Source organism: Thermobia domestica, chromosome 1 (assembly GCF_964235325.1).
Source record: "Thermobia domestica chromosome 1, izTheDome1.hap1.1, whole genome shotgun sequence".
Classification (NCBI taxonomy): Eukaryota; Metazoa; Arthropoda; class Insecta; order Zygentoma; family Lepismatidae; genus Thermobia; species Thermobia domestica.
This window is the reverse complement of record NC_137454.1, coordinates 68,742,177-68,813,311: the sequence shown is the minus strand read 5'-3', so window position 1 is coordinate 68,813,311 and position 71,135 is coordinate 68,742,177. Positions and strand designations below refer to the sequence as shown.

Below are 71,135 nucleotides of genomic sequence, written 5' to 3'. Positions count from 1 at the left end.
ATAAATTGAACATTTCAGGGTAGGAACATTCGAAACAAAAGGTATAAAATTTCTAACATTGCGATGTGGAATTCTTATGGACCATAGACCATCAATAGAAAAGACACCTTGAAGAATATTATGAAAGAAACTCAAATCAAAAATACACCGCCTATCAGTTAGAGGTAACAAATAAAGCTCTTTAGATATGCAAGACAAACTCAGATCTTTGAAATTTTTAAACTTCCATCGTAACCAAACCAAAAAATTGTTTTGAACAGATTCCATAGCATTTACAAAATACTTAGTTTCACTATTCCAAATAACAGTGCAGTACTCCAAATGGGATCGCACGTTGCAAATGTACAGTCTTACAGGTGTTGACATTCGAAAAATTACGGCATAGACATTTTAACATAGCTAAGTTCTTCCTAGCCTTAGAAGTTATTACCTGTAAATGCTTATTGAATAACTTGTTATCCAAAATTATTCCTAAATCCTTGGCATAGGCTCCAAAATCGATTCTCTGTTTACCGACTGTGTAATTATACAAAAGATCAGTTTTCCTTGAGAAAGTTATACCTTTAGTTTTGGTAATATTCAAAGGCAAAAAATTGTTTTCAGACCACTTGACCACTAATTCAATATTATCTTGTAAGGTTACTTGATCTTGAAAGGTTTTAATTTCTTTAAAAATTTTTATGTCATCGGCATGCATCAAATATCTACAATTTAACTTCTCAGGTAGATCATTTACATACAACAAAAACAACAACGGACCAAGATTAGAGCCTTGAGGCACACCAGATGTTATATTATGAATAGAAGACATATAGCCGTTATACCTTACTTTGAATTTCCTATTATTTAAGTACGAATCTAGCCACTTTATTATTTGATTCGATAATTTGTACTTATACAACTTTCTTATTAATAAGTGATGAGGTAATTTGTCATAAGCTTTGGCAAAATCAAAGTAAATAACATCTGTCTGACCACCCGATCGAATAACAGAAAACAAACTATGAACAAAACATGCCAAATTTGTAATAACTGATTTACCATTTATAAACCCACGTTGATTTATGTCCAACTGATCACGTACAGTGTTATACAAGGAGTTGTACATTATTTTTTCAAAAATTTTAGAAATAACATTCATTATAGAATTTATAGAAATTGGTCTATAATCATTAATTCTGTCACTTTTAGTCTTAGGTATTGGTATTACTGCTACAATTTTCCAGGCTTCAGGATAAATATTTTCATTTAAACTCCAATTAAACAAAGATGCCAACACTGGTGAAATTACCTCAGCTACACCTTTTATAATAAAAACAGGTATTCCATCTATACCTGACGCAGATTTAGTCTTTAAGGATTTAATAGCATCTCTTACATTTCTAGTTGTAATAGAATGTATTTTCGTTTCACAGAAAGTTTCTGATGATGTTGAATAATTATTTGTATTGCTAATATTTGAAAAGGTCTGCAAATAAATTTGCCAACGACTCGCAGTCGGCAACCAAAGAATCATTTACTACAATTCCAGTTGCAGTCTTGTTTTTACCCTTAGATACATATCTCCAAAATTTCTCAGGATTACTTTTTAATTGATTTTCCATTTTAATATAGTGAATACGTTTGTCATCTTTTAACTAAGTCTTAAAAGCCTTGCGGTAATTGACAAAGAATAAATAGTCTTCATTTTTAGTGTAGTTTTATACTTTTTGTGTGCTAAATTCTTTGCTTTTAATAAAGAAACAGATTTTTTGGAGTACCAACACGGATATTTAGATATTCTTGGTCTAGATTTCGGAATATTTGTTTCCATAGCTAATACAATTGCTTTTTCAAAATCGACAACAGCTTCATTTATATCTGGTTTTAACAAGATATTATACCAATCTATATTAGCCAGTTGTTGATATAATGCATAATAATCACCTTTAACAAATTGAAAACGTTCAGAAAACTTATTTATTTTACAACCTTTAGGTAAAAACACAATGATTTCAATCGGATAATGAAAAGTATCAGGATAGACCATGCACTGATTAGTTTTTCTTGATACAGAAGTAGCGTTTGTGATAACAAGATCAAGAGCAGAAACTGAAGGTTCAACACACAGGTTAGTATTTTCCAAAAAAACAGACAATTGCTGAAACTTCAATTTGGAGTAATAATGTATTCCTGGAAGCTGTTCATTATTTAGCCAATCAACTTTGGGTATATTGAAATCTCCAAGAATCAGTACATCATTTTCCAAAGGATTCAACCTACTAGAAATATGGTTCAAATAATTTTCAAATTCACAGGGGAAAAAGTTGGTTGAAAATAAACACACGATATTAAGAGATTCTTTCCAGTATTACATTTTAGTTCAATCCACACACATTCACTTATAAGTTCAAGATCAGGCCTGCGGTTCACCATGAAGTTTTTCCTTATTGCTATCAAAGATCCACCACCTCTTTGACATGACTCTTCACTATATAATCTGTCGGCTCTAAAACATGTATAGGTATCTGGGAAATAATCGTAGTCTCTATGAATATCGGATAACCATGTTTCAGTTACTGCAATTATATCATATTCAGAGTCAGAAATTGAAGAGAAAAAAATCACTACTTTTAGTTCTAAGTCCACGAACATTTTGATACCAAATTTTAAGGTTTAGGTTCATCATGCTTAGTAGGAGAATTATGATAAATAACTTCGCCGTAACTTCGCAATCTACCATAGAAAGGACCTATGAGAATACCTGTAGGCCACACTTTAGGATCGTTAATTCGGAAAAAAACTGATTCATTCACCTCTATATGAAAGGAAGAGTAAGAAATGTTTAGTCTTCAATCTGGTACAAACCACTTCTTTCACATTGAGTTCCTTAACAATTCCTTCAACTTCTTCACTAGGAACTAACGGGTTAAGTCTTGTTACAAACAGTGCTTTTCTTCTTGATTTGGATATCAGGTTTGAATTACCTGAGCCACAGCTAACGGTGAGTTTCCTTGATTCTCTCCGAAAATCTGAAATCGGCAAATTGTTAGCTCTCAGAGCTTGGAATGTTTTATTTTATTTTTGGATATTATTTGAGACCAGAGTGAAGGTGTTGATTTAGAAGGTATTTGCTCATCTTTTCCAGTTTCACTATTATCCGTTAAATGTGGGAAATGATTTTGATCATTGATGTTAAGAGTCGGTGTAAATTCTTGTTCAAAGTCCTGGTTAGAAGTTGAGATCTTACGGGTGTACACTTGTTCTCCAATTAACAAACCTCTCAACAAAGAGTTTTCTTTCCTCAAACTTACAATTTCATATTTAAGTTCAAAAAGTTCACGTAAATGCTCACTCTTGATCTTGTTTACACTAAATTCAAGTAATTTTGATATCATTTCAATGTCCATAGAAGAACCCTTACAACAAGATAGCTGGTCATCTTGTCTCTTTTCATTTTCAGAGATACGTAGTTGCCTACCACTAGTTGAACTACCACCACCAAAAAAAAAAAAAAAAAAAAAAAAATCTTTTTGAGCACAAACACTACATTTAAATTCACTTAATTGGATATGTTCCTTTTTACTAATTTGTTCAAAACAAGCTGAGTGACATCTTCTCTGACAAGTATTACATTTAACAGTCTTCTGCTTTCCATATATACATTGATTACATTGTGGACAATCATCTGCTAGAGGTGCCATTTAATATAAACATACCACTAAAAAAAAGGAAAAGAGAAAAAATAAAAACAATGAACGCGCACACAGACGTACAAAAAACTCCAAACGGCCAAAAAGGAATCTGTTCACAATTAAAAAAAAAAAGAAGAAGAAATCGGCTTCTTGACCTGCCAGAGGATCTAAAATCACTAAAGACCTCACGACCCAACCTGTTATTGTGAAGCTTAGGAACAGAGAAGATGGAAAGGTCCCTGCTTAGCCACCATAGAGCCCTGCTTCGAGATACTAATGCACCTCGACTTACTGCTCACGGTGTTTCCAGCCCCCCTCGTGGAGGAAGGGACAGTTGCTCATTGATGATAATTGGCCAGAAAAAAGGAAAAGACCTTAAAAGAAATGAGCAACCATGGGGCAAAGGCCGATAATAATAATAATAATAATAATAATAATAATAATAATAATAATAATAATAATAATAATAATAATAATAATAATAATAATAATAATAATACATAGTATCCTAGATCTCGTTTAACAAAATTCGTAGCAATCATGCCTTTCGTATGCCCCTAAGTTTGATTCTTGCTGAAGGTATAGAGTTTTCGAACTTTCTATAGCACTGTGAAGCAACAGGAGAACTTTGCTTTATTTTTATTTATTTATTTATTTATTTATTGTATATACATATTTCTGGACATTACTTGCATCTATGGCCTAAGCCTGTGACGTATGAGGGATGACGTCTCTTTGTAGCCACACTGTCTGACTCTCTAGTAGACTCCTTAGAAAATTCTTTTCAACTAAATTTAGATCCATCAGAGAGAGAAAGAGAGAGAGATCACATGACAAGATAGTTAGGAAAACTGTAAACGATTTCCTAACAAAAAAATACTTCAGACAAACTTATAAAAGTATCTCAGAAGGTATCCAAGAGTTAGCACTTTGGAATATGCTATTGGTGAATATCATTCTGGTGTGTGAGACCAAGGTTGCACGGCATAAGAAATTATATATCTGCAGAGGAGCACTGGAGAGCAAAGGGCTTAGAATTAGTAAAATTAAGACACAATATTTACATTGTCCTTTCAGGAAAAATGTAATCGACAATAGAAGAATATAACTTGAAGAAAAAGTGGTAATAACGAGGACATGCAAGTACGTGGGATCGATACTGTAGGTAATCGCAGTGTAAACAGCAGAATTAGAAGCGATTAGACAAACTATAAAGAAGCAGCAGGAGTTTTGTATGACCGTAGAGTAGCAATATGCCTTAAGTTTACAAAATGTTATACGGAGCGGAATGTTGGATGATGATGAAGAGAGAGAAACGGAACTGAATGTTACGGAGATGAAGATGTTGCAGTGGATGTGTGGAGTGACGTGGACTACTAGTAAATTAACTGCAAGAAAATAGACAGATAGTTTGGATTGGACATGAAGAAGAAGACTTTCAGAATACATAGCTCACCGCCTGGATGCCATAGAACTAAATGGGAAAAGAGCGTGAAGCCGGCCAAAGAGGTGGGGAGATTATGTGAAGAAAGATATTTGCAGTCAGTGTTTCTTCCAGACCTGCTTTTTGGGGGGCACTGCCGTACCTCTGAGAGTGTCCCCCGGATGAGACCAAAATAATACGTCTACACGTCTACAATATAATAATAAATAGAATAGTACAAGCAGTGCTTCCCCCGGAACACTAAGTGTGCCTCCCCGGAACATTTTTTTTTCTGAAAGAACGACTGTTTGCAGTGTGGTGTTACAGTCGATATGACACAAGATTGAAACAGGTAGAGGACAGTGATCCCAAAAGCTGATTCCAGCTAACTGGGAAAAATGCTTAGAAGGAGAAAAACACGATATAATTATTTCATTTTAATTTCTTAAACTATTGTATCTAGGTTTGGAAAACTACTATTTTCCTGCTTATTTCCTTCTCTGTGCACACCACGACACCACAGGATTTAGGGGGAGCCCGATACAACCATCTTATAGTTCGTCATCGTATTATAGTTCATTTGCAAGCCTACAATGAAAATTTAGGGGGAGGCAGTAAAAATTTAGGGGGACCCGGCTCCCCTAGATCCCCCCTGGATACGGTCCTGACCACATGTCAGTCAACGGTTAGATATAAGTTTTCCATACAGCTGACTTCGAAAGTTAGTTCCTTCTTTGTAATTAAGGTCCTGCTGTGTACCGGTCACGTGTGATTCCAAGATTTTTTTGTTGAGTTTACTGTCTCTGTGTGTGTGTGTGTGTGTGTGTGTATTTGTGTATGTTTGTGTGTGCTTTATGAGCGCATGAGATCAAACCGTTCAGATGTAGTGTTTAATTTCTGATGCACCTACCGAGGCATTCGTAATTACAAAGATGTGTTTCGACTACATCCCTCTTTCCATATGCCACCGACCTAAGAAAACAAACTCGATCTAATTGCTCATGTAGTCATCGACAAAAGTAAATATATGTATTCATATACAATATGCTATATATTATTTTGTCGACGGGTGTACAACCTTCCGAGAAAGTCAATTAACGAAATTTTGCAATTAAAAATTATACAAGTAGTAAATAGTAGCATTTGATGAGATTGAAATTGATATGAGTGGGCCTATCAACATTAGCTGATAATTTGTAGAAATCCAATAACGGTGGGTTGGCAATATCAAGGATGCAGGGGTGGATCCAGGGGGGCGATCGCCCACCAGAAGAGGAAACTTTCTTATTTTATATATATAAATAAAATCCATCCCAAAGTTTAGAGCCCTTAAAAGTAGCAGTATGACAACCCACCGTCCCCCAAGAAGTCGGTCCTTGATCCGCCCCTGCAAGGGTGTTATAAAATAGAGAATCTACCCATACGTATAAACTCAATGAATCCAAAAAAAAAAAAAAAAAAAAACCGAGCATCATCTGAGCCGGCACATGTGATTAACTACTCTCGTTTCCGCCATGATTGCTGGCTCGTAACATTGCGATCTTAGTGGCTCGGCGTGGGCAGAGTAGGTGTGGTGAAGCTGAGACGTATGGCTTCACGATTTTGTTGTAGGGCAGATCCTTGGGTAATATCATCTACTCCTTTAAGGCGGACTTTTCATATTTCTTCAAGGTCACTCTAAAATGTATTTTCACAAAATTAAGGCCTAACTAAATTATATTATCGCAGGATTGCCAGATCTATGGGCACCGTCTGGAATGCCCAGGTTTGAAATACATCCTATGGATTCAAGAACCAACGAATTAAATTACGGGCTTAAACAAGTGCGTATACAGAGTATGAAGCTTCTATTCACCTCATATTTTTATATAGTCTATATTCATCTTAAATTTACGGAAGAAAAAGCGTATAGGGAGCTACATTTTTGTAAACGATCAAGCGTATACCTACTAAAACTTCTAGCTTTACATCACTGGTTAAATATTAAATTACCTATAATTAATTATCTATACCATACTTTATTATACATACTAGCTGAACCTGCGCTCTCTACACGGCGCATCATTCACATATGTGCATGAATCTCCTTGCCATTCCTCACAATATTTGTACATGTTCCATTACAGACACAAGTGAAAGACGTCTTGATAAAAATCAGCAGGGGGTATCATGAAGGGGAGATTTCTTCCATTATTTTCAATATTTCGCACCGTTTGCAAGATTTGAGCTTACTACCGGTTGGAGTTTCTAATTCATGTATGATCAGTGTTTTCTTTCTCCTTGCATGCAGTATGTAATAAGCAAATACATTACACACACTATTAATTATAATGTCAGTGATATATGGTGTTCATTGGGCAAAACACTCCAAACAATAAAGATTCATCTCAGACTGGAGAAATGATTATCCTTTGTTTTTCATTATCATTTAAGCATGAAACAAACGCCTGAGAGGTATACTACTCCCGTATACAATTATGTGGTGAGAGATATACTACTCCCGTATACAATTATGTGGTTTTGGAATGCATAATTCGTTGAATATGATTCTTTATTTTTTAATGGCAATATTTCCAGTGTACCTCTAAAAATGTTATAAAGAAATAACGACCATTTTTTTTAAATATTCAATTAGAACTGAACAATCTACACAAAATTTGGAATCGACCGGTGAAGACAGCACGTTTCTAGCACTTGTGGTTTGCTAGATCTCATTATCGAAACAATTGGAGACAAACATATAAACCTAGCATTTTAATATATAGACTAGCACTTGTGGTTTACGAGATCTCATTGTCAAAAGGATTGGAGACAAACGTATAAACCTAACATTTTAATAAATAGATTGTACTTCATTGTTCTTCACAAGAATTATAGTAATTACTGTATATCAAAAGGTTTGGTTTAAATTCATTTCATTGTTGCATTATAGTGTGGCAACAACATTATTTTCATTCAATGTTTTTCCCTGAGGTAGGGGTGCCTCAGGGGAGTGTACTTGGGCCTCTACTGTTTGTCCTGTATATGGACGATCTCTACACGCACTTATCAGCTCAACCTAGTGGCCTTCTGCTTTTTGCTGACGATTGTAAGTTATACAGAGAAATATCGTGTCTCCATGACACAATTGCTCTACAGGATGACATAAATTACCTTACAGGCTGGTGTGAAATGTGGCACTTGAAACTCAACAGTAAGAAATGTGACAGTATTACTTTTACTTTGAAAAAGTCTCCTGTTCCCTCCACATACCATATCAACGATTCCCCTATCACACATTCTGCTAGTCATAACGATCTTGGTGTCATCTTTGATTCAAAACTCACCTTCTCTGACCACATCTCCTCAATACTAAAGAATTCAATGCGCATGTTGGGACTTCTTTATCGATTCACCGAACTACGCACTGTTTCTTCATTAGCAACTTTTTATAAGACTTTAATAGCGCCCAAGATCGAATACTGCTCTCCCATATGGGCCATGGCAGCACCTACACATCTCTCTAGACTTGATTCTGTTCTCAATTTCTTCATTGCTATAGTCCGATTTCGTGTTCCTGCACTTCGAATATTATCTAAGAAGGAGCTCTTGCGACATCTTAATATTCAGACTCCTGAAGTACGCAGAATTATCTCTGACCTGAAATATCTACATAAAATAGTCAATGGAACCTTAAGATCGGAAATATTACTTCAGGAACTATCCTTACGTGTCCCTTCCCGCATCACTCGGAATACCCACCTATTCCATCTTGCCCGTCCTAGGTTGGCTGTTATACAGAGGTCTCTTTTTTATAGAATACCAAACAGTTATAATCAAGTAACAACTGATGTGGACATTTTTTCGAGCTACCCAGTGTTTGAAAGAGCAATTAAAGGAGCTTTGACGGAATAGTTTTACTTTTACACTCTTTTTTTTTTTCTATGTTGTTGTTATTGTTGTCTTGTTTTTTTTTCTTTCTTTTGTTAGCATGTCCCTGTGTAAAATGGCAAAGTTATGCTGTATCTGGGAAATTGTTCAATAAATATAAATTGTGAAGTGCGTTTTCCGAGAAAGCAGATGCACCAGATATGTTGAAAATAATTGAGTATATTTTCGCTATACCTCTCAGTAATGCACATGTCGAAATACTGTTTAGTTTAATGAATGCTTTGTGATCAGATGATACAAACAAAATTTTAACACAACTTGTTATGACCGAAATTTGTATTCAAATGGACTTGGAAATGACTTGTGAAAGTTTGTACAAAGCGGTTGTGGAAAATAGAGTCTTCTTCAGCAACGAGATGATCCAATAAAAATATGAATACTAAGAAAGGTGTATATAATTACTAGGTATATTTTTGATTAGTAGTAATAATAGTGGTACTAATTAAGTGTTAAAATATCTGCCTGTTGGTAGTAACGGTGGTAAAAACATGAAACGAAAAATCTTCAGGCTTCAAATTGATATCCCTGGATACAATTGAGACCTCATTCCCTAGCAGTTTACGTCCACACCTGCATTTTAGTTTGCGACAATCGGCATACTATAAAAGTTATACCTTATTGTATTTTTTGTGTTGCGTTGTGATTCTCAGATTTTGGGAAGACTGATGTAGAACGAAGTTCAATGTAGCAACCCCACTTGGATCCAAAAAAATCGGAAGATGTAACCTGAAAAAATATCATCAGAATAAAAGCAAAGCTTGCACATCTGTGTATACGTACATATACATTAATCTAATGGTGCTTGTCCACGAACTCTTCGTAAACTGCTGCATCGGTTTTAATGATTTTTTTGTATTTACATGAGTGAACAAAGGTCTAACTAGATTTTTATCTTGTTCTTTTGATATAATGTGCGTGTCCTAAAGGGGGAGGAAAGAGGGTTCAGGTACTTTCTACCTATTCTTCCAGTGCGAATAATGAGCATTCAGTTGCTTTTATAAGAAAAGTGTATTAATTTAGGGGAAAAAATGTGTAAATGTTCATTTATTTTGGCTGATTCTAAAAATTCAGCAAGTTGTTAAATGATAAAATAAGCTGAGATATGAAACACATTTTATAAATACTTGCTTTTCGCTGTTATTCAACCCATCAGCGTATTCATATGAGTATTGCCTATAAACTAAAATACACATGGTAATGGAAAGTTCAATATTAAGCAATTTAAGAAATTTTGGACCAGTACAGGAGCGCAGAGATTTTTGTTGTGAGGGGTCCAATATTACAGGATTTTTCCAGAAAAAAAAAATGTTCGGGGAGGGAATGTGAAGAGCTGTACTGGGACGCTATTTTGGTATATTGTCAACAGTAATTTAATTTTTCTTAGCCCTGGGGGGATTGAGTAAGTCCAGGTCTGCAAAGTCCATCCGAAAGTATACCTGCCCAGACAACACGTACGTGTACTACATATGTGCACTATCCATGCATGTGCCGTACATGTGCATGTCCATTTGTGTGGATGATGAACACATACATAACCCGTGCATAAGCCGTACACGTGAATTTGCGTGGATGAAGCACACATACACAACCCGTGTATGTGCACATGTGCATTTGTGTGGGTTATGCACACGTACATAACCAGTGACTAAGTCGTGCATGTGCACATGTGCATTTGCATGGATAAAGCACACATTTATATAACCCGTGATTAAGCCGTTATATACACATGTGCATTTGCATGGATGCAGTGCATGTACGAAACCCGCGCTTAAGCCGTTATGTGCACATGTGTATTTGCATGGATGAAGCACACATTTATATAACCCGTGCTTAAACCGTTATATAAACATGTGCATTTGCTTGGATGCAGCGCATGTACGACAGGCGGCACTCTCATTCGCTTCGATGTTGAAAATCATACTAAAATAAGAGATGCTTACAAATAACATGCATTGCAGTAAAATATTACACTTGGTCGCGGCAGTAATGTTATTTTGTGTAAAAGTGGTAGTTACTCCCGTGACTATAGCGCGGCTCACTCTCAGATTGCAGTACAGAGTAAATGGAGCGCGCTGTAGCCACATTTCTTCCGCCGTATGTTTTCTTCTGAAGAAAGAACGAGAAAGACTGAAAGAGTTCCTGACTCTATAGATAAATCCTTTCTCAAATTCATATATTTTCATCGCTTTTGCCTTGCCATTTGCGCAAATTCGTTTGAAACGTCGAATTGGAGGGTACGAAACAACAGTCTAATAATTGTGTGTTAGGTAGGGGGTTTCCTTTTATGATGGTTTATAAATTGTTGCAATAAAAGTTTAATGGGAGCAATACGAAATCGAGAGAATATATGAAACGAATAGAAAACATATGATAGAATTAAATGGCAGGCTAAACTGTTTCACATAGAAATTTCCCGTACCGATTGTGCGGCAAGCTAAGAAATAGCAATGGGTAAGATACTGCTACTGAACCTAGATAAGAGTGTTGGAGTAGGGGTAATCGTAATATGTGACGAGAAAATATGACGTACGAAAATGCTCATTTGTCTGTGTACGCAAAATATCCGCAAAACTAATTTTGTTTGTCAAACAAAAGTTACATTTTAAAGTATATTGTGAAGACAGCTGCTCCTCACTTCCGATCGTTTAGATCTGATTGTCCCCGCGGAACAACAGTATGATATTTAACAAATACCAGGAGGTCTAAATGGAACATCGCACTATAATAGAAATTATAAATGCATTTGTGAATATTAACGAAAGATTTGTAAATTTAAAATTAAAAAAGAAGAAAAGAACGCATGCTAAATACTATTTAATCACTTTTGCTGCTTCCACTTAAAGGTGAAATCCCTTCTATGTATTCAGTCTGTAGTTGAAAACCCGAAGAATACCCGCATGTGTGGAATAAACCCGAAATGTAAACATGAAATAAAAGCAAGGATTGGAATAGCGAAAGAAGCTTTAAGGAGGAAAGAAAGTCTGTTTTGTGCAACCTTGAATAAAGAGTTGAGAAAAAGACTCATAAAATGTTTCGTATGCGGTATTGTATTGTAAGGGTCAGAAACATGGTCATTATTCAAAAAATGATTAAGACGACTGGAAGCTTTCGCAATGTGAGTGTGGAGAAGAATGGAGAGAATTAGCTGGGTCGAACGAAAAACGAATAAGAGAATATTAGAAATGGTGGGGGTCTAAAGAACAATTTTAGATATAATTAAGAAAAGGAAGAGAAACTGATTGGGACATTGGCTAAGAAGGAACTGGATCATGAGGATCTGGTGACAGGTAAAAGAGGGAGGGGACAAGGGAAACTACAATTACTGGACGATATCAAAATAGAAAAATCACACGTGAAAACGAAGAGGTTAACGTAAGACCGTGGATCATGGATACTTCTCATGGCAGCAAGTCACCTGCCAAAAATGGCAGAACACCTATGATGATGATGATGATGATGATAAAATGTAATAGTGAATAGACACTGAACCTCCCTGGTTTCTATACTCACTTCTGACACCTCAGATACACAATGTCAGTCTGGAAACAGAAGAAGAATGAAAAGAAACCCTGTTATATCTGTTCTTAACAAACGCACAAGTTGTAACTTTAAATCACGTATAGTGACAGCCAACAAGGTGCAGATCGTTGGACGAGGAAACAAAACCAAACAGAATTATCAAACCCTCCGAAAATTCATTTTGTTTCTTTCATACTTTCTAAAGAAACATCGGAGAAAAGAACAAAGAGCCTTTTCATTCTGCTTTGTGAGCTCATGAAGTTATTTGTTGCTAATGTTTTTCTCATCTTCATCTGCGTATTCAAAGTAAATAAAGAAGTGGAATTACAAACGAAGCCAACTTTTATTGTCAAAATTGTCAGCATTCCAAACAACATTAGGGACCACGTGCGAACTGTAAATGGATCAATTACAAAAACAAATAACTTTTTATCACCAGGAGTCAGGACTTTTATTATTAACAGATATTTCTATTGGTCTACTTTTTCCCCTTCCATAGATAGTGATCTGAAGAAACAGTTTGTTTTGAGTGCCAAGTGCATTTTTTTAATTAATGTTATTGCTAACTGAATTACTATACTGATTCAAATGTTTATTGTATTTACTATTCATCCGCGGTTGAAATTTGTCTTTCTTGGAAGAGAGAGAGAAATACATGTTATATATATATATATATATATATATATATATATATATATATATATATATATATATATATATATATATACAGATGGTGATCAGAAAAATGGAAAACCCTGTAGTTGGCAACACGCCAGATGTATGGGTTGGCAGCGGTGTCGTGGTGCCCGCACCGCCGGACCGCTGATGGTGGTGTGTTAGGTCGGTCTCCATACTACGTCAGGTGCAGTGGAACAGCAGTGTCCAGTGGCTGCAGCAGACGGAGGTAGTGTAAAATGTTGGTGCGCGGTTATGTGGAGTGAGTGTGACGGCAGTGGCTACTGTGTTAGGTGTGTCGCGTGGGACAGTGTCGAAGGTGATGACGGCCTACACAACACACGGGAAAACCACATCGGGGAAGAGGAACAGTGGGCGGAAGAAAATCATGAGTGACAGGTCACGCCGGGTATTAAAGCGCATTGTCACCCAGAACCGTCGTGCCACTGCGGAGCAAGTGACGGAGAAACTCAATCAGCACCTCCCCCACCCTGTTTCGACAATCACAGTCCGCCGCGAATTACATGACATGAACTTACGGGGTCGTGTTGCACGGCCCAAACCGCTCATCAGGGACCATAACGCTTTCGCACGCCGCAAATGGTGCCGCGACCATGCAAATTGGACAGTTGAGGAGTGGAAACCTGTGATATGGTCGAATGAGTCATCCTTCACCCTATTCCCAACCACGGGCCGTGTTTATGTGTGGAGAACGCCCAAAGAAGCTTATGATCTGCAGTGTCTCTGCCCAACTGTGAAACATTGCGGCGGCTGGGTGATGCTGTGGGCCGCCATATCATGGTTTTCATTGGGTCATGTGGTCACACTTAGCGGACGAATCACTGCCAACGATTATGTCGCAATTTTAGGAGACCACTTGCATCCTATGGTCCGGATGTTGTTCCCGGACAATGACGCCATCTTCCAGGATCTTCTTTTTTTTTTTTTTTGGCTCAGGCCCGTCTTTCAGATCCGGTATCTGAAAAATTAAACCGGAACGGGTTATCACCATTGCCATTTTTTTCTTTTCTTTATTCATTATCCATTATATTTCAGGAAAAGGGAAAAGGAAAAAGGAAAACAACCACAGCACACAACACACACACACACACACACACACACAAAAAGAAAACAACAAACAAAAAGCAATAATTTCCCTAAGTGCTATATTCATTTGCATGTCTCTTAACTGCCTACCTTAGTTCCTAATTGTTTCTTATTCCTATCTTAATAGTTTATCAAAATTTATTAATGTTTATTATTTACTAAACTATCTTACCTAATTAAGCCTAGCCTAACATGACTGTTATTTTTGCTAGTGTTTAAATATTCTATGGTTTTATTTATTAATATTTTTTTAAATTTTTTAAAGATAGTTTATGCATATTTAGTTTTTTTCTTTATTTATTTGTTGTTTCGCATTTATTTATTTATTTATTTATTTACAATATCAGTTATTTTTTTAGTTTCCATTTCATTCCCTTCTTTTGTGTACTAGTTCTCCATATTTATACTTCTTCCATTAATTATGTTATTATATATTATTTATTTATTTTGTTATTTATTTATTTATTTTGGTCTCCTCTTCTTTCTTCGGTTTCTCCCTGTATGATTTATGGTTAATCCCCGTATGGTTTTGGGCTTCTCTTCTGTGTTTCACTAGAAAATGCACTAATTTACCAATCGATTTTCACTTGGTTTTTCCCTGTATGTCTTTTCTAGTTTCACCGTAAACACTGGTTAACACTAGAATAACAACACTAAGCACTACCACTGGCTACAATCACATACATTTTTGCACATATTCACTCTTGTCACTATTTCAACACATTCCAATATAGTTATAATCATAGACGATTTCCCTATGGCTACATTAGTTTTAGCTTATCCTAGTGGTTTATGCTTGTCCAATGGAGGAGTGTTCTCAGTCCAGTATCCTTGTCGAGTAATCTCAGTGATACAGGTTTGAGGTCCAGGGCCTACTCAGAGCACTTAGTGTAGGCCCTGGTCCGTTGTGTCCTACCACCTATATCCGAACTGAGATCCGCACACCGGCTAACCTTTCTAGTCTGAGATACTCCTGCCATCCAGTCCCTAGCGGGGTAACAGTTCCTGTAGCACACACGCACATACACAAGAAATACCTAGTATGAACACAAACACTCACACACACGCATCCAGCGCATTCGGAGTTCCGATCCAGGTTTAGCCCGGGAATGCACTGGCTCATCCACTCTTCCCCGGGGAGCACGGAATTCCGGTGCCTTCCAGAAGGTGCCTTCGGTCCTTGGGAGGGGTCCACTTTCTCCAACACGCATCCATCTCACTTTATCCATATTTGATTCCTACTTGTTTCCATTGTAATAATTTTTTCTCCTCATTTCTGAGTATGCTTGTGTGATTTTGCTTAATATTTTGCAATCCCTTTCGCTGCTCATTATCTGTTCCAGCGTTTTTGTTCTTATACTATCTCTTTCTGGTAACTCATCTTCCAACACTGGGCACCAAAGAACATGATGTTCAGGTGATCCTAGTTCTCCGCATTCACAGAATGGGTTGTCTTTTACTGCGATCTTATGTAGGTAAGTTTCGTAGGGTCCGTGTCCACTGAGGAAGTGTATCAATCCTGATGCTGGGTCAAGGTATTTTAATTCTCTTCTCGTCTCCACTGTTGGTATTATATTGAATAACCTCCTAGATTTAGTCGAGGTCCTCCATTCTTGATCCCATATGTTTTCAATGGCTACCTCGATGTCATTCTTGGTTGTGGCCTCCTTGCCAATTAACTCTTTTATTTTTTCTTGATTATTTTTCTTTAGCCAATAATTGCAGGCTCTTTGTACGACTATGAGATTCAAAGGTTTAACCTCTACGGTCCCCTAGTGCTCATTTGAGTACATTCATTTTAATACTACGTAAATATGTGTTGTTTCATTTCAATCTCATCCATACACGTTTTGCTACTCAAGTACTTATTCGAGGACATATTTAGTGCACTATGGGTCTATTGGATGGCAGCATTGAGCACACAGTGTGAGATTCAGAAGAATGGCTGTAGCAGGAGAGGAAAGGATTGAAGGTCCTGCCAAATAAACGTGAGTATATTCGTTTATTTACCTTCGGCTTTTAAAAATAACTTCAATCCTTTCTCAATATTTTTCTCACTTTGCACCCCCATCCAAGCTGAAAAATAAAAAGTTTCTCACTAGCAAACTTTTTAGATATTGCATTGCAATAGTATATGCACTTTCTCTTACATTTTATTTTTTATTTTAAAATTCAAGAAGATTTTTTGAATGCCAAATTTTTCAACATTGGCACCAAATATGGTGTTAATAGCTGTAAAAGTTTCAACGTTGTATCTCTTATAGTTCCAAACTTATGACGTGATATGTTTAACGCGACGTTAGAATTTGCCATTAGCAAGATTACACTATTTCAAATTATTTCATTACTTGAAAATTCTTCTCGATATGAGAAAAACACATTATTTGATAGAGAATACAATATTCTACAAAAATCTATCCATGTCTATAGATATGCTACATTGACTTGATCCCTAGTCTTCCGTTGCAAGCGCTGCTATCGGCTGAAGGAATTCCACTCGCTTTCTCTCACTTAGCAAGAGCTGAACCCTTATTGGCTCAACGCGTGGGTGTGTGAGGGTGTGAGCGTTAGTTCGCATTTTTGCCACGGCTCAAGACATTTTGGCAGCACAATAGTAAATAAAACTATTTCTAAAATTCAGGCTAAGTTTGGCAACAATGGGCATAAGGAAAAGCGTTGCTATTTACTCCTGTACTGCAATTTAAGAATGTGACGCTCTATAGGTTGTATCATCACGTTATCTGATGTTTAGTAATCAGAGAGAAATCAGGAGTTCGTGAGACTGGTCCACAGATATTCCGTTCAGTCAATGGATACCCACTTTTATCACAGATTTATATTTGTTCTTCGTCAAAATGTGCATTTCTGAGAAAATTAAGCATTAAACATTTCTGAGAAGGTTATGTTATGGGAATTCTGCAGGAATTCTGCACTGCCCTCCTTCAAATATAATCTCAAAACTAACAATATTAATTTAGCATCGACTACAGAATAGGACAGTTAAGTTACTTCAACTACATTTGAATTTATTTTAATACTTTGAAATATCCGAGGCTCAGGGGATAAAAATGAGGGAAGTGAGTCAATAGGACCATAAAAATTTCCCTAGTGACACCGAGGAAGAAAGAATCTTGGTAAACTCTATCGAAATATTTGCCCACGAGGTATCGATCACACGATCTTCCGAATCTTAAGCTGATGTTCTACCGCTGAGCTTTGGCCTTCGGTGTGGATATGAAGTGTTTGTGTATTTGAATTCACGTCAAATTCTGAAAGAAAGAAAGAATATATATATATATATATATATATATATATATATATATATATATATATATATATATATATATATAATGGGGGCGTGTAAAAATTTTTCATTCATTGGAGATGGCCCCCTCAAAATTTTCTTGGGCCCCTTCATTGGCTCCTCCTGAAAAAATTCTAGCTACGCTATTGGACGATATGTAATTTGTAAGTATAGTAGCCTCAGTCTAAAGACAGCCACTTGCTCACAAAGGGATGCCGCCCCCCGTGTGAGGTTTCTTTACATACTGTCTTGTTTGTTTTCTCTCCCTTGAAAATTAACTGACAAGCAATAAACTGAACCCAAACTTTTGCCAAATCTTTGTCAATGATTTTTCTTTGACACAACCCCCCACCCCAACGCACACAAACACTGTTAGACACATGGATGAAAGAGAAATAGGAGAGAGGAAAGGGGACGAGGGAAATGAAGGCACGATGTATGGCAATGTTTAGTTTTTCTTCTTCCGAAGAAATCTTAAACTTTATGATGGCTTCTTCGTGCTAAATTTAAAGTCCCCCGACAGGCTATCTTCTGAGCGCGCCTTCTATACTACCACCTATATTCTCAGAAAAAAAAAAATAGAACCAAACTATTTATAAGAAAAGGAACCGTAAAGATAAATTGTAAGAGTAAATATTTGTGCCATATCAAGCAAGTCTTTCCTTAACAAAAAATTTTATTAAGGAAGCGTAGAAATAGATGTTAAGTTATTTAGTTTTTTGGGGAGAGTCTCAGTACCTGCTGGAGCCCCCTCAAGTGTGCGCTCCTGGACCAGTAGTACGCAATGAAATTATTTATCTCACAAGTCAGACCTAAATTCATGAACTGGTCATCAATGTGCAAAATTCTGATTTCATGTTTTTCTGTCTTCAAGAAAAGTGAACGAATAAAATTAATTTGCTTCGTTGCGTTATCATTACAAATGCGTCTCATTTCGCGAATCTTTCACACTGTACTCGCTGATATGAACAATAATGCAACAGCGCATTCTGCGGCAGAATTGATGTCTACTCGCGCATGCGTAGATAATGTTTTGGTCTTACGACGACAGAAGTGGTGTTTATGGTTCTGGAAGATTGACGTAAAAAAGTTCTTTTGGACTTGCTTCACAAATTCTGTGTTAATCGAGTATGTGTTTAGGACAGTTACATTTAACATTGTATATTATCCTTATATTGAGCACGAAATTTATATATCTGAGTGCTTCAGGGAAGAAAATTGCTTCACCTGTTGTATTTAGTAAGTAATCCTTGAAGTGTTTTTGTTTATTGTTAGAACATGTGATTTCGAAGGTTGTCAGTGTAACATTTTTAATTACTTTTTTACAATAGCAAATTACACCGTACATGCGATATAAATAAGTTTGGTAGTTTTTGTTATTCTGAGTATGCAAGTTGTGTCATAAGATACTGAGTCATACCAAAATAACAAAGTACCGGAAGCGTCATTGTTTCGCAAAATGTTGCATATGCAATTCATTGTCTTCAGAGATTTTCTTAGATTTTCTTTTGCTTGTAGTGGACATAAATTATCTGCAATTATGGCCCTTTCTTGCTGAACACTGAAAGTGTGTTTGTTAGGTGTAACTATATTTTTAAAGTAGTATGATGTGAAACATGTGCATGACCAGGGCCGTATTTATGCATGGGCCGGGGTGGCATTGTTCAGAGCACAATAATTTTTTGGACATTTTTTTTTTTTTATCCAACTCTTGAAGCAACAGGAATTTGGCAACAAACATTGATACTGGGCGGGCAAAACGATAAATACGGCCCTATTCAGAGCTTTATAAATATGCCTGTTTATTTTACTATATTTTGTTTAGGCCTGTTTCTTTCGTTTTTATTCTTAATGAAACCAAAGAAATCACAGATGCTTATCTCCTTTGTCCACAATGCTGGTTGCAGTTGAATCTAAGGATTCATATATTGCTAAAAATAAATACAGATCTTCACAAATTACTTCAATATCCAAATCAAAGATAATTGTTTAGTAGTGGGGGGCCAACACTAACGAAGACAGAAAACAACGTACCCTGTGGGGCTCTAACACGCCTTCACTCGCTAACGCTCGTTCGGCAATGCTGTCTGAATTAAATGCTATTAACCTAACATAACCGAATGTGAATAGAATATCGCAAAAAAGTCGGTTAAAAATCTCCCCCCCCCAAAGCTAAACAGCCGAATAGCACGAATCCCCCATTAAAAAATAAGAACCTAACATTTCCTTAGATACTGAAAACAAAAGGATAATACCAAACTTTTATGACTTAAGCTTCAATTTCAGGATAAAGGTGATCCAGATCAAAGGCCTCTTAAAAAGGAACCGTGCTAATGAATAATGAACGTTGGCGGGTTACAGGGGCTTAATGAAAGAATATTTATCTTTGGTGTAAGGGGTCACTAGTTCGATTTTAGACCAACTGAGTTTATGGATTTTTCAGAGTTCTTTCGTTTCTTCCCACATTCTCATTCCAACTGTTCATAATCAGTAACTTTAATTTAGCATCCCACTCCTTTAAGCTATAGGCCTATGCGTGGCTATTAAATTATAAAATAGGAAGAAAAATATAAAAATTACTTAAGCAGAGTGCCTTACATTGGGAAACATTGTATCTGCAGTTCTTGCTTTCAGTGTGTCCGTCAACTTGTGTTGCTAAATTTTGTGTTTTCCATAATATTCCAGACCACGGGTAAAGATTGTATTTATATTCTTACACTCAACATAGTATACTATTACTCTAATATTCATTCCTTTTGTTCCTGCCTTCGACAGAACACTCAGATAAAACCTTGAAGTAAACATATTCCAAAATTTACCCACCAATAACACTGTCTCTTGTGTTACTATAATTCGTATCCTATACTCTGCACACTGCAACTTTTTTTTCTTGCGGTCTCCAGGATTTCTTATGCTAGTTGTAGCCAATGAACTTAAATCATGTGCTCACTTGGGATCTATTTCAAGCTGAGATTAGTGCAAAGGTTTTGTTTTAGTCTCGAGTGCGTTTGGTACGTGCAGTAATAGACAGTTTGCTTCTTTTTAGAAATTCCTTTTTTTTAAAATATGAAGATATGAACACTGCAGTCATGGGCACCCACAGAGGGGGGGCAATTGCCCCTCCCTGGATTTTCGAAAAGTTTGACATTTATAGGCTATTCTGTTGACGAAAGTTTGAGTTTAATTCCTTTCGGGAGTCAATTACTTTTTTTTTTTTTTTTTTTAATCTCTCTTAATGGTGTAGTGTTCGGGATGGATATAAGACTTTTTTGTAAGAGGCAAAGGGTATAAGACTTTTTTAAAAGAGGAAATTCTCGTCCTTTTTACCTATCAATGGGTAAAGGATTATGGGTTCTAGTTATCATACTACTCCGTTCTTAAGGGACATGTGTGTCACATGTGTGCTTTACTTAAACCCAATGTTCACCATGGTGTTCAGGATAATTTTATTATTAGGCCTTTTACTAAGTATAAAAAGTTTCTCGAAGCAGCAGAATATCACATGAAATCTGAACGACATAAAGAGTCAGCTGAAAAAGCCAAATGCTTTTTAAGTACGATGGACAATAAAGCAATGAACGTGGTAGAACAAATGGATTCCGGACTCAGAAAGCAAATTAAAAGTAACAGAAAAATGTTAGTTCCTATATTATCGTCCGTCTTTTCTGCACAACACATGATTTACCTCTTCGAGGTGGTAAATCAGACTCGGTCGTGTTCCATAACTGCCGTGTCGTGACAAAACGCTGTAACTTTGGCGGAGAAGTTTTGCGAAAATGAGCCGTAAAGTTTTCATTCGAAAATGTGATCTGTATCATGTAGAACCAGTGTAACTAGGCAATAATGGTCAACCAATCAATTTTCACCAAATTTAATCACACAACATGCATTTACGTAACATTACATGTAACCACGTGTTTTCAAAGTCAAGATACACTGGTTCTACACGATACAGATCACATTTTCGGATGAAAACTTTAAGGCTCTTTTTCGCAAAACTTCTCCGCCAAAGTTACAGCGTTTTGTCACGACACGGCAGATAATCTGTTAGACTTTCGTGTCGAGGCTAGAGACAGTGTTCAAAGAACATATTGAAGGATGATCGGGCAATGTGAAATATACTTCACATTGAATTCAAAATGAATTGATTTTGGTTTGTGAAAAGGAATTAAATACTATTTTAGTTAATGAAGCAAATAAAGAAAATCATTCTCAGTAATTGCTGATGAAAGTGTGGCATTCCTGGCGTAGAGCAGTTGTTAGTAGGTATTTGATAATTAGACTCAACTGTAAATCAACTCAAAATAGAAGAATTCCCTGGTTTTGTGGCTCTATAGGAACTTAATGCAAAGGCAATTGCAACTGAAGTTTTATCCTTTCTGTCAAAATGTGACCTTCATATTTCAAAATTATGTGGACAGGGTTGTGACGGGTGCCCCATAATAGCAGGAGCGGAAGGTGATGTGAATAAAATAATAGAAGAGCAATATCTTAAGGGATTATTTCTTCACTGTGCTAGCCATAAATTAAATTTGGCTATTAATGACACTAATGAAGTTAAGCACATTCGAAATTGAGTTTCAACTGTGCAAGATATAAACTTTTTTTAATTATATCTTGCGTCCTCTGGTAGAAACAGAAGCGCGCGACAACGTGCTCATTATTTAATTCTTCAGCGTCATCTGGTACATTTATAATATCAAAGCACACCATGACCAAACACAGTGCTATTTTAGAGTCAATTAAAAATGCTCTACAGGGAGAGACAATAGATGTTTCCAAGGTACAAGAACACACTGAAGTTATTTTGGACAAGGAACCGTAGTGGCTCAGTGGTAAAGCTTTCACCTCTGGTGATGGGGTCCTTGGTGTGATCCCAGCTTCCGCCAGGTGAGCTTTGAGGTGGACAAACACCGTGTGCGTGGATTTCTCGGGGTTCTCCCGTTTCCTCTCACTTTATTCATTTCAGCTTAATTTCTCATCATCACCATCTCCTTTGGCCTAGCTGGCATAACCGTGGGAGGTAAAACTCAGAAATTTCATTTTATTTCATTATTTTGAACATGTTTGGAAATCATCACTGAGATGCCACCAACTGCTTTCACCAACTATACACAGTTGCCGAAGCCTCGGCTGTCACTGTTGGTAGTGTAACAGAAATATATCTTCCAGCTACTACTTGCACAGTAGACCGTTTATTTAGTATTTTAATGAGAGTTAAAACTTGGTTACGCTCAAGAGTGGAGGAGGAAAGACTCAGTGGACTATGCACATTAAGTGTCCATCGAAAACGTGAGCTTGAAATCAAGGATGTATTAATAGAGCAAACAATTACATGATTTGCTAAGGAGGATCCTCGTTGGCTGTAATTTCTGATTGACGAACACCAATGAATGAAATGCAGGCTAGGTAGATTATTTGTACTGTCTTTTTTCCTGTCAATGCTATCCTTATATCTAATCAATTGATTGTTTTTTTTTTTTTTTTATGTTTACTATGTGATAAAATAATTGATCAGTTTGACAAAGGATTATGTGCACACGTCTCTTAAGGTGATTGTGAGAGAGAGTAGTATATATATATATATATATATATATACGAGGTTTGGAGCAAAAGTCATGGCAACTTTTTTTTTTTCTTGAAGATACCAGTCCGGTTGGAAAATGTGACATATACAGACGAAAGGACAAGGTGTTTACTACATATGTGGACAATGAAGAGCACTGAAATACCGTAACACACTAATTTATTACGGTAGTATACAGGGCAATATAGCCTTCATGGTGCAAAAGAATGACAACATAGTACGCATACAGTTGACACGACAAACCTGGCCTAAAGACCCTCAAAGTAGTCCCCTGCTACTTGCTCCACACGCTGCCAACGATGTGGGAGACGCTGAATACCATCCGCCTCAGCATGTGCCGCACCATGTGTGAATCGGGTCACCTGTTCTCCCACAGCATTAGCAATGTCCTTGCGTGTTGCAAACCGCCTACCACGTCGTGGTTCCTTAATCTTTCGAATGAAATCAAAGTCACACGGCGAAATGTCAGGAGAGTACGGTGGGTGCTCCTATTCTTCCCATCCCCAACGTCGCAGTAGCTGCCCTACACACTCTGCTTTATGTGGTTTTGCATTGTCGTGCAGGCTTATTACACTGTCCACAATATCCGGACGTTTCTCCCGAACGCCACGTCGTATCTGTCGCACCAAGAAGTCCCTGTAGTAGTGTGTGGTCACTGTTCTGCCATGTGGAACAAAGTGGCAAACAATGATACCCCTGACGTCATACGCGACGATCACCATCAATTTGACTGGGGAATGATTCTGACGAAACTTCTGCCTCCTCTGTTGATCCAGCATGTCGCCACTCCGCTGACTGACGTTTCAGTTCTGGTTCGTATGCCTGGCCCAAAATTCAACGATGGCGATTATTCGTGCCAAGAATTGATCGCCGTTCTGTTCCCAGCGTGCAAGGTGGTCGGAGCATATTGCATTGCACATCCACCTTTGAACTTCCGTCAGTGCATGAGGTACCCACCGCGATGCGATTTTGAGTAGTTGCAGCTCATTACGCAATATCTTGTGAACGGTGCATTTCTCGATGACGGCATGTGCCACGTCGGTCCGCACACTGACAGGTCGTCCCGAACGTTCTTCATCACTGGTTGACACACGTCCTTGCTGAAACTTTCCTATCCACCGTGCTACTGTCCGGTATGGTAAGGCATTATTCCCAAGGGCTTCCACTAATTCACTGTGACATTCCAACGCATTTCTCCCTCGGAGAACGGCTATTTTGATGTAAGCGCGCTCCTCGACACAGGTTACTTCCATCTCGCACGACAATCACCAACTGACTGATTTCACAGCCCTCGCTATTACAGCTATTACAGAGCCATTTGTTACACACTATGCCTGCAGACCTTCCACACGACACATAGCAGTTTGTGATCTGCTTACATATCTGCAAGAAAAAATTAGTTGCCATGACTTTTGCCCCAATCCTCGTATATATATATATATATATATATATATATATATATATATATATATATACAGAGAGAGAGAGAGAGAGAGAGAGACTGTGTGTGTGTCTTCCCCCCCCTTGGAAAAAATCCTTCGTGCGCCCATGACAGCAGTGTTCATTTACTAATTTTTTAAGCGCCTCTATAACATGACAGCAATGAAAATCATTTGCTATACTTGATTAGCAAGAAAGAAGGAAAGAGTTCCAGCGAATTAGTAGCTCAATTGTAAAACAACTTGATAAAATTATTCAAGGGTCTGCTGTTAAAGAGTAGCCTTGGGCAGTGGGAACCTCTAGGCAGCTACGATGAAATTGGACGTTTTTTTTTCTTTATTTTGATGCCCGTGGCAACCTGTCAATACATCTATTTCATCCGAGTCGATAAGTTCCCTCTTCCCAAAATTCCTGAATTTTTTTTTTTTTTTTTCACTCAAATAGCCGTGGTGCTAAGGAAAGGCATTAAACTCCAGTTCTCTTAATTTTCTTGATTGAAGTTATTTTGTCTGGAAATGTAATTATTAATGTACATGTTTTTTTTTGGTCAAACAATAAGCATTTCATTGGAGTCGACAAGAGGATGTATTCACCAAATTCCAGAGTTGTTATTTTTTCTAGTTTAAATTATTATTATTATTATTATTATTATTATTATTATTATTATTATTATTATTATTATTATTATTATTATTGCCCGGAACGTACATATTACCACCCAACTACATCCTAACTGGGTTACTAATTGTGAGATTCTACTTTTTGTCAGCTGAAATGCGGTTATAAACATCTTGACAACGAACTATATTACTGTCATATAGTAAAAATTAGAACATGATAGGCCTAATAGGTATTCCAAATAATCTCTTTTCTCTCATATAGTTTGCTGGGTAGAGAGCACCACCATTAGTGGATGTAATCCGATTCATATTTGCGATGGAATTACAAAACTTTTGGTATCGGCCCACTATAATGAGGCAATCGGGGAGCTACTTGAATTAAGATGTAGCGTACTCTGAATCCATAATGGCAATAGGAGGAGCGATGATAAATGAAGTGAAATCGTTAATTTAACTTTAGATGATTATGCCCCGAAGGCTAAAGCAGCGATTCCCAATCGGTGTGTCGCGCAGTTCCATGGAATATATTGCGCAACATTGTAAGATTTAAAAATATATTTTATGCCGTACAGGAGGCCTGTACGTTTAGACTGTGAATGATATATTTTGTTAGGATCCGCTAGTAGGCCTTATAACATTGTGATGTTAGTAGATCCTCCGACCGTTCGTTACTCCGCACGATAACTTTTGAATTCTGTTTTTTTGTAGTACATAGCTACAACGATTGTCGCAGCCGAATTCGTTAATGGAGTCACTCCGTTAATATTTTAACGAGTAACGATGACTTTAACGTCTGTATGTTCCTCCGCGCAATAACTCTAGAATGAAAGCAAATATTTGAATTTTGTTTTTAAGTCGATATCTTCAGCGATTATCTGTGCAGAGTTTGTTAATGGAGTCAACTCGCTAACTTCTTAACGGGTAACAGTGACTTTGACACTGGTTGTGTCCTATACGCGTGATCCTCTGTACTGTCGTTAACAGAGTTTATTTTTACCATGGAGCCTTTAATAATAAATAAAAAAATAATTATGAGGCCCATATACGTTTTTATACTATAATATATGGGCCACGGCACCTCAGTGATAGTGTTTATCTTTTGTGCGTAGGGTCTTTGGTTCAATTCCTTCTCCCAGTTTCTTCTTCATTCCACCATTATCATCCATCTCCCTTAGTTCGGTGCATAAAAATTGGACATTAAACTTTTTTAACCCTCCGTCACACTCCGCGGATAAAGAAATTTTAGTTTTTTTTTTTTTAATTTGATAGGCCACCGTCAGGTATAACCTGCCATGTAGCTTCCCTCTTTGCAATCACGCGTACACTGGCTACACTGAACTTCTTTGCAATCACGCGTACACTGGCTACACTGAACTTGATCAGCAGTTTGCTTGTAGATTGCTCTGACAAGTAAACCTTACGTTTGGGTGAATCGAGTTGCTGACTGAGACACGCATGAGAAAGTAGTACTAAATGTGGTCAGTATTTCAGTGAAGTTGTAGGTGCGAAGCTCCAGGGGTTTAGGAGATACAGCTACCAGAACATCACATGGAAGTACAGAATAGTCTTCATACAGTTGGAGGTAAAAGCTCTGTAAGACCTCTTGTAACGACAAAAGCTGAATAACAAATATATGGGTATATATTAGGACTAGGGGAAGTCATATAGTAAGGGTATACCTGACGGCGGCCATCTTGAAATCCGCCATTTTGAATTAAGGTTAAGTTTTTAAAATAGGAATAGGGTCGTGTGATACATGATTTAAGTCGGAAATTTAATCAGAAGAACAATGGTGACGTTAATTTTGATTTACGCGCAATTGGTAAAAAGTTGCAGGGAAATTAAATATTGTTGCAGCATATGTATTAGTCCTTTACCCCACCTTGTAAATTTTGTGTTAATGATAATAATTAAATAAAAAGCAGGTGGTTAAATATTAGGTCTATGGTAAGAGTTGCCTTGATGGCGGCCATGTTTAAATCCGCCATTTTGAATCAGACGAAAGTTTTAAACAAAACGCATAACATTGACACCTTATTAATAGCAAATTTTACCATAAATCCAACGGTATAACCATTTTTGCTTTATCATTAACCAGCACAAAATTAAATGGGAATAGAGTAATGCAATAGATGACTTCGGGCTAGAAGTTAATCAGAAATACAATGGTGCTGTTACAATGTTAGTTGTTTGATGCTGTACTTGCACGCCATTTCGTTGTTTTTCTCGCTGCAACAATATTTAATTTCCCCGTAACTTTTTACCAATTCCGCGTAAATCAAAATTAACGTCACCATTGTTCTTCTGATTAAATTTCCGACTTAAATCAAGTATCACATGACCCTATTTCTATTTTAAAAACTCAACCTTAATTCAAAATGGCGGACTTCAAGATGGCCGTCGTCAGGTATACCCTTACTATATAACTTCCCCCTAGTCCTAATATGTACACATATATTTGTTATTCACCTTTTGTCGTTACAAGAGGTCTTACAGAGCTTTTACCTCCAACTGTATGAAGACTATTCTGTACTTCCATGTGATGTTCTGGTAGCTATATCTCCTAAACCCCTGGAGCTTCGCACCTACAACTTCACTGAAATACTGACCACATTTAGTACTACTTTCTCATGTGTGTCTCAGTCAGCAACTCGATTCACCCAAACGTAAGGTTTACTTGTGAGTAAACAGTTTCGAGTGCGGTGTACACAAATATGGACGAAAAAGAACAAGAACGAATACTGCGTATACTAGAAGATGAAATAGGAGCTTCAGATGATAGTGATGTAGACGTAGTCGAAGAAGCGATCACAATTCTGAAAGTGAGCAATCGGATGATGAAAATGACGCACGCGTGCTTAATTGTAACATTAAGCCACGCCCGCGGAGTCTCACTTCGCAATATGTATTTATCTTCTCTTCTTTTTAATGTGTATTTTGTTTGGAAGAGATTTTAAATTGTTGAATATTTTCTTTTAAATTTCTTGACAATTGCCAACGTATATTTTACAGTATAAACTCTTTGAACAGTTTTAATATTTTATTACTCTACCTGACTAAGCCAAATCTAAGTTTAAAATCGCTTCAAACAAAATACACATTAAAAAGAAGATAAATACATATGGCGGAGTGAGACTCCGCGGGCGTGGCTTGATGTTACAATTAAGCACGCGTGCGATGAAAGGTTAAGTACTGTACCTGACCTTAGTGTAATTGCGATGTCTTTTTGTCGGTGTGTCACCAGTCAAAAGACGTTGGGAATCGCTAGGCTAAATGAGACGGATGATTATGAAGTAATGGAGGAAACTCATGGACATGATACTCTACGTGAATTATCACTAACTTACTTGGTGTGGTGTAGAACAGAGAATTCAAGCATCAGAGGAAGATCGCTACCAGTGAGCACCATACATTCTGACCTTGTACTGACTATATATTACTACAACTCATTTTCCGGTAACAACCATATGATCCGCCAAACCATTGTTTTTTGGTTGCAAAATTAGGTTTAGTGCTATAGATTTTTTCAAATGCTATATTCTGCAACTGTTTCTCAGCTTAATGAAAATAATACGCAAGGAAATTTCTAAATTACAAACGAATTATTAGTCAGTATGAATTAGGAAGACTTGTAAAATATGGGGAATTTGAAAGCAGAATTATCTAATTTTGTGGAATTCAAATAGATAATTAATATAAATATTAATAGTACCTACGTAGCATTTTTATTAGAAAATTACAAGTTTGTGAATGTACATTCTTTTTTCTTATCACATCAAGAAAGCCGATCGGATTAAGTGTCTTAGTTTCAACAGTTTCTGTAAAATTTGCATTAAGTTTAGGGAGGTTCACTGTTGTGTACTAGAATTTCAAATAGTATATTTTTCAGCGTTGCGTTATGTAATTAGAGGTTACTTGGATTCTGTTATGTCTAACTTTTCATTATAGAAACAATATATTGATTTAAAATGTATGATTATAATGGAATAATCATAGTACTTAGGTTAAATATTGTGATTCAAGCTACGATTCCACTTATTCAAAAATCTTGGAAATATATTTTTTTTTTCCACATCTTACTGTAGCTAACTTCAAGGCATAATGAGCATGATAGAGCGCTCACCTCTGGTGCGTGGGGTCCGTGGTTCAATCCCCGGCCAAGTAAGTGTGGTGGACAGCATCGTGCTCGTGGGTTTTCTCGAGGTAGTGCCGTTTCCTCTCACTTTCTCATTCCATCAATTCTTCCATCATCATTCACTTGCTTTAATCATTGTCTCCCTTACCCTAACAGGCATAATTGCGGGACGTTAGATTTCCAAGGCATATTGAGAAATTAGGATAATCTTTTGTGTCTTTAGGTATAGGAGAATTAAAGTCTATTTGTTACAACTTGTCCTTTCTGACAGTTGCTTCCCTCTGTATTTTCCTTTCTGCACGTGGTCATAACAATCAGGCAAGAAGAACTATTTCTATGGTAACAGTACGTTCAGCCAATTATACTAGGGTCACTACGAAAGCTTTGAGATGTGAAATAACTTACATACTTAAAATCAATTTAACACTTACATTTTCTCAACGTATTCACCATTACACTGTCCACACTTTTGTATACTCGAAAACCACTTTTGGATGCGGTGTTGCCAGTCTTTCTTCAAGTGTTGAAAGTTCATTCTCGTAAGCCGCTACAGCTTCTTCAGGGCTGCAAAATCTCTTCTCACGCATGCGATCTTTGATCTTGGGGAACAGGAAAAAAAAAAAAAAAAAAAACACGGAGCCAAGTCAGGGCTATATGGCGTGAGTCATAAGTTTGACCTCCGTACATTCTAAAAACTGAATTGTGATGTTGGCCCTGTGTGCGGACGCGTTGTCATGATGAAGCAGGATCCCACGCAATCCAGTACTTGGACGCCGTTCCCGAAGCTTCTGGAACACTTTTGTTAGGCAAACAGTGGTGTACCACTGAGCAGTAACAATCCTTTGTTCTTCAAGTGGAACAGTTGCAACATGGCCAGATTTGGAGAAGAAACTTGCGACCATCTTCTTCCCCACACTTCGCGGTCGCTTCACTTTCGTGGGTGGATTTTCGTCTGGAAAGATCCAAACTGTAGACTGGCGTTTATTTTTAGGGTCAAATTGATAGATCCAAGTCTCATCACCAGTAAGAATGTCAGAGACGCGTCGAGAATTGCCTTCATCAAATCTTGCAAGGATTTCTTCACACCATTCCACACGCATGCGCTTCTGCTGTTCAGTGAAAGTGTGAGACACCCAACGAGATGAAATCTTCCTGAGCCGAAGATGATCATGAAGAATTTTTGTTACTGCTGGCGATCCAATGTTCACTGTAGATTCAATGTCCTTGAAAGTTGTTCGAGGATTTTCTCGAATCATTTGTTCCACAGCGGCAATGTTTTCATTTGACACAGCTGTTCCGGACGTCCAGCCCCTCTTCATCTTTAAGCGATGTCCGGCCTCTTCTGAATTCACCAAACCATCGAAAAATTGTAGCACGGGAAGGAGCAAGGTCCCCAAATGCCCTCTGCAAACGGTCAGTCTTTGTGTCTCGTTAACTAGCACGCTAGAAACGCTTTTCATTATAGAGGACATGTGTTTCTTTTTAAGCACTTAAAATATGAAATTTTAAAGAAAGTATCGTAGACGTAATACAAAGAAGACCAAAATCCTTCACTGGTGATCTTGACTCCGAATTTTTAGTTGTTTCATTTAAACTCAAATCGTTCTGCGAATTTAAGCGTTCTGTGTGATATCGTAGCCGGTTGATTAATGTACATGAGTTCTGTGCGCGTGGTCCCGGATTTGATTTTTTGTGTGTGGGAGGGGCGTTTACTTTGGATACAAACCCGGGTAGTCGTTCGGATCCTACTTGAAAGTCTCATGTAGACTCGGGGCTAAAAAGAATCGCTGAACTCCATTTTTTAATTTTTTTAAAATTCATTTATTTATTTTTACGAAAACTGAAATTGGAATACAACATTGTCCAGTTCATATATTTATTAATGTATCTTTCCGTGCTGTAATTTATTTCAGTTGCTTTCTTGAACCATCGATCAGATGTTTTCAGAAAACTGCGTATTTGGTAAGAAGTAAAGGGGACTAAAATTAATAATTGAAATAAAATGAAATCTTTTGAGCTTAACGTCCCACGGTTATGCCAGTTAGGCTAAGGGAGACGATGATTAAAACAAGTGAATGATGATGGAAGAATTTATAGAACGAGAAGGTGGGAGGAAACGGGAGAACCTCGAGAAAGCCCACAGATACGATGTTATCCACCGCAAACTTACTTGTCCGGGGATTGAATCAGGGACCCCACGCATAAGAGGTAAGCGCTCTACCACTGAGTCACCGTGCCCCCTGAGACTAAAATAACCATGTTTCCCCCTAGAAAAAGTTGTGTTAATTAAATTGTTTCAACCTCTTTTTGGGGATTCATCAGTAACTCCTCTCTAACTGCTCTACTTATTGTTAATTGTAAATCCACGTGGAGGACATTCTTGATCCACCAAATTAAAGAATATAAAGAAAGAAAAAAATGTGTGGTCTGTAGAACTTCGCACACCTTCACTTTAGGACTTCTATTGTTGAAAAGAAAGAATTATACATATTTAAATTGTAACTATTATGTACTAGGCATGCCCATAGAGGGTTGAAATGATTTAATGTAACGCTACTTTTTTGGAAGGTACAAGGTTAGTACTTAATTTTAATTTAGAGTATGCATCCTATAGCATACATTGGCAAATAAAGGCGACTTTTCCGTTTAATAAGTACAAACTTTAAACCCACAAACTAACGAAAAATACTCTGTCATTTCTCTTGCATTTTAATTGTATCGTACGTCTAGTTAGCATGTACAAGTTTTATAATATATTTTCAAAAGATAATGAAAAGGGGTGTTTATGTATAGCAAATAATCTTCAAATTTTGATTAAATGACTTAAATTTTCAGGATTGTATAAGTGTCCGATTAAAGATTTTTCGTAACTGCATTTTAAAATTTGCAATCAAATTTAGGATTTGAAAAAAAAAATGATTTGTATATTATATGGAAGCTCATTAAAAAATAAAGGTTTAAAACGAGATTTAAAAAGAGAAAAGTAGTATTCACTCCTTTAAAATTGTATTTATTACTATTTATTGAAATTAAAGAAGCAATCTGGTGTTCTGTTTCGATTCTAAAGGATGCAAATTCATGTACTCACGTCTGATGTGTACTCTCAGCTATTTATGATTTTGGTGGTGTAATCAGTAACTTCGCAACTGTTGTCTCAGGAATTGGACTAATTGACGTTACTTTTAGTTCCAGGAGACGGAGGTAGCCAGGTTGAAGCTAGATTAAACAAAACCACTGTCGTTCATTATCTGTGCGAAAAGAAAACAGATGATTTCTTCGACCTATGGTTAAATATTGAACTCCTTGTGCCAGTGATAATTGACTGTTGGGTAAGTCATGCTGTTATTTTTTTGATTGATTTTTGCTATGCGTCCTTGTGCAACATTGGGGTTATAAAAGACTGGGGCTGCTATTTACGCGGGCTCCAATTAGGGATGGACCTGAATCCGGTGCAGTTGACAAGTGCATAGACCTTCATGCAAGATAGTCTCGCACAAAGCACGTCCTTCCTACCACACTCTCTCTCCAAGAAGTTGGATTACAGTACCATGCCTTGAATAACTGCAAGTTGTGTATTTATTTCTGAGTTTTAAGGAGCAATCATTTCATCTCGTACATCAGTGAAGACACAGTTGCACAGAAGTTAGTAGTTTAGGTTCACGAAACCTATACAAACAATTAAGATTGAAATTGGTCCCAATCTATGAATCGAATGCAATGCTCTTTGCAAGTAGATAACTGTTGGAAACGCCAACCTTCGTCGTAAAATAATAATAATAATAATATCGCTGGAGCACATCAGTTGTAGACCTTTATCATTAATGACATTTCTTGTAATATTCAGCTTAAGTTCTTGGGAAGTGCGTAGTTTTTTTTTTTTTTTTTTTTTTTTTACATGGTATCCTTTAGATACTCCTGTAAATAGAAATTGACTAGGGATGGGCAAAACCGGTTTTTATAAAAACCGAAAACCGGTTTTTATAAAAACCGAAACCCGAAAAACCGACATTTCGGTTTTCTCCAAAACCGGTTCGGTTTTCTCCAAAACCGGTTCGGTTTTTCACCGAAACCGGTTTCGGTTTTCTCCAAAACCGGTTCGGTTTTCTCCAAAACCGGTTCGGTTTTCACCGAAACTGGTTTCGGTGAAAACCTTTCGAAAACACACAAAACTATTTCTGTGGAATTGGATTCGGTTTCCGGAGAACAACGAAACACCATTCTGGTCAGAAATAGAACAAATTTTGAAAAAAAAACCGGAATCGGTTTTGAAGAAAACCGAAACCGGACCAGGTAAAAAACGGAACCGGTTTTGGAGAAAACCGATAACCGGTTTCGGTGAAAAACCGAACCGGTTTTGGAGAAAACCGAAACCGGTTTCGGTGAAAAAACCGAAACCGGTTTTTTGAAAATCTTCAAAAACCGGTTTCGGTTTTTCTAAAAACCGAAAACCGAAAAACCGGTTTTTGTGCCCACCACTAAAATTGACAGGCAGTAAGGAACCATAAACTTTGATAAATCAGGCGGTCGCCAAGAAAACTGAGAAGCATGTCATGAAATGTGGCTTTGTGGCTCTGGTTGTTGTAAGATACACTTTTGTTCATCAACTTCGAATAGAGAAAAAAAATGACATATATTGTGATAAGAACTCACTGTTCTGTGCCTTTTAATAAACTATAACCCCACTATTTGTCATATGCTACCAGATGTGCCGTTAATGATCACCCGTTGTCTAGCATTACTTAAGAGAATGTGTAGTAATAGCTTATTTGATAGTTCAGTTTATTTAATACACTTCATTATAAAGAAACCTAGATTGTGGATAATATTTAAAATGTGGAGTGAGATATCAAAAGATCCACATGAAGGTTAGTTATCTATATCAAAACTTATCTATAGTGTATAGATTATTTCTTCAATAGATGTGCAGTTTGTGTATAAAGGATGCCGCCTTGTACGTGTGATGACCGTGGAAAACACCCCCGATAACTAAATGGCCAACCAGAACCCTCATTTCTAATATTTAACAACCGCTCGTCAAGTCCGCGTTGACTCTTAGTTGCCGCAGTTCCAAACGCTGTACTTTCAGTCAGTGATTAGAAGACTGCTGTTCAACATACAGTTTTCTTATATACTGTTCACATCTGTTTCACATTAGCAATAGTATTCGGAGAGAGAGTGTGAGACAGAGACATAGTGGATGTTGGAACATTGCAATCTCGCAAATGCGGTCAAATGAGGGATGAAGGAAAGGGATACTGTTGTAAAGTCCAGCAGGGAAAGTTCAAAGAATTTGCCGAACTGCTCATCTATTGAAGATATACTTGCCCCTATTCAGGGATCTCGGATTAAATGACTTCGTTAATTATATATGTAAATAAAAGACAAGATTTATTTCTAGATAATAATTTATTTGTAAAGAGGTGTAAAAAGTTGAGTACACATACAAAAAATATTCTCAATTATCCCCCAGTTTATTTTCATTCATTTATAACTCTCTCAGACAAAGACAAATGAAATAATTTTATTTTTTATTTTTAAAGAGAGTCATTCAGAGCCTATTTATGGAAGGTACTGTACAATCATTTTCGGTAAGACTTGAAAAATCTTTATTTTAAGGGGACAGGATGTACGATTACTGCTTTTGAACCTGAAACCTGATGTGGTTGTTAATCTTCACCTTGAATTGAACAATCAAATGAAGATATTATTGATTAATTTAAATGATGACTGATCGTTGCGTAATTCTTCAGTTTTTTAGAAATGTTTATAGAGTACCTTCCACAATTAATTATGCCAAGTGCTTTAAATAAATTAATTTTAAGGTTTACTTACTACATAATGTCGTTCTTTCAGGTTGATAATATGCGATTAGTGTATGACAATAAAACAAGGACCACGAAGAATTCTCCAGGAGTAGAAATACGAATTCCAGGCTTCGGGAACACGAGTACAGTGGAATGGTTAGATCCAAGCCAGTCTTCACTTGGAGCATATTTTAAGGATATTGGCAATGTACTTGAGGCAATAGGATTTGAACGAGGTGTTTCTATACGCGGAGCTCCTTACGACTTCCGGAAAGCACCAAGTACGTGATATAGACCTGATTCCATTAGCAAGTCGTATTAGCAGAAATTACTTTAAATTCAGTTTAGATTATTTACATTTATATTAAGCCTATTAAACATGACATACAGTGACAGTATTACATCGCGTGCGGTAATTTAAATGGTTCTTTAGTTCGCAAATTTAAAACTGAACGTGTTAGTCAGTCCAGACTCTCACTTTCTCGAATTCTATCGAAAAACTTGAAGTTTGAAATATATAAACGATAATTATGCTTACTTTGAGGAAATAATGCAGATTGAAAGTATTGGAAAATATAATACTGAGACGAATATTCGGATCTAAGAGAGACAGGAATGGGGAATGGCGGAAACTTCATAACGAGGAATCGCATAATTTATACCGTATACCTAACATTGTTGGGCCATTAAATCTGGGATGCTTAGGTGGGAATGTCATGTAGTCAGAGTGAAAGTAAATAGGAACGCTTTCAAAACGTTAATTGGAAGCTCAAACAGTAAAAGATTATTAGGAAAATCGAGGCGCAGATGGGAAGACAATATTAAGATGGATTTCGGAAAATTAGGAATGCAAAATAGAAACTGAATTCAGTTGATTATGGACAAAATTCAATGGAGAGCTTTTGTGAATTGAGCCTTCGGTTTTCGTAAACCATAGAGTTAGTTTAATTTAAAATAGTAAAAAATGGGAAGTGAAAGTTAATAGACATAACTTAGATTCTGCTACAATCCCCATAAGTTTGTTGTCTACTTGAAAAGTGGACTTGACAACGTAATGGTTAGTGCATTGAAATGGTAAACCTGGGTTCTGTTCTCGGTCCTGCCTTTATTTTTTTCATTATTTGAATTTCGTTGAATTTACGTCTTCAGAGCATATGATGTAAGAAAGAATGGGTTGTTTCCTTTGTTTTGTCATACAATGTTCTCTGTTTACCCAGGGCTGAAAACTAGTCAGTAATATGTCAGTATTTCAGGCTCTTTGGAAAAGTTAAGCGAAAAATTTTCAATTATTAATCAACAGTTTAAATGTTTCGCGTGGTCTAAGCCCAATAATAAACATAACAACAACCGAGAGCTTGTTTAGAGACTCGATATGTTGTTGATTTACAACTATTTATCAGCACCCCATGAACAATAGAGTACACCATAGACTGCATCCGTGAACATGTATAAATTGTTAGTATGATTCTAATGGCAGTGGGTAAAAATAATTTGTAATAATCAAATCATTCATAAAATGGCAGTCATGTTTTCAATAGCTGCAAATAATATCTTAAAATATTACACAAATACCACTTTTGTCACAGAAGCTTAGTTTTATTTGGCTTAGATTTCACTTGCAGGTACATGTCATTTTTTTTACTCACATTTCGTAATACATGCCATAATAATGTATGTGGATTGTACAAAAAAAAAAAAAAAAAAGTTGTATGAATACGTATGAATAGTTGCTAAGTATGAATACATATGAATACGTGTGAGTATCTTTGTATAGTTACACGGCACTACTAAATCGCACGCACTAAATAAACATGAAATGTACAAAATAATGGTAATAAAATAAATATAAGTAAGTTAAAAAATAAACGAAATACTGTTTTCACTATTTTGCTCCATTCCTTCCTACTTTATCGTGTCCAAGTCACATTTTTGTTTGCATGCATCATAACTTCAAATACCACGCACACAACAGAACAGTTAGTTACCTATTATAAATAGACTACTGTAATGTAACTTTCAACTGCATAAAGCATCATGAATGCCATTAATTGTACTGAAAGCTTATATTACGCATTAGACATAAGAATTGCCTGGAGTAGCTTAAAATGTATTTCTTATCTCACAAACTGCTGTGTGTTAGCAAGTAAGTAGCCATTTTAGTAGCAGGTTCGAGTGTTACTAACTCAACTTGAGTTTACCAGATAGACGACACTAGGAAAATTCTCAGTCCCATTCTTTCCGCTTCTCCCCTAAACATAATAGACACTAATTGATACTTCCCTCTTCGCTGTCCCCGCTTCCCTTCTGTACTACACAAAGAGAAGCCCGTTACGCTCGCAGTCCTGTTGTGAACGTGGTTTGATGATGGAATGCATATACGCAAATGGGGAAAGCAAGCGGAGAGTTTTTAAATTTTAAGACACTTTCTGGTAACTGTAATATTACAGGAAGGAAATTAAAAGAAAGAAAAGACACGATAATGTATTATTAAGTATCTTAAGGAACAATAGACTTACGCACAATATGTGATGGTTCACATACTCTTGTGAACTGCAAAAAGCGACGATATTAGCCTATATACATATTTGTAACTAATGTACTTGCTGTGTGTTGCATACAGTTTCCGCATGAATTATGAGTAATCTAAATTTGTGTAACTTCTGTAATGGGTACCTCTCATTTACGGACAAAAAATCATGATTCATTTATGTCCGCTATTCAGAAGTTCCACTCTATATTTAGCAGATGATATGTCCACTAAAAGTTAGGTACCTATTAGTGAATTGTATGGAAATCTTAGTGTCACTTCATGGAATGCGAAATTTATTTATTTATTTTTAAAGTACTTGCATGTGTACTTTTTAATTTTATTTATTTGTTTCTTTATTATAGATGAAAATCAAAAGTACTTCCAGAAACTAAAAGACCTGATTGAAAATACTTACTACCAGAATGGAAACAAACGTGTAACGTTAATTGCGCACAGTATGGGAGGACCTATGAGCCTTTATTTTCTAAACAAACAGTCTCAGATGTGGAAGGACAAATTTATTCGTTCACTTGTAACATTGTCTGGAGTTTGGGGAGGATCGGTCAAGGCTTTAAAAGTTTATGTTGTAGGTAAGTTTGCTATTTTTGTTATTTTGTACATTTAGAACTATCTACAAAATATTAATTGAATTGAGGATTAGAGAAAAATGGACAAATTTTAAGAGCCTATAGTTTTTTAAAACAAATGAAACAGGTTTAAGTGCTGATATATCATACACCACGAAAAGTGATATAAAACCAGCGGCGCAAATCTACTACCCTTGCCACCAGAAGCAGAATACTCACTTGCTTTCAGTGGAACAGTGACAAGTGCCACGCTCTAGTGGAAAAAAGGACAATATCCAGAAAAAAATATTTTTCTTTTATTCAAAAAAAAAAAAACTTTCAAAGGAGAGGCATCAAAACATTAGTGAAAAACGAAAAGCATAATTGCATCTGAAGCATAAAAATGGCTGCCTTTAACACGGAAGAGAAGCTTCACGAAACTATTAACAACCACTGTACGGATATCTAACAGTCTTTGAGTGGCATCTCAGTTGAAAAAGACGGAAGAAATAATGTAACGAATATTGAAACCACCATTTAAAATGTAATGATTAATTTATATTATACATATATTTTACATTACATTCCAGCCCACAGTCCGTGTAATTCTTAAAATATATAAAAACGATCAAATCACAATCAATCAGGCACGACAAATTATGTCACTATTACCTTTATTCTCCAAAACTCTATAATTATACTTTTCTTTTTCGGTTGTAATAGCAACGTTTTTAAGCAGCTCTCTGCTGTTAAGGTAACTAAATGTAACGATTATACACATAAAATCAACATATATCTTCAGCTGCTAAGATTAAATCTTATTTCTTTCTATTTAGAATCAATAACATATATATTCTTTTCTTCTTCTTCTTCTACACGACAGATTGTATACTTTTATGCACCGTTGCCCAAAACCAAGATATAAAAATAGAAGAAATTACAAAATAGATATACAATATTGTTGTATATATGGCTCCTGACGAGGACTTCTTGAATTGGTGACAATTTAAGAAAGAATCCTGGACCGTTACCTATCTTTACATATAAGGTTACATTACTTTCCGAATAGCCCTCGTCATTTTATCTCATTCTTATATTCATTTAACATTTAATTCCATTCTAATTGTATAAAATTATCGACGAAGAGGACTAATTCAAAAAAGAATATGATCAATTTATTAATTATTTAGGTCTTAAAATAGATTCTTCAAATTAATATTATGGGAGCATTGACGAATTAACTCAGTATATGCTGACATATTATATAACTTATTTCTTTCATTTGGGCATAATAACATAGCTTTGATAAACAATATTTGTATCGATGCATAGATGTAAATACCATAGAATTCAGAAGTACGAATTACAAAGAAATTATAACAATATTCAAAGTGAAAGAAAACAAAAACTTGATCAATATCATTATCAGGAACAATACAAATAAATAAATTATTATATTAAGAACCAGTAAAGTTTATGTGGGTTAGAATGCCGTATAACATGTTTTATTTATTCAAGCATATCTATCATAACTTTTAGTAAACGATATTCGTATTCATATCACAACCTGCTGAAATCTAGTATCCATCATTTTTATTATTTGTATAGAATTCAAACAAAGTACGAATGACAAATGAAATTATAATTGTGTTCAAAGTGAAATAAAAACAGAAATCAATTGAATATGTTTTGTCGGACGCCACAACATTAGCTTAAGTCACATTGCCAAAGAATTCGGTTAGGATGTATTGAATTACACAATCATGAATACAGTACGGCGTGTCCTTTACTTCAATAGTACTTTGGTTTTTATTTCGAGAATTCCTGCCATCTAGGTAACTATTACGAAATCTAATTCGATGGAAATTAGATCTATTGTTTGACTGATTCCTAAATGTTGTACGATTACTATTTCTGTTGCTTCTGAAATTAGCTTTGGCTCTATTACCGGTAAAATTGGATTAAGTTCTATTACCGTTAAAATGGGATCTAATATTACTTCTCGCATTAAGATCACTTTCTTCCCTGACACTGATATTGCGAACAGGTACATAACTAGTTTGATTACGATTAGTATTAGCTTGATTCCGATTATTATTATTAGCCTTAACATACATTGACTTTCAAAATTTTGCACTATCATAATCAGGTGAATGAAATTATCGCATTGTGCAGAAATCTACATTTGTTGCAACTTAAATGGTAACAAGATTCGGATTGATGCTATTATTCTTGATTCCTGTTGGTATGGATTAATTAACTTCAATTCATTATATAGGGATATCACAAAATCAGTTAGATTCTTATCAATTTTGGGATCAAACCGTCTATTTCGAACCAGGGCGTCTCGATTTGCCAACATAAAATCGTTCTCAAAATTAGAAAGTAAAGCATTTTTAAAATCTAGATAATTACGTAAATTGCTTCGGATTGTTTTGAACCATTCGAAACACGGTGGTAATGAAATATGAGGCAGAATTTTCAACAATTTAGATCTGTCTGTTTCCATTAAATCACACTCTTCCTCGAATTTTTCTAGGAAAGTACTGGCCGGGATGTCATCTGAACTTCCACTAAATTTTGTTACGGATCTGATTTCACTAAATCGAAAATTATTATTTTTACTAATGTGCTTCAAATGTCTGAAATTTATGTGAACGTTTATCATGCGGCGAGATAAATGATTTCTTCTCTCATCTCCTTCAATGCTACCTTCACTATTGTCCTTTTCTGAAGATCCTTTGGATGAATCACTATCATCCACTGCTACTCTGGGTTCATGTGGTGCAAGACCAACGTTGTGAGCCGGAACTCGATCATCATTTGCCGTACTAAATTTCTCCTTGATTGCATTTACTTCTTTCTGCAATTCCGTGATCTGACTAGTATGCTCATTCAACTCTGTTTCAACCACATCTACTGCACTTTGTACAATTGTAAATTTGGTGTTGATTTGCTCTGTTATCTGATCTAATTTATTATCAATTTGCTGAAATTTTTGTTTAGATTTGGTGTCCAGTTGATGTGTTATGGATTGAGTTATTTGATGGGGTATTTGCTCTAGCTGAGCATCCATTCTTCGCTGTTGCTGCGTTATTTGCTGGAACATTTGCTCTAGCTGAGTATTCATTCTTTGCTGTTGCTGCGATATTTGCTGATCAAGCTGTCTTATAAGATCAGCCACGTTCGTTGATGAATTCGTACCTGGTAGCTCTACGTCACCACCTTCTTCATGCATATTTTCATTTCCAAAAACATTCATTTTTATGTTTCTATAAATCATTTTCTCATTTCTGAGTAAAGTATACTCAGTGTTGATCACTATGCTGAAACTGCTTTACTATACTTCAAACTAATCTCAAGGTCCTGGTCGGTAAACCACCATCTATAAATATGTAACGTCCTGGGCGAGATAACACCATCTAAAATGAAACGTATATTGGAACCACCATTTAAAATGTAATGATTAATTTATATTATACATATACGAGGGCTATCCAGAAAGTAGATTACGTTTTCGTCTGTGTCCGCTAGGGGCGGGGCTAGCGCGGCCATCTTGGGGTCAGAGCGTTGCGCAGCTCAGTCGGCATCTAGCCGTGCTAGTGAGAGGTTCGTGCTGTGCTCCGTTAAGATACTGTGACGGTTTGAAATGTCTGCGTTAATTGAAAATCCCGCGAGCTGCGAGGTGCGTGCAGTAATAAGGTTTCTGACAGCAAAAAACTGTAAACCGATAGAAATCTATCGGCAGCTGTGTGAAGTGTATGGGGACAACATTATCACTGAAGGTGGAGTGCGACAGTGGGTCATAAGATTTAAAAATGGCCGAACCAATGTTCACGACGAAGATCGAAGTGGGAGACCCAGCAAAGTGACTGCCGAACTTGTCGAAAAAGTCGATGTTAAAGTCCGTGAAAATCGAAAGTTCACAATAACGGAACTTTCTTTGAGTTTTCCACAAATTTCGCGAAGTTTGTTGCACGAAATCATCAGCGAAAAGCTTGGTTACCACAAGTTTTGTGCAAGAAGAGGTAACGAAGTGGTTGAAGTCGCAGGCGGCCGAATTTTTCGACGAAGGAATTTCCAAGCTCGTACATCGCTACGATAAATGCCTTAATTTGAATGGTGACTATGTCGAAAAGTAGTATTTGTGTGTGGCTTTCATCTGTATATAATAAAATTTGTTTCCTATACTTTGTTGATTTTTTATTCCAAAACGTAATCTACTTTCTGGATAGCCCTCGTATTTTACGTTACCTTCCAGCCCACAGTCTGTGTAATTCTTAAAATATATAAAAACGATCAAATCACGTTAAATCAGGCACGACAAATTATACCACTATTACCTTTATTCTCCAAAACTCCATTAATTATACTTTTCTTTTTCGGTTGTCATAGCAACTATCTGCTGTTAAGGTAACTAAATGTTACGATTATACACATAAAATCAATATATATATTCTTTTCTTCTTCTTCTACACGACAGATTGTATACTTTTATGCACCGTTGCCCAAAACCAAGATAGAAGAAATTACAAAATAATATACATACAATATCGTAATAGGACCTCTTCGATGGAAACAAACCTAAGCGTCCTCATTTAAAAGACGAAAGGAAAGCAATGACTAACTGTAAAAATATCAAAAATAATATTTTGGCCAAAGTAGAAAAAGATATAGGGCTATGACTTAGTTGGGTCAAAGTTACGGTTTGTGATGTGGAAGAGAATTGAGATGGCATTTAACGACTTGACTCAATCGAGTTGGCTATCAATATGATTCAGTCCTAGGCGTGTGCTGGATCTCATCTCGGTACAGTCTTTCGTGGTTCATAACCCGCGAAAGCCCATCCGTTGCCTATAGAGCAGTAACTTATAGCTCCGAATAATTGTTTGTTTAGCTGTATTAAACTTACGACCAAAGTGTGCTTGTGCCTAACCCACTTTGAGTATACGCGTCTTTTACTCGTCGTTATAGTTCGATTAGAGTTTAGGATGGTTGTACTTACGTAAGTATTATAAGTCTAATATTATCAGTGTGCACGATTGATTAATCAAAATGACTCGAGAAAGAGTTAACTAGGTCTAATTATGACGTTGGCCTAGTGTATTCTAGAGTAGATTGGAAGCTTAATATTGCATTCTTTCCTAATCGTCTTTATGGCGAATGACTCTTTGAATTAACTATTAATTGCTGTATGCGATATTGTAACTCATGCTAATGCTGTCAATTAAGGGTAGAATGTTTCATGTTTTGGACGGCACGATCCTCGAACTCAGGATTTTGGTACTGTATGCTACCGTTGTATCAGCCTTTTGTAATTAACCCGAAGAATACTAAGATAACAACTACAATAAATAGGCATTAGAAATTTGAATTGATTTGCTTTTATTTAAATTACTGAAAGGTAATAATGAATACCTGTAGTATCATCTATTTCTAGGTATGTGTTAAGAAAATCATGACAAATTCAATGAATCATTTATATAAATTATTTATATTTTAAGAGTAGGTAAGTAATACTTTCTTATAAAACAAGATAAAAACCTAGGGTGAAAATCTTGTTTTTTAACGTGAACGTATATGATGTATGCAGCGCTCAGAATGTTAGTGAAGATCAAATATTATGACCAAGAATTAGTGCATGGATATTTGTAGGTGATTTCCAAAAGCAGTTTTTCAACGTTTTCATTTTAAATGCTGCGATATGGGAGTTTTATGTGTATCAACATTCAGGGAAAATTTAAGTACAAAGGGAGTCTATTAATTAAAAAAAAAGTTCAAAAATTTAGCCAATAGTCAGTCTATTTGTTTAATTTATTTTTCATTTTTGCGAACGATATTTCTAAACAAAATATTTGTCGATATATTCCTGTTTACGATAAATGATCAACCCCAAAATAATCTTTATTTTATTTTATTTTATTTATTTATTTATTTACTTTTTTATTTATTTATTTATTTTTTGGTACACTGTATATTGGTGTTCCTCTTAAGGCTGTCCTATAACTCATATGAGAAGTTAGAACGACAACCTTTGCGGTCTTACAGTAAGTTTAAATTTTCGTACTTACAGGCTTCATTAGATTTTCTTCAAGATCAAATGAATATTTATTGTTTCCAAGTGTAATGTTCTGATAGTAATAACATTTTGTGCTTTCATGCTTAACATTTTTCTCTTTGTTTCCTAAGTTCAATTATCATTTTTAGTACTGATCACCGTAACATGTTTCAAATTTTGCATCTTTGCAGGTGATAATCTTGGAGTGTTTGCCTTAAGTGAGAGTGTATTACGAGAAGAACAACGCACATCTCCCAGCTTAGCATGGCTAATGCCGTCTGATTTATTTTGGAGTGAAACAGAAGCTCTGATTTCTACAGATAAAAGAAATTACACTGTTAACGACTTCGAAGCGTTCTTCCAGTAAGTTAACTTAAATATTGCTTTTCATATATGAGGTTAAAGTTCCCCTTCAAATGACATTAAGATGATTATTGTTTATATTTGTGAAGTAAAATGGTACATTCACTAACGAACACAATAATGAAACCCCTCGATAACTTCAGAATTAATGGACCAATTTTCTGTGAGACGTAGGCGTTGGTGACTGATAGCTATTTTCATTCACACCAAGATTAAAGAAGAAGAATTTGCGAAGAATCGCTCGTAATTCGATTCCACCAAAATTAACTGCATTACAAGTACTTTGGTGGTATGTTTTTAAACATTTTTAAGTACCATGAAAATTGGACCTGCGTTAACATGGACCCAGACAACATATACTCCCACTCTGAATTGACCCGGCTGTGCCGCACGCTGGAGGGAACTTTATCCATGAAGGAGCATTACAAATAAAGAATATGAGAAGAAATTATGCTACCCATTTTAAACATGAGTGTAGTTCAGAAAGTTCGAGAAAATATTTTTTTAATGTAGAAGTTCCGTGCATTTTATGTAATTTTGTATATTAACTTATAAAATGTTAATAGATGCATTAAGAACTAGTTCCGATAACTTTTGTCACAAATATATTTTTTGAATCCCCCGAATTCTATAGTCATGCTCAAGTGCGAGAGTATTTAAATTTGAACGCATTCGGTGGTTCGAGCTCCTTCGTGTGTAAGCGGTTAGCATACGCGCCTTTGGCATGGGAGATTCGGATTCGATTCCCGGCGGGAGCTCATGTGGTTCGAGTTCCACGTTAATCGGTAGGTCCCTTCTCATATAGGCTTGCTGCTAAAAGGGACATTAAGCTCAAAATCAACTCAACTCAGCATTCGGTGGTTCGAATTCCACCTTACAAATACGGGTCCATGTCTCATCAAGAGAGTCAACAGACGAGTTTTAGGATGCAGGTTGCACTCACGAAAATATTTGGGCGGGTATAATTTGTCATTGAAAATGGTGCAATCAAATTGAAGAATTGCAAATTTGGAGGAAAGAATGGTAATTTGGATAGCAGAATGATAATTTTAGGGGAGAATAGTAAATTTGGAGGGTAGAATGGTAATTTTGGGAGAGAACTTCAAATTTGGAGGAAAGAATGGTAATTTTGGGGGAGAATAGTAAATTTGTAGGAAAGAAAGGTAATTTTTGGGAATAGTAAATTTAGAGGAAACAATAGTAATTGTGGGGGAGAAAGTAAATTTGGAGGAAAGAGTGGTAAGTTTGTTGGAGAATAGTAAATTTGGAGGAAAGTGGTAATTTTTGGACAGTATAGTAAATTTGGAGGGAAGAATGGTAATTTTGGGGTTTGCGCCCAACCTTTTGGGAGAAGGTGGGGGGTACTTTTGCATATCATGCAGTTTTGGTGCTGAAAAAGGACGCTCAACTTCAACAAATAAACAAACATCTGTTCATGCTCAATGTGATTTTGAGATTTTGTGTTTTTCGTTGTTATACAACGCCGAGATTATGAAGGACGGAACTTATTACTAATGTGGAATCCGATCCATGACCGGGCCTTGAGTCCAGTCCATTTGCTTGTTGCACAGACCATCACGCAAGATGAACTGTTACAGTATAGGCCGTTCCCTACCATATTATCACCTCTTCGAGAGATGAAGTACAGAACCACGCCACTGCCCGTGGCATGCTTTATATGTTTCCACTTATACTTCAATAATTGATTAACATGTTTTTCCACAATGGATAACATCTCGAAAATAAACCTTTAGATAATAGTTATTTAGAAATTACTGAGAAAAGAAGAGCTGTAATTAAATTGTTAAAGTATCTTTTATTTTATGTATTTATTTTCCGTGATTTAATTGCAGAAATGACGGAGAAATATGAATGTCCTTAAGAACATATTCTTTCGTTATAGAAGAAATGTGATAATTTAAAATTGATTATGTACTATAACATGATAACCTTCGAAATAACAATCCATTTGATACAACTTATGCTTTCTGACAGTTGCTTTCCTCTGTTTTTTTTTTTTTTTTTTCCTTTCCTTCTTGCACGTGGTCATAACAATCAGGCAAAAAGAACTGTTTCTATGGCAACAGCACGTTCAGCCAATTATAGTGGCTCATTCCTCTCGCTCTGTAATAGTGAACATTCCACCCTTTCCGCACGTTGCCAATCTGAATATAAACAAATGCACATTGTTTTAGTCGAATGTCAACTTGAGTAGTGGACCTGCTGGTTATTGAGAGCTTTCTTTTTAGTTCTCTATTGTGTCATTCAGTTTTATAAAACAGATTTACTTGCAATGAATAATTTCGTGTTTCAATACCCGACGCAAAAGTTGGCAACACAGCATTGAGCACACTTGCGCGCTGCGAGCTGTCAGAAAGGACAAGTAGTATCAACTGTAGTTTAGACAAGATTTCCCTTTCCAAAACGTATATTTATGAAATATTACTATGGTATCTCCTTCAGTAGCTTTGTTGTTAAAAATTACATTATTTTGTTAATATTATTAATAATTAAATAATAATAATTAATATATTTTTTTTAATTTTATGGCTTTTGATAACGTTTAGCTAACTGGTTGTAAGTGACCAATTAATTTCGTGCTTTGTAATCAAGACGTCTTAATTTCGCCTTCGACCACCATGAGGCGAATACCAGATAAAACCTGTAGATATTTAGGTTGTGATCGACTTTTTTCTTTCCTTTTCATTCATATTTCTAACGTGAAACAGTCTTATATTTCTAGTTAGTAAATGCATTATGGTGATAGCAGTATCTGGGAACATATACGGAGGCGTTGAGCTGAATAAAAATGTTCTCTTTTTCTCATTTAGTGACATTGGGTATCCAGTTGGTTGGGAAATGAGAAAAGATACTCAGAAAGTAGCGTTACGAAATCGACCTCCAGGAGTAGAAGTGCACTGTCTCCATGGATTCAATGTCAATACAATTGAAAGGTAAGAGAATTTTCTTTTTCACTGTGTAGAAGAAGCAAAAGTAGAAAATTGAAGTAAGAAAAATAAAATTACCTTTATGTTTTTATCCAAATGCTAAACACATGTTTTGTGCATGTCTTTTTCCTTTCTTTTTACTAATTAATTACTAGTTGAAATGCTCGTTCTTCGCACGAGGAGAATAAGATTACGAAAAATATTTGAATCCTCCTTCCTCATAGGCATCGGGGCAAATCTGTCTTGAACATTGGGAGGCGGACAGATTTTAGGCTTATTCTAGAAGGAGGGGAGAGGGGAATAAGACTGATGTTACAGTGGATGAATCTGATTTCTGAGATGAACCTGCTTTATATTATACAGCAAGGAACATCAATTTCATCTCATTTTCCTTTGTGGCAATTGGACACACAAATAATCACATTCCCCCCCCCCCAAAAAAAAAACAAATCGGATTATTCGGAGGGACTGTTCCTTCCAGTTCCAAGATTGGGGTGACATGTCCCCCTCATCCCCATCGGGATTTGCGCCAGTGCTCATAGGATACACGTTTCAATGAAAATACTCTACTTTTAACATAAAATTTGAAACATTGTACCCCTCCCCCAGAAAAACCTTTGAATCAAAGTGACATGACACATCTCAGCAAGAGATGGGTAATATGTTCCGAAAATCATTTCAGCCGGTTAGCCGTGTTCCCAACACTAGAAACTATAGAATGACTAATCTCAGTCATGTTGGTCATTTAACCCCCTTCTCAACTTCCATACCGATACGAGCTGGACTTGGACTTTACCCGCATCAGGAGTATCATTATTCATCTCAACATCTCCGAAAACTATGGACTTGATACTAATGTCCGTCGTTTACGATTACCTGTATATGTCACTCCCTTCCCACTCCCTAGGGGTGCTTTACCCCATTGGTGACTGAACTTGGAATTAAACGGCATCCGAAGTGTCACCATTAATTTCAGCGACCCCAAAAACTATTGGTTCGACACTAATGTCGATCATTTTCGATAAATTTTACATATTACCCCATCCATCTCCATCGTTAGAGGATATGAATTTCATACTAAGCTAGGTCCTTTGATCATTTTATTTTTTACCCCTTCTATACCTATGCCGGTGGGGGCTGAACTATGGCTTAAACGCCAAGTAGAGTGTCACTATTCGTTTCAGAAGAGCCCGAAAATTATGAATTCGACACTAATATCGGTCGTTTTCAGGTATTTTTATGCGCCTCCCAACTCCCTAGGGGTGATAGGAATCTTATCCTCCTAATACAACATCGGGAATGTCAATATTCATGTCAGTAACTCCGAAAACTAAGGATTCGACACTAATATCGGTCTTTTTTGACTATTTTTGTTCACTCCTTTCCAGCCCTAGTGGTGTTAGAAGTGTCCTACCCTCCACTACGGCATTGGGAGGGTTACTATTCATCTCAGCGACCCCGAAAACACTTTTTGTGTGCTATTTTTCGGTTCTGTGTTCCTTCACTACGAAATTAAGTAGAAACCAAATCTTAGCAACTTTTTAGATTAAACATCTATTCTGTTGTTGCCTGCAAGGCATCGAATATCTGCGGATAAAAAGTAAACGTTCACTTCAGATGTAGTGATATCCTTTTCGATCACATAGTATGTATAATCATCAAGAAAAGAATGTAGTTTTTTTTTTTTAATTTATTTACATATTACGTATAAAATATGCTATTTATTTTCATACAAAACATACTGTATAAAAGAAAGTATCTATTAGAAGATACCAGTCTTTAATGAAGGCCTGTAATCTTTGTGTACGATGTTACACATATTTCAGCTTAAAGCTTGTCACACGTATTAAATACTTTTCGTTTTGTCTTCGTTCCCGTGATAAGATCTCCTTGTATAGTTGTAGTATAAGGAAATATTTGGCTTTCATCCAAGTCATTTTTAACCAACTTCTCAGTGGAATGTTTCAAAACTTTTTACATCGCAATGCTCACTCTTCACTGTAATTGTCAGTACCATTTATCGTTTTTTGTCAAGCAGCGGGGACCACTTTATTTAACATTGGAACCAGTTGAGAGAACTTTATTCAGAATTGTTAAAATCGGCCATTCTGCATTTTCCTAGTCTTCAAAGCTGACACGTTGTATAAAAATTTATGGTAACTTCTTTTGAACCTTTCTGTTGGAAATAATAGCAATTGAGAAACTCTATTTTTAGGGAGAGCAGAGATTGAAGCTTCGAAACCAATTGCTACTGTTTTCGTACATATCCTACCAAGATTCGCGTACAAGAGGTAGCGACGAATTCATTTTTATGATAAATTCTTCCACACTTCTTTTGTGATAAATTTGTAACTTAACTTAACTAGTTGTCATTGAATTAATTCTTGAAGCTGATTAATGTGAATAAAATTAGAAAAATAATATCTAATTCAGATCAGCTAAACACCTGCTCTGTAGTAATGGCTACTCTTGATTGATGTTACTCTTCTCATGTGTTTCTCTAGGTTATTAGCATCATCCAAAATGTTTCTATTTAATAATATAAAGGAAAAGATGACTGAAGACAAATGTTTTGGAAGAAATCAGACAGATAATCATTTATCTAGAAACAGTATAAATTATATTTACTGTTTTTTTTTTTTTTTTTCTCTTACACAGTCACACCATGCAAGTACTGTATTAATTACGAAGCATTTTCTTTGCAATATTTTGTCCTATAAACAAGATGTTAAAACATGAGACTAGCTTAACACTTTCAAGAGTGAAATAAAATATTCTCTGAATATTAGAACGAGTAACCCCACTTCGATGAGTGAAAAGTGTAGATCTTCATAATCGATTTTTTAGAGTGGAAAGACTGTGGGATGAGCTGAGAAACGAATCCGAGCTGGGGGGGCGGAGTGGTTATCGCATCGGTGCAATGATTACAGACTTAGATTACAGTCTTAGCTCAGTTTCACTTTTTTCACTGGGGGGCGCGGTGGCTCAGTGGTAGAGCGTTCACCTCTGGTGCTTGGGGTCCCGGGTTCGATCCCAGCCCCCGCCAAGTGAACTTTGTGGTGGACAAACACCGTGCTCGTGGGTTTTCTCGGGGTACTCCCGTTTCCTCCCACTTGCTTCATTCCACCATTTCACTCATCTCTCATTATCACCGTCTCCTTTAGCCTAACCGGCATATCCGTGGGACGTAAAACTCAAAGATTTCATTTCACTTTTTTCACTCTAAATTTTCAATGAATTCATACCAATAGATGATGTAATGTAAGGAAAATTGGTTGATTAGTCCCATTTTCTGATAAAACATCTTTTGTATAAGCTTGGGTACTTATAGTAAACTGTGTGTTGTTTCGTCTTCAAGTGCAGTGTCCGGATCATTTTAGTTTTCGTTTGAAAAATATAAAATATAAGTTGTTTTAATAATTGTGGGGCACGATGACACAATGGTAGATGTCAGATCACTCGTTGGATCCATGAGCACATCGTTGGGCAACATAATGTCCATGGGTTTTCTCTAGATTCTTCCGTTCATCATTCACGTGTATTATTCACTGGTATTCTTTAGGATAGAGGATATTATTGCAGAATGTTAAAATAAATATCTAATTTTCTGTCTTTCAGGCTCCATTACAAACCAAATAAATTTCCGGATTCGTACCCTGAGTTAATCTTCGGTGATGGAGATGGAACCGTGAATATTAGAAGCTTAGAGGGATGTCTCCATTGGCAAGGGAAACAAAAACAAAAAGTGTATCATCAGACATTCCCCAAAGTAGACCATATGAACATTTTAAGAAATGATGCTGTCCTTAGTTATATTAAGGAATTAATGACCAAGTTGTGATATTAGTGGTGCACTTGAAATGATATTTTTTACTAAAGATATTAAGTCTGTAAGTTAAGAAGTAAGTTATGTATGATATTAAGAGTAATTCGTCCTGGATGATGTTTGGCTGGTTTCTTATTGTGTATATTAAGAAAGGCTATTTTCAAAGAAATTTTTAGAAGTTTACTAGAGTTAGTATTTGTATATTGACTTTATTTTCATCAAATATAAAAAACTAATTAATGGGTCTTACTAAACAAGCTGCGTGCTCTCTAGGATTTTGAATCCTGAATACTCCACACACAGTTAGATTAAGAAGTAAGTATGACCTTCTGTTGTGTTGAAAAGTAAATAAAATCTTAATAGAAGAGTGTTCTGCCATGAACTACAAACAAACGACACGAATTAACTGTACTGTAAATATCTTGGTTGATGTTTACTTTTTTTCTTTTAATGCGAATTAGAATCGCAGATTAAGACTATGTAAGATATAATTTATTTTGTTGTAATCATGCTGCATTTTGTTGTAATCAAACTTGACATATATAGACTGAATATAAAATCCATGCTAAGTGTCAAAACGAAAATATTGAGTCAACATCCCAGATGTTACTTTAGAACTGAACATAGAGGCACGCGCATTCTTCTGGGGATTATTTGACCTACTTCCACAGTGAATATTAGATAGCCAGTTTTTCACTAAGTAGCGTTAGCCACATAGGCCACATTTTTATACTAAACCGAACGTTTTCATTTTTGGCACTTAGCACGGATTTTATATTCAGTCTACATATCTGTTTCGAACATAATCTTTGTGACAATGCATTGATAAGATTACTTGTTACAGAAAAAAAAAAATGTAAAAGATTTCAAAATAATTATATTAAATAAGTTATATGACAGAAAGGTTGCATCTTTTTAAGTTATAACTTTTATAACAAAGCATTTTCTTATCTTCATTTTCTTCGTGGGCTTCACTTTTAACATATACTATTTTGAAGATGACTTAGCATAGCGTTTTTATTTCTTATTTATAGTGTTTGTTCTAAGAAGGGTAATCGTGTGTTAAATTTCTTGCTCTGCTAGTTGCTAGACAGATTTTCTATTTATTGTTTCCACAATTTCATAAAGTAAATGTAGAGATTGAGTATTCCGAAATGATTTAGATCTTAATAATGTAATGTTTTATTAGTTGTCAGCATTCTTTAAGAAGATGCTTTTATCTATTGTTGTAGTATAGATACACGTTGTATGGCTTGTTTTATTGACCGTCAACTAATTAATGCCCTTTAGATCTTTTTTTATGTGTTTTGAAAAATGTTAAACTGTAATTATATGCCATTAGAATCTGTTAAGATTGTCATGCGTGTATAATAAGCACTGATGTATATAAATATGAAAAGTGATAGTATTTTACCTTATTCGTGTGTGATTTTTTATTTATGCCGATCATTTCGATGCCTTACTTATCTTCTGACATCTTCTTCCAGGCCCATAGTACCTTAATCAAGTTGCTTGGTGTACGTTTTTTAAAGCTTTTGTTTTCATCCAGACATTTATAAACTTAACTCCTCCACATAAAGGCACTTCACTTTCAGATCTGTTCAATCACTGAATTTCACTAATTGAAATTTTCCGAATAATTGCAAAACTAATAATCGAAGTCCTAGTTGTGTAGGTTTTATTATTATTTTAAAATGATTTATTTAGTGGTTGGACAGATCTGAAGTTCAGTAGTTTAAGGAAGAGTTAAGTTTATAAATGTTTGGATCACTTTTAAAAAATGTAAAATCAAGCAAACTTGGTTAGGTACTTGAAGATACTGTGGCCTAGGAAAAGATATCAGCAGATAAGTAAGACATCGAAATAATTGGCATATAATAAAAACTCCAATACGAAGAAGGGAAGGTACTATATTTTGTATATTTATAGCCATTAAAATCATCTATTTTTCAGTAACAATGCTGCATTTTTTTTTTTTTTTGAAAACTTCCAAAATAACTGACTTTTGACTTAAAAAAAAAAAAACAAAAAAAACATGAGCTCCTCGTGGCTTGTAGATAGCATACGACCCTTTGGCGTGGGAGATCCGGGTTCGATTCCCGGCGGAAGCTCATGTTCGGATTCCACGTTAAGCTGAAGGTCCACGTCTTATATAGCATCTTTACTGAACGGGACGGTAAACTCCAATCCTTTTTGTTGTTGTTGTTGTTATTTTTTCTTTTTTGTTAATAATACGCATATGAGTGTCCTAAAATTATTTTTCGCAGTACAGACTTTTTTAACTGTGAACATCGTTATTTCACTGTCGTGCTATGATAGTTTCTCCAAGTTGTTAAAGTACGTAGTACTGTAATTCATTCCATTGTAGTGTGCATTTTTTAAAAAAAAGAATTTTAGTTTGTACTGCAGGGGGTTAGCTGGATTGTCTAAGGGAAAGGAAGTAAAATCACGCAAATAGTGTTGAAGGGATCCAGTTGACAACACGAAAGGTAGATTCTAGCGTATTTATTGTATAAGTCAGTGAGTAATAATAATTTATTTCTAATTTTAACGTCGAAAATACGAACATATGGTCAGATAGTAAATAAGTTTATTTCGGTTTATATCACAATAGTTTTGCATTGAGAATCAAAATACACTTGCAGCTCCTCAACTAGATACTTTTAGCAAGCGCTTTTACAGATATATTACCTGGATAGGATGATTTTTTTTTTTCATTAAGTTTTGTAACGAAGCTTTCAAGAAATAACAAACAGGTTTGATGAAAGGTCACGTTCGTATAAGAAATACAAACTTCGAAAAGAAAATAAGTGACACTTTCTAAATAGAGACATAATTGTATACGTAGCTACTGTAGAGCGATGCATTTTAAAGTTATATTTGGACATCTTTACCGTCCTCAAAGGTGTGTGTATATATACTTGTATTGTTTAGCGTGAAATTTATGTTAGTTTTTGTTTTCTGTGGAATTTGTAGCTGTGACATTTATATTTGATGCATGTTTTTAGAGGTAATCGGTATAATAAGTTGTCACTACAGTCCTATAATCATTGCAATTTGTTTTGTTTTGTTTTGACATGTAACACTGGTATTATGTGCATGAAATTTGAACTGAACTCTGTATACCTTTGAGTTCGTAATTCTTTTGGCGTTCTTGAATTCAATATTAATACGCTGAAACGAAACTTTCATTTTCAAGGATTTATTTATTCTTTCAATAATTTAAATATTTTGGCAGCTTCTTGAGTACAACATATTGTTCTACAACACACATAAAAGAGAATTAGGATTTCTCAAACCTTTGTAGGCTTATTCTTAAATATGTCTTGAAGAGCGGAAATAATTTTTGTGGCTAGTGCGCAAATACGTATATGGTGATTGTGGTTGATATGTATTTACGTCTTTTGTCAGCAGCGAGACCATATGTTACTAGACTTTAAGTTGCAAGAAGGCTCAGCGACTCGATGATATAGCGCTTACCTGTGGTGCGATTTCAGTCCGTGTAATTCTGTAGTGGATAATATTGTATTTGTGGCAGTAGCGGCTCGATACCATAATCTGCGGTAGTTCTGCACAATTTCTTTTGTGTATATTGAATTTTCCGTTCGTAGTAATTAATTATAAAATGTGCATATAGCAACCAGCATAATTTTTTAGCACTTTAATCGTTATAAATGGGAATTATAAGTGGAAATTAACAAAAGTATATACAACATTACTGTACCATGCAACTAAAACACTATTGCTTTGATTATTGCGTGTCAGTGGCTGATTTAGGATTTTGTTTCGGGAGGAGCTATATGCCGACAAATTTAATGAATTTCGGGAGAGCTTGAGCCCAATACCCCCCCCCCCCCTATATACGCCAATATCGCGTGTAACAAACTTTAAACATACCATATCCATATCGTAAGAAACATGCTGTTTTCAGATACCATAAAAATTTCGGATTCATGTAATGTCTACATGCAGAAATGTTATTAATACTACTGAATAATAGATATCTTACTTTATCGTTTGTAAATGAGATCCATCCGACGTGTCTTCTGTTTGCAAAATGCTCTATTACTCTATCATTAAAGTTAGGTATGATAGATGTGAAATCGCGCTCGATTGATAAGGCAGCCACAGCGACGCAACTAGGCTAGTTGTCCGAGGGAAAAACTCGCCTTATGACCAACCAAACCAAAACGCTCCTCGACTACACCTGAGATTGGCATAAAACACCAAACTAATTAGTACTTGGTTGCCATATAATCTGAGAGTAGCATGCTTGACATATTCCTATAGTCTTTCCATAATAACTGCAAATCACAATGTTTTTGGAATTACTCGTATATCGGAATGTGCATATGTGTAGAATGAATCACCAGTCTGTTGCTTTAGAATAGAATATTTAATTATGGCAAAGAGTCAAGCTGTTGTCTCGAGTATTATTCTCGAACATTTTGCAAATCTCTTAAATCGATAAATTAAATGAAAACAAAAAGCTGGAACTAAAATTTAACTTTGCGGCTCTTTTGGCTACAAAGGTTTTTACAATGTCCTCAAAAGACAACTTTGACTAACTTATGCTCTATGGATATAATCCTAAAATTGGTGAGTCGTTGTTGTCTTCTTAAGTTTCTGAGGTAATTTTTAATAACCTCTAGTTTACTAAAACTCCTTATCTTTTCTTATAGTGAAAATAAATGTTTGCCCAGTTTTGAGCCTTCCAATTCGGCGCTCGAGGCACAAGCCCCGTTTCATCCCCCCCCCCCCTTAATTATGTCACTGGGCAGCCAAACCATTGAGTCTTTCCTGGCACATTATGCATCTCAAAAATGTTTTATTCTTTTAAAATTAGAGAAGCAACGTTCAGCTTCAGCTGTTGTCATTGGGGTAATTAGAAGAATTTCCAAAATTTTTATAGTTTTCTTAAAATTGTCACACAAATGGTTTGTTCAGAAAATTTGCAATAACTCCAACATGGAATACTATTATTTTTAAAGCGCGCAACAATTACACTGAAAACCTTTATCAAAAACAAGAGAACGGCGCCTCATGTATATCACGTCGTGTGTCTTCGTCTAATTCGGAAGTATTCGTGAGTTCAGAGCTGCTGGGAGTGCATTTCTAGTAAATCCTATCTAACAAACAAGGAAAATGTAATATAGTGCGGCTAGTTAAGATTTTGATCTGAATGCTAAAGCATAGAGTAATCCGTGCACAGCTCTTGCAATATTATTAAGCATCAGAAAGTGTTTCCAGCGATTCGACGCTATGTAACGTATCCAGCAGTACAACTTCAGAACACTGTTAGACCAAATATCATCATTACGTGTTAATACCTTGATTAAATTAAGCATAATTCAACTCAATTGAAAATACATTTATTCCACTAAAATAGCTGGTAGTTCTGCAGCACTTATAGACAAGCCGCCCCTGATTTGTGGGTTTTATCGGTGTTTGTGGATTTTCTTGGGTTCTTTAGTTTCCTCCCATATTCAAGCAGTTCTTCCATAATCGTTCAAAGGATCCTATTTCAGTTCATAGAAGAGACTTGGTAAGTTTCCTCCTGGCTACCGTACTCGCCTTTGGTACGCGAGACTCGGAGCCTGGTGAGAGTTCATGTGGTTGGGAACTCACGTTAAGATATAGATACACATTTCATATAGCCTCGGTGCTAAAATGGACACTAAATTATAAACCAATCAACCGACCAAGGAGACATGGTAGCTCAATTTTTGGGTATAGTGATATTGGAGAAATCTGCCCACACATACTTCTCATAAATAGTGTTGTATAAATCGAAAGTATGTGGTGAGCCATTTATTACATTGTTTAGCTGTTAGAATATCGTACCTTAAGCTGTGGTGGAAGGATCTGAAGAGAAAGGTTTGTAGCCATGACTGTATTTCCAATAAAATGTCGAGTTCGATATTATAATCATAACCAAATTAAAGTTGACACATCCATGTACTCTTGTTTGATAAGTTCTGTAATTTTATTACAATTCAGAAAAAAATAATAATTGTGAATAGTTATAAATGCATCAAATATAACTGACACACTATTTTTTGAATCTAATAATATAGCAGGATAACGTGATTTATTATGGGGATGGGTGATATTAGAAATGTACATTTTGTGTAGCTAGTATTAGGCATGATATAGGTCAGTTGTACTGTGTAGAATAAATACGAAGATTCAAGATAAATATTACCATCATTAAAGATTATTTCTGATTGTTACGAAATAAGAAGTATAAAAAGCGTGGGTAGTAATTATAACTTCTATGTATAACTTCTGCTGTAATACAAATGTAAACTAGTAATTTTATTCCATAAAACTCTTCTTTTGTAAGCTTCGTAATCTATCTTCAAAAGCTTTGCTGTCATGATTTAATGTGCTGTAATATATTTGGTGTGATATTGGTTAAGTAAGTAATTTTTGGATATAGAAGGATCATTGTTGACTACTAAAAAGGGCATTTTCTGTTATAAGTAGTTTATTCCAAGTTTTTTCTACATTATGTATTTAATTGAATGAAAATGTCGTGCCGCCTTTTAATGTGGTGCAAAAAATTAAAATGCGTGTGCAATGATAATATTTCCAAGGATATACTAGTCAGTGAGGAAGGAAGCATAAAATGCATAATATCATCAGTCAGTATTATGATAGAAGGATATTTTTTACTTTAAACTTACGCATATCAATGTGTCTTCCCCTGATTTGATATTTCAATGTGTAAATTCTTGACAATGACAATACTAGACAAAAGCATGGGGAAAGGTTAATCAGTTTTATGTAATGAGAAGAATTTTTAGCATATTATTATTAATAATAAAAGTTGACGCTAATGTACTTGTATACTTATGCTGTGAAAAATTTTCCAAAACTCTTATGTTCCCTTCATCAAGCACGATATTAAAGGAAGTCGTATACCTCTTGCCATTGGAAATTTTTTCACAGGATAAATATACAGGCGTAATGAGGTCAGTTTTTTAAGATATTTGATTTAGTTACTTAGCTTTATTAAATATTTTAAGTTACAAGCAACGTACCATATATGTAGTTCTCATTAAATAGCACAAAAGAGAAAATTATCATTTACTTTAGATTCTCTATCGTTTTTATATATACGGGGTGTTCCAGGAGGAAACAAAGAACCTTTTCACAGTTTTTTTCTACTTTTAATCATCAAAACACAAGTTTGAGGTCCCTCGTAGTTATGTGCTTAACGTATATGCCTTCGTCGCGGGAAACCTGGATTACATTCCCGGTAGGAGCTCATGTGGTCCAAATTCAATCTTGATAAACGGCACTTTCTAACAAAATATATATAGTTTCACTAAGGCGATGCCTTTTACCTGCTCAAGCTTTTAATCTTATGTTTGTCTTTTAATATTATATTTACACATTGAAAATGCCATTCACAGTGTGCCGAACATTTAACGGCTAGATATGTCAATGTACGAGTTGATAGAGCAACAAATGAAAGCAAGATAATGTGAAATCAGATAAGATTAAAAATTAATAAAATCCTTGATATTGTAATAATGTAATCCTGGGCCTTCTGTGTTGGACAGTTTGAAAGTTAATAAGTTTTCGAAGGAGCTTTAGCTATCCTCCAGAGAGGAATGTTAATGTATAATAACTATTGTAATAGTTACCTGAAGAATCAATGCACAAAGAATAAAGTATTTGGAGTGATAATTTAATATAGTTGATTAAGTCGAAACACTACTCTTCCTAATTAATTCACTCACTATATTTATTGACAAATACATAGAAAAATAATGTAGGTAATGAAATGTACAGTTGGTTGTGAACTTCTTGAAGATACTATTTTTTGATTGTTTACTAGAATTGTGTTAATGCATATGTATTTGTTCCAAAGAAAATACCAAAACAAAAGAATCCAAGAAACGTTGTTAATGTGCATGTATGTAGATACAGTGGCCAGCAAATAAATTTTCTTTTACCAATAACTTTTGAATGAATTGATCAATTTGACTACTGTTACCGGTAACATACAGACTTTGCTCCAAGGTACTTGACCATTACTTTTTTTTTTTTAACGAAAAAAGAGTTTTTTAACCGTACGTAAAGTTTCAGTCAGTTTCTTTGGCATGAAGTAAACATATCAGCTGATCAAAGAAACTTCACTTTTGTTCGACGTAATTCCAACTACGGGCAAGAATACATGCCTTTTCAAAGGGAAGTAAGTGGACATATATATTTTTTTTAAAAGACTGTACCTTGAGTTACATTCATTCCATGTCAATCAAAATGTATTCGAATTGATCCTTCTGTCCAACAAGTGGAAAGAGAATATCCATTTTTGGTGACAATTATATATGTTATCCTGCATAGGGCAGTTTGTGATAAAAAGAAATAAATTGAAATATCTGAAGAAAGTTACTTTCGTTTAATTTTACGTAATTTAATATTAACTAACTAACTCTACAGGTATGTCCTGTGGAACCCGAAGGTTCAATGCCGCATTCATAAAAGCTCTGGGTGGACTTCTGTCTTTAGCCAGCTGGAAGTAGTTTCAATTTTTTTATTCCTATTTCTGCGAGATCTAAATATTGTCCTTTCATCTTGCCTAGGTCTTCCTAATGACTTTTTCGAGTTAAAATTTTGAAAGCATTCTTAATTTCTTCCTTTCTGGCTACATGACCTGCTCACGTAAGCGCCCTATCCTTAATAACCCCAACAGGGCCGTACTGCAATCCATGGGTCCACCAGGGAGGTACTTTGTATGGGACTCACATGTGCGTACTGCTCCCTCCCCCGACAATAAAAGGGAATTCGAGAGTCTCACTTGTATCCTCTCCTGACACTGACTGATCTGACATAATGTCCATTCCTCTAAAGATATATTTTTCTTTTTTTCTTTTCTTTTTTTAAGGGAAAATTGAGTTAAGTTTTCATGTTTTTTTCCAGGACTCCGTGACCAAGGGGCCCATTTTTTTTTTTTTTTTTTTTTTTTTTTTTTTAATTTCTGAATGCATTTTCACCATAAAAGTTTTAAAAAAACATGACATCAGTCACTCCAATATACTTCAGACTTTTTGAACATGTTGAGAAAAGATCTCCCTTGTATTTTCCAGCTGCAGGGCCTCCAATGGTCTTAATCCGACCCTGTGTATTTTCTATACGGAAAACAATGGGATTGTAAAATGTAAATTATTATTTAGTTTCAAGTTATGACATCATTTGAGATTTCAATTTAGCAGAATACTTAAATATTAGCAAAGTTATAATGCAGAGTGAGAAATTAGAATCCTTTCAAGGGTTGAATTACGAAAAATATGAAAGGCTGTTTTCGCAACATCATGGGCTGGCAACGCTAATCTGGTATTACAAGGTGGAGGGCCCACCTGGCCAGTACGACTCTGAACCCCAACAATGTTACAGTAAACAGTATGAATTATGCAATTCCGTAGTTTGAAGTTTCAGTCATTTTCCATTCCCGTTTCTCTAGGGTCCGAATATTCGTCTCAGGATCTTGTTCTCAAACAGTTTTAGGCAATGTTCTTCCCTCAGAGTAAGCGACCATGTTTTGCAACCATGCAGAACAACATACATGATTATCATTTTCTATATTTTAAGCTTCAAATTTCTCGACATAAAGACAAAAGTTTATACATTTGTGAACTTAGATTAGTTATCTATTTTTAGCCTTTCATGCAGATAAAAAAAAATCGTAGAAATTAAGTTCGTTCACGAGACGAGACGAGACAGAACTAATTTAATAGAAACATACATTTTCCGAAAAAAGACCACTTTTGCAAGGATAGGATAATCATCTTCAAATTTTATGCCCGTAAAAGTGAACGGAATGGACCCCTAATTCAAAAATCCCGATTATCAAAGATGATGAGGAACTACCCGCGAGGCTTAAAGCGACGTGACCAAAAGGGCGGTGCCTAAAACCACGTGACCCACGGGGCGGGCGCGCGAAATATAAATGTCTACTACTAAAAATAATATCGAAATGCGAACTTCTCTTTCGATAACAGATTCGAATTTACCTTACTATCTCTCTAGATATCAGTAAAAGATAAGGTTATCACTCAGGGAAAAACAAAGTACTGAGTAAAACATGAACTCAACTAAGAGTGTAAAACCTAAGGTCGGCGGTTCAAACCCTAGCCAGACTTTTTTTGTATAATAAAAAAGGACACAAAATCTCAAAACCAATACCCAGACAAATCAGAAAATAAAACAACACTAATGCCGTAACGACAAGTGCACTAAGCACGAGAAACACAATCCTCATTGAGGCTCTCACAATGACCCGATAGGCCTATAACATCCATTTACCTCACCGGATTCTCGTTCGCTAAGGTTGCCGACTCGTTATCAATGGAGATTGCACTCGCGCTTACCAAAGGCGCCGATCCTGAGTGGCCCGGGGCCCCCAAAACTCATGTGGGCCCCCGCATTTTATTTATGAATACACAACATTTAGTATAATTTGAGTGCAATTTGTCTTAAAATCTTCATATATGCGTTCTACATCTGATGGGGACCCCCAAATTTACAGAGAAATCGGCGCCCTTGGCGCTTACTATCCTGATCGAGGTTAAAGTTTGTTCGGACTATTGGCTCGCTATTGACTTACAGAATATGCACTAGAGACCTGCACGGGCCGGGCCTGGCCCGAAGCCCGAACCGGCCCGCGGGCCGGGCTTGGGCGGGCCGACTCTATAATTCCTTTGGGCCGGGCCGACACTGATTTCTCTTCAGGTCGGGCCGGGCTGGGGCCGATTAATTGCAATTTTTTAATTATTGACATTCGTTAAACGATAATTAGAATAAAGGCAAACGTTGAAGAAGTGTGCCCGTGAAAAATGTTACGAAATGAAACTTCGAAAATTTATTGGGCCCGGGCCGGGCTTGGGCCAAGAATTTTAAAAAACTTATCGGACCGGGCCGGGCTCGGGCCGAAAATCTCCAAAACTTTTCGGGCCCGGGCTGGGCCGGGCCTACGTACACTCGGGCTGGATTGGGCTCGGGCCGAAATATTCGGCCCGTGCAGGTCTCTAATATGCACACACGGCACGTTCTCAATTATTAAGCTTGAGGCCGATTGAGCCCGAGAGCCTGGTTCGCGGATTTAGACACACCCACATCAGTACATTACCATATGTAAACTCAGGCCCTATCCAAGGGGAACCCGCCCCTCTAAATTTTTACTGCCCCCTGGAATTTTCACGGTAGGCTTGCAAATGAACTATAATATGGTTGGATCGCCCCCTCCCCCTACATTTTTGGACTGGCTACCAGCCTGTGTAAACTTCTTAGGCCTATATGTATGTATGTGACTTTATCATTATATAGCTAGAGGCCAAAATGTAATTTCGAACTATGTCCCAGATATATGTGCAAAAATTAACATAACTTTGTGAAGTGTTTGACAAGAGTGTTTTAAATAAATCTTACCTGAATAGTTCTGAGAAACAACACTTTTTAAATAAGCACATATCTTGAACACTGTTTGACCAATTTTCTCCCCAAAATCTATTGTAAAATTTGTTTTTTGAATGCTGTTTCATTATTTATAGTGAAACTGAGACTTTTTTCCTTTCTTTTCCTTTTTTTTTTTTTTTTTAGTATTTCAAAAGTATTTATATACACTATGTGATAAAAAGTAGCCGGACACCTGGCTGAAAATGACTTACAAGTTCGTGGCGCCCTCCATCGGTATTGCTGGAATTCAATATGGTGTTGGCCCACCCTTAGCCTTGGTGGCAGCTTCCACTCTCGCAGGCATACTTTCAATCAGGTGCTGAAAGGTTTCTTGGGGAATGGCAGTCCATTCTTCACGGAGTGCTGAACTGAGGAGAGGTATCGATGTAGGCCGGTAAGGCCTGGCACGAAGTTGGCGTTTCAAAACATCTCAAAGGTGGTGTATAGGATTCAAGTCAGGACTCTGTGCAGGCCAATCCATTACAGGGATGTTATGTTCGTGTAATCACTCCGCCGCAGGCCGTGCAGTATGAATAGATGCTCGATCGTGTTGAAAGATGCAATCGCCATTCCCGAATTGCTCTTCAACAGTGGGAAGCAAGAAGGTGCTTAAAACATCAATGTAGGCCTGCGCTGTGAAAGTGCCACGCAAAACAACAAGAGCACCACCTCCGAATTTTACTGTTGGCACTACACACGCTGACAGATTACGTTCACCGGGCATTCGCCATACCCACACCCTGCCATCCGATCGCCACATTGTGTACCGTGATTCGTCACTCCACACAACGTTTTTCCACTCTTCAATCGTCCAATGTTTACGCTCCTTACACCAAGCGAGGCATAGTTTGCCATTTACCTGCGAGATGTGTGGCTTGAGCAGCCGCTCGACCATGAAATCCAAGTTTTCTCACCTCACGCCTAACTCTCATAGTACTTGGAGTGGATCCTGATGCAGTTTGGAATTCCTGTGTGGTAGTCTGGATAGATGTCTGCTTATTACACTTATTACACTACTATGACCTTCGTTACCTCTGAAGACTGAACGGCCGATTTCACTTCACTACAAATCTGTATCACAAGATCATCTTTTACATTTTGGGATGACCGTGCATTTGGAGTGCTGGTTCTCGCTTCGTGTATTCTTCGGCATATTTCACTATTAATACATAGAAAAACAATTTTTCTTACTTTAAAAGCAAGCTTAATGGTTTATGAACAACAAATGCATACCCTCAGCACTATCTTCATAAAAATCACTTCATAAACAGCATACAAGTGGGAGAATTGTTACACACTCCTACACGCTGGCGGCCATCTTAAAAAAATCATTTCTTTGTTACGGAGATACAACGCATCAAAGAATGCAAAAGTGAACTGCTTACATCACGGCAACAAATCAGCCGTTTTGGCGTGATGTCACAATTCGTCAACCCTCTGTAAGAAGCATTGGAAGCTTCAGGGAATCTTAACATATTGCAGTTTCTTACTGCAAACTACAAATAAATTTAGTGGAATAGTGAAAAATTCCAAAATAAGTGATAAGCCTACACATATTGTATATACAGTAAATGTAACCTATTAATATGATCTATTTTCCTAGTTTAAAATACATTAAAGATCACTTGTAATTTTCTGTAATTACAAATATTTTAAACACTTGTACACTAAAGCAGGATTACTTTATTATTGTATTACACCAAAAATATTAGGGATCTTATGCATAGTCGTTTTAACGTGTGATTAGAGTCATACTAAAGGCCTGACTGCTGTAGAAATCATATGTTATCGGAACTTAGTATGGCACTAATCACAAGTCAGACGACTTTGCATAAGTCTCTAGCCAACTTATGCAGAGTCGTTTTGACGTATGATTAGTGTCATACCAAATGGCTAACTACTGCAGGAAAAATGTTACTCGAACTCTTTAGTATGACACTAATCATGCTTCAGAACGACTCTGCACAAAGCCCTAGGAGTCTAAGTACTATATTAGTTCAAATTAAGTTACGCGCAGATTGAGAATATCTAGGCCACCGTGTTATAGCTTTTCTTTATTTCGAAGATTTGTCGTGAATCTCCATGCTATCATACCACGGTCATAAATAAGCGCTTTTTGCACCAAAAAGCTCTTAGACTCTTTAAAAAATCGTATCCTGTTACATCCTTACATTATTTCTACTATTCACTTTACATATTAGCAGTTGGTCATCCCACACCATTGCTACAATTATTCTTATCTTAATGCTATAAGAGCAGTATTATATAGCACATTACTTTTCTACTATGTTTCGACAAGAGAACCTAATAGCATGTTGGTTTGCAGCAAGTCTTTCACTATACTTGATTTTAACTTGCTAGACTTTCCGTGCACTGTACACCTGCTGTAGGTGTCTTGAAAGAGTTACCCGCAAATGTAATTTGATTTTCACTTGTTATATTTTACTTGCCTCAGAGATTTGCTGCAACTTTGTAGCAAGTGTGCCAGTTCTAGTTTCTACCAACAGGTAACACAAAAGTATAATCTTAGAAATCTCACCGCTCGTCCGCCATTTGTAGTAGGTGCGAAGTGTGTGAAGCATTAAAACAAGTGGATAATTAAGATAATTACATAAGTATCCAGTATGTAGAGATAATTTATATTTTAAACGTGTATTGTTTGACAAAGTTGTTGAGAAAAATATACTGTGTGATTGTTCGTATACAGTAAATGTTTGGTTTGTAAAAGGTATGAAATGCAATGCAAGTATATACCTGCAGAAGACTTACTACACTCACTTGCTGAAGACCTGCAAGTATAGACTTTCAATGCAAGTATATACTTACAGAAGACTTAGGCCTACTACAAACTTGCTGTAGACTTGCAGTGCAAGTCATATCCTTGCAGAGACTTGCGTCAAACCTGCACTAACTTGCAGTAGGCTTGCTGTGCAAGTAAACCCCTTGCAGAAACTTGCTTTGCAAATTTACCATATACCTGCACTGCATTCGTGCTGCAAGTTCGAAGAGCGTTAACTAGGAATTTTGCATCAATCTTGCAGACTTGCATCACAAGTCTGCTGCAAGTTTGCCAGACTTAAATTGCAAATCTATTGCAAGTTTGTTGCAAGTCATTTTTGCTATCTGGGAAAATGCTTTTGTGGTTCCACGCAGTGGTTAGAAGCTGAAGAAAGCTGTACCGAAAGAGGAAGACAGGTTCTTAAACTGCCGAAAGAGCATCATAGTCAGGCCCGTAGCCAGAACTCGAAAGCAGGGGGTGCCGAGAGCACTTCTGGGGGGGCCCAACCTGACTCCACGTTTTCATATCTATTGTTGCTATTTAACCTTTATACACTTGGCAAGAATTTGAACGAAATCGTAGGCTCTCACGCTGGGGACCTAGGGGACCCCCTAATTACAAATTCCCCCTTATGTATAGCTCGTTGGAAAGCTTACGGAACACTGATTCCAATGAGGTATCACTTGTGGAATTCCCACCCTAATCGTAGAAGAAGAAAGGTCATAAAACTTTTTTAAAATACGAAAAAATTAGAACTTGGGGAGGCCCTTGCAACCCATACAGACACCCAATGCTGACAAAACGATGATAATGTATATGCAATATACTTGTTATAATAGTACTTTAAAAAATGGTAGTAATTGCTGCAATGCAAAGCGAGAGAAAATTTCAGAAAAATATCTATAAAGCGCCCTGTATATAATTTTCGAAGGGCTGTTACAGAAATTTGCGTTGGCGGCCCTGGTGACCCCTCTAATCATGATTGAAACACCGTTGGATATGTTATGGAACACAGTTTGCAACGAGGCAACAAGAGTTATGCTTCTAGACCAATTCAGTGAAAAAATGTCTCGTCTTATATTGGTCTAGAAAATAAATGTAATTTACGTAAAAAAAAAAAAAAAAAAAAAAATGATACTTAAAAACTTGGCCAACCTTGTCCCTTTCCTACTTCCCTCATATAAGTAACAAGTACTTTTGCATGGTATTAGCGTGCAATTTTTATGACTGTACTCCCAATGGAGAATGCCCCCCCCAAAAAAAATAACTAAAGAAAACCACGAAATTTACCTTTTTCGTCTCCGCGTTGGTACTCCCCACATACATAAAATGCAAAAAAAAAAAAAAAAAAAAAAAAATGAAATGAAATGAAATGAAATCTTTAAGTTTTACGTCCCACGGTTATGCCGGTTAGGCTAAAGGAGACGGTGATGATGAGAGATGAGTGAAATGGTGGAATGAAGAAAGTGGGAGGAAACGGGAGAACCCCGAGAAAACCCACGAACGCGGTGTTTGTCCACCACAAAGTTCACTTGGCGGGGGCTACATAAAATGCATATCGGCAACAAGCTTCATCTTTCACGAAGACTTTGATACCAAAATTGTCTTCCTAACTTAATTAGGAGCTGAGTTATTAAGGTTTAAAGTCCAACGCAGCAGATGCGTCCTTTGGCTTTTAAAGGCTAACTTATGATCATTGTATTCCCAAACAAGAATTCAGAGTAGAAATAATCGAAAACTACACAGAAAATAATTAAAGGTCAGTAATGTGAAACATACTGTATAATGCATTATGTTACTGTATAATGCATTATGTACTGTATATCAGATGACCAGCTTGCTATTTAAAAATATCCCCATACTCCCATCTATTTTACATTTATAGATCCGTATTTCCAGTGTGTGAATTAAAGATCATTTTACAAGGGAAATAAAGTGAACATTTGAAAATTATCATGGGGAAATTCAACATTTATATGAGACATCCAGCTTAACAGAGAGGAATTTCTCCATCATTCCCCTAGTAATTTGCACACTGCGTATTTCAGAATCTTTTCACTACATATTAAATGCATTTTTTTTCTAAGACAAATTTGAAGAAAAAGTAACTCTAAGAGTTTGTATAAATTGAATTACGTTGAAAACTGAATAAACAATGATATGTAATTGTTTGAAATAAGATATAAAGCATTCATATGAAGGAATTAATACAGAAATAAAGTAGATGAATAAACAATACTTAGTTACAATTTGGACAATCTGTACTCCTCTATAATTCTGTACTGTGTGTGTAAAAGTTTAAAATTTTAGTTAAATGATCAAAGCCAATAACAAATAATGAATGTATAGCTGATTCATCAATTTATTTTTCTTGTGAATAAAACAATAGGGAGGGAGACAACAGTGGCTCAGTGTTAGAGCGTTCACGCTGGTTCGATCCCAGCTCACGCCCAGGGGCGTTATTTGGGGAGGACAGGGAGGGGCAATTGCCCTCCCCCTGAGTTTGAGATTTATATAGATTTTATCAATGGACTAGTAGTAATCAGTGAAAAACGCGAAATTTTACATATATCAAGAGGTCTTGCCCCCCCCCCCCCAAGCAAAATATGAAATGATGGTACTGCTCACGCCAAGTGAAGTTTGTGGTGGACAAACACCGTGTGCGTGGTTTTCTCGGGTTCTCCCGTTTCCTTCCACTTTCTTCATTCCACTAGCTCATTCATTTATTCTCATCATCACCGTCCCCTTTAGCCTATTCGGCATAACCGTGACCCCTAAAACTCAAAGAAACTCGCGAATTATTTGTATTACCCGCAAATGTCCTGACCAACGGTGTTCTAAAAGACAAGCAAGATTCCGAGCTTCATACAAAGTAGCAATTTTACTTCTTTTAAGGAAAGTATAAAGCATGACACACTGATCAAAATGTTTGACAAGAGGAATATCGTTCACACATTTAATTACTACTAAATGCAATCTGTGATTGAAACAATGTATGTAAGGAATATCACGTCCTAGTCGTTGCTGTATTATTGCTTGCACTCCACCCTTCTTTCCGCTCATCACAGAAGCCCCATCGTAATACTGGCTTAACAGTCTTGTACAATCTAAACCATAGTCCCGAAGAACATTAAGTGTGAGATCGGCACTAAGAGATGGCAGAGTTTCTATGCTTAAAATAGACTCACGAACTTTTCCGTCCTCCACATATCGAATACTGATAGCCACATTTTCTCGATTGTTTTTGTCACGTGTTCCATCTTCCAATAGAGTGAACCATGGCACATCTGCACTGTTAATGCCATCAACAATATTTTCTCGAACAGTATCTGTCATCACTTGAATTATATCATTCTGGATTTCCGGAGATAAATAGGAAGCAACTTGAGGAATTTGTTTGTAACAATCGGCCAGTTTCTCGTCCTTTCTTAGTGTATATTCAAACATATTTCGGAATAGGCTCTGTTCCTCGTGTTCTTCAACATTATATGTCCCTCTCATTGGTAATTCAGTCACAGCTAGGAACTGAATAATTTCCGCGATGCTCTTTACATAATACTGATTTTTTTCAAGTACACTTTGATTTACTAAAAGTGACACTAGTTTCCCTACAGCTGTGCGCTTTTGTTTCTCTGCCCATATATTCATCCTAACGATATGTGTGGTTGTTGCGGCATGTTTTATTAAACCTGCTTTTGATTTGTCAAGAGCGGCCTTCCGATTACTAAAACCTTTAGATGTAAAACCTACTTCTTTACATCCATAAGGTTGAAACTGTCTGCATGCGTAACAAAACGCAGCATCCCGGGATTGCGAATATTCCAACCACGTAAATCTCTGAAACCATTCCGTTTGAAAGCATCGTCCGTCTTTATTCCGAGGATAAGATTCCAGTTTTATTTGTTTAATATTTTCCCCCGGTTTTGAAATATCTTGTGGTATAGTACTGATATTCTTGTTTTTGTCATTCGCTGATGATGGAACGGAAACAACGGGGTCACTAGTGACTTTCGTACGTATTATAAATTTATCCATTTTTACACTGAAATCTTAATTAAAAAAAAAAAAAAAAAAAAAAAAACCACTGTGCTTGCAGAAAGAACGCAAAACACATCCGACGCGCACGCAATGAGTTAAAACAGACGCTTAATTACTATAAAAGTCATTAGTCATTAATGCACTGAAAACTCAAACAGCTTCCACCAAGACACAAACTTATGCGTATCTCCGAGCGGCACCAAAGCACAAACACCCACCACTGCGGAACATTGACTTCTCTAACGCACGCACACGAACTACGCGTATGAACAAATGTTATCTATTGATCTCGAAGAAAATCTGATGGCTACCGACTGGCACCAAGAGAGGCAGTAGAAGGGGCAATAAAACAGCCACTCCGCCTACTATACTGACCCTACATACGAAAGTACTTGTGAATCGTAGAAGAAGATTTACTGTACTGCCATGAAAAATCTATATTTTCAAACCTCTGTTGTACGCCAATGAAAATTGGCGAGATGGGGAAAAAGACAAAACATTTCCTCTCATTCTCTTTTCGTTTTGTGGCACTTTTTTTTTTTCAGTTTCCCCAACTCATTTTATAACAGCAACTCTCCATTCCTAACCTGCCTCCTTGAATTCGAAGATGACTTATTTATGGCACAAGCCACTAGACCTGACAACGGAATTCTTTGTATACCAACTGCAATCGGGTTGAAACATACAGTAAATAAGAAGACAGTACTGAAGGAGTGTAGTTCACAAAATAAATGAAATGTTGTTGCTTCCGACAAAGTATTTCTCATAACATTAGTCTGTGGCCAAAGTCTGAATACGATAAAACAGAGATAATGTTTTCATGCATTGGTCGTTTCTTTATATAGAAGCATTTAAAACAGTAAGTACGCCAGAAATTTTTACTTGGGGGTGTGTTCAAAATATTAGGGGGGTGTGCTCCCAGAATAGTGTTATAATTTTTAAACAAACTCAAACAAACAAGAAAACAGTATATTTTGTTACGCAATTATTGCAATACTACTACTACTATTATTACTACTACTAGTACTAGTACTACTATACTACTACTATTACTACTACTACTACTACAAATAATAATAATAATAATAATAATAATAATAATAATAATAATAATAATAATAATAATAATAATAATAATAATAATATCAGCTCTTCGCAGTGGTAGGTTCAATAAACTAAGTTTACACATTTGAACATTTATTACTATTATGAAACTAAGTAATACAGTGAAACCTCTCAAAACGGACATGGGCGGAACACGATTATTTGTCAGTAAATGAGAGGTGTCCCTAAAAGGAAGGATTCTCTCTCATAACACCACACCACACATATTTATGGAATGG

The 71,135-nt window shown here is 36.2% G+C and overlaps 2 protein-coding genes across 2 annotated transcripts; one reads left to right on the top strand and one right to left on the bottom strand.

Annotated features, from left to right (window-relative positions):
* Positions 1-18,649: 18,649 nt before the first annotated feature.
* Positions 18,650-59,482, top strand: LOC145685742 (lysosomal phospholipase A and acyltransferase-like). Its single transcript, XM_081758242.1, has 7 exons — positions 18,650-18,871; positions 32,601-32,743; positions 35,268-35,499; positions 38,111-38,338; positions 44,564-44,735; positions 47,567-47,689; positions 51,302-59,482. The coding sequence occupies exons 1-7, from the start codon at positions 18,763-18,765 to the stop codon at positions 51,522-51,524; spliced, it is 1,230 nt and encodes a 409-aa protein (XP_081614368.1). The 5' UTR covers positions 18,650-18,762; the 3' UTR covers positions 51,525-59,482.
* A 9,053-nt stretch (positions 59,483-68,535) lies between these two features.
* Positions 68,536-69,789, bottom strand: LOC145685351 (zinc finger MYM-type protein 1-like). Its single transcript, XM_081757757.1, has one exon. It carries the CDS (start codon positions 69,787-69,789, stop codon positions 68,536-68,538), a length of 1,254 nt encoding a protein of 417 aa, XP_081613883.1.
* Positions 69,790-71,135: the final 1,346 nt, after the last annotated feature.

Coding starts and splice junctions, on each gene's coding strand:
- LOC145685742 (XM_081758242.1), top strand. CDS start 18,763: ATGTGTTTAGGACAGTTACATTTAACATTGTATATTATCCTTATATTG. Junction 32,744..35,267: donor CAGTGATAATTGACTGTTGG/GTAAGTCATGCT, acceptor TCGTTCTTTCAG/GTTGATAATATGCGATTAGT. Junction 35,500..38,110: donor CGACTTCCGGAAAGCACCAA/GTACGTGATATA, acceptor TCTTTATTATAG/ATGAAAATCAAAAGTACTTC.
- LOC145685351 (XM_081757757.1), bottom strand. CDS start 69,789: ATGGATAAATTTATAATACGTACGAAAGTCACTAGTGACCCCGTTGTT.